Genomic DNA, 72,089 nt, shown 5'->3' on the forward strand with positions numbered 1-72,089 from the left:
AGCGTTAGTTCTAGGCAAATGTTGCAATTCTTCAGCCATTCCTGGACCTGTGACCAAAAACGAGCTACATATGGACAATACCAAAATAAATTATCTAATGACGGGCTCCTCACAGCAGAATCTGCAGAGCTGCGAAGATTGTATCCCCCATATATATAACATTCTATTAGTTGCAAGAATTTTGTATAGTAATATAAATTGAAAAATTCGAAGTTTTGAATCCGGCGTTGTTTTGCGTATCAATTCATAAACGATGGAATGGGTACATCGAAAATCTCTTCCCAACTATTTTGCAATTTATATGGCACAGCTGTCCGTTTTTGGGTCCTTAAATGACATTGGTATATGTTTTTATTTATCACACTTTTCTTTAACCATTTATGTTCTTTAATACAGGGCCGACAGACAAGTTCCTTACTTTTTCCCTCTTCAACTTGCCTCTTCCATTTTTGTGGTAATGCTGCAATTAATTGGTTGTAATTTTGGGTAGAGCAGACATTTCCATATGTCTGTGTTAGCTGCATGTGTGACATAACTCCACCAGTCCTATTTATGATATCATTCACTAAAATTATACATTTTTAAACATTTCTTCGATAAATACAGTTTTTTTTTTATCAATTAGTATATTTGAATATAACCACAATATTTGTTGTACTATTTGTTCCGTCCTTTCAGGTCGATTAAACTGAAATTACAAACAACTTTCTAAGGCTTGTTTAAAAAATAAAGATATTTTGGAGATTAATTCCTTTTCAAACAACCGAAAGTGAGCAGGTGTATTCTGAATAAAGGGAAAAAGGCCATTCCTGAACATAGGATGAGACATTCGTACCAATTTACTAGAGAACCAGTTTGGTTTTAAGTATAACTTTTGTATGACTGATGCCTTTGGTGAGAGGTCTAATGCTTTAATATTTAATAATTTCTGCCCTCCGAATTCATATTCGTTATATAAATAGGCCCTTCTAATTTTATCTGGCTTGCCGTTCCAAATTAAAAAAAAATATTTTTTGTTCATAGAATTTTAAAAGCAGGTCACTAGGTGTAGGCAAAACCATAAGCAAATAGGTAAACTGTGATATGACTAAAGAGTTAATCAGGGTGATTTTTCCACAAATAGACAGGTATTTTCCTTTACATGGTAGCAAAATCGTATCTATTTTTGCTAACTTTCTATAAAAAGTATAGCTCATCGATGAAACATTTGATCTCAAAACAGTTTTCTGTTCCCATAACTATTATCTGTTATGAACAGAGTGTACCATGTAGGCGATTTTTTTTTATTTTAATCACGTTGTTTAGAAGGAGCGTCAAGGCGAATTGAGTTACTGCACAGGTGCAATTCAGAGGACCGGGAAATAACGGAAATATGCAGATGAATGCTGGAACGCGCCAATAGGATCTCGCTAGTTCGTGGTTGGCTCTGCCCACCTCTTTCCTTGTTCTGCCCACTATGACTAATTTGTTCCCATTGGAAACAACAGGCTGTGTCTATCTTGGTCTAGTTATAATAAATCTTTGCTGAAGTCATTCCCAAAAAACAATAGCACTTCCGGAAACAAACCTACGGATCTGGTAGTGGGACAATCTACACTACGCTCCTTTCTGGAGAGAAAATGTATTTATTTGAACAAAACCTTTGCATGTTCTCACGTTGACTGTAAATAATGTTGAAAATACAATCCGGCTAATTTGATAAAATTGTGTAAAATATTTACAGGAAATCTACACACCACTCAGTGCGTCACACAAAGCACTGGGTGCCGTGTCCATAGAATAAGAAGTTATGTTCTGATCAATCCTGTACGTTATATTCGAAATAATAATCGATTGTACATGTATATGAGTGTTGGTTGAAGATGGCTGCCACCAACATGTCGAACGACAGGTTTAAAATTCAGTTCGCCTCTGTTATGGAGAGTGTATTGAAGACTGCAGTCACCGAGACAACGAAACTTTTCGAAACAACTATTGCGGATCTGCGAGCCAAAATATCCAGAATAAAAGAAGAGAACGAGGACCTCAAATCGAGTCTTCGATCCCATGAAATAACGAAGAGATGGACCGGTGAAAGTGAACGCCAAACCGCAGAGCCCAGACCGAGTCAAAGTACAACACTTATCGGAAAATGTGACATCGGCGTTCAATGCGGTAAAGGTGAAAATTTAACTACTGTAGCTAGCTATCTATCTACGTTCAAATTACTCACCCATGATCACACATCCTGATAACTAGTTAGCTGAGCGTGTAGGCTCACAGCTAATTTTTTCCAAAACTACTTCATGTAGCTACGTTTAATTTGTATATACTACAATATTAGGCAGAACATATCGTTTTGAGAGGTGCAGTCTATATTATTATGCATTGATAAATGACTGATAAGAGATCCTTCATAACCTAGGCATTGATATGTCACCCAAAATGATAGGTATGTTGCAACCATAGAAATAGATAACATAGAACATACTTGGAACCTCAAACACTGCCAATTTGACTGGATTCTATTTGTATGGTTGCAACACAGGATGATGAAATGTTCTGTCACATCAGTTGGTTTCTAATCTTTAACTCAGAGTTTTTTGTGTGCCTTTTATCCTAAGTACAACTCTCTCCTGGTCTGGTATTTTCAGTTTGGGCGGTGGACCAGCACCTGCGGGATGAGAACCAGGGGACGGAGCTGCACTGTGGAGCGTATGACGAGGAGGGCAACCCACAGATGGCCTTTGTTCTGATCAAACAGGAGGTGGATTGGGTAAGACAGGCTTCTAGCCTGAGTCCCCACCTAGTCTAAGGTCAGATCTGTTTGTGCTGTCTTGTCAATTCACCACCTCTCTATACTCAACCTGTTGTTGGTGAACCCAGAAAAAAGAAAAACCTTCACACTGCGCTTGCTAGTATCACTTGTTCATTTAAGATTATGTACATCGGCCTCACAGTCTTTGTCAGAGTTTTCGATGACCCTATGCTTTTGTGGTTGATTGTGCCATTGTCCCCCCCCCCATCAGGAGGCGGACTATTCTGATGACTACTCCCCCGGGTACATACTGCTGAAGAAGGAGGGGGGAGATCCCCCGACTCTGGTCCGCAGACAACCTCTCAGAGAGTTACCAGGCAGAGGTAGGAACTAGGGAGACCTGCTTCTGAATCACACATCTTATTACAATGTATTAAAGAGTATTGGGATGAGAACCAGGCTCTAATAATATCTATAATAATCTCTCCACTGTTATTCTCTCTGTCTTTTGTTCTTTCTCTGTCTCTCTCTGCATCTCTCTCTTTCCACTATCCCCGCCACCTTTCTCCATCCTGTCCCTCTGTAGCCCTGGTCCCTCCTGGAGCCGTCAGGGCCCTGGTCAACCGTTACACCCAGGAAAGGCCTCCCACCACCCAGTCTACGTCAGCAGAGCCCCCCCTCCAGGGAGATCCAGACACCCAGGAGGTCCCCCAGGCTCTCAGCCCATCCCAGCCCAGAACCAGAGAGGTTACCAGTGGCAGTGCAGGCCAGGACCCTGGAGCAGAACAGCAGTCACTGGTAATACCAGCAGCAGAGGCTCCATCAACATTACACCAGACAGCATCTCCTCAATCAGCAGTCACTATCCAGTCTACATCAACTGTCCTGTCTGCTGTAATGGCCCAGTCCACGGTAACTAGTCTGTCAAAAGAAACTGTCCAAACGACCACAGCGGTCCAGTCGACCGTAGCGGTGAAATCGACAGCAGCATTGTCAGAGCGCCCGCCACCTGTCCTCTCCGGGTTACCCAGAACCCCTCTTCAGGATACACAGCCCAGCCCCGTACCCCCTCGTCCTCCTCGATCATCACCATCACAGTCTCACACAGACGTTCTACCTGTAGCTCGTCCAATAGCAGTGCCCTCAATACAACCAGCTAGGCCTACAGCTGTACCTGATGGACCACCGGCCACACCGCCAACACAACCAGCTAGGCCTACAGCTGTACCTGATGGACCACCGGCCGCACCACCAACACAACCGCAGTTTTGGAGCAGTTGGGTGTTGCCACGGAAACATCGCTAACACCACCGGTCCAGTCCGTTCCGTCTCCGACTGTGTTTACAGAACCTGCCGGCCCCCCTGAGAAGCAGGCGTCGTTGGTCACTGAGCATGTGCAACGCTCCTCCACTGTGCCACGACCGAAGTCACCTGCTGTCCCAGAGAGGATGTCTGATGAAGCCGCTGTACAGCTGTCAGCCCCTGCTGTAACTACACCCTCACCCTCTTGCCCCTTTCAAATGTCTAAGACACAGTTTAGAGCTCAGTTGTCAGTAGTACCCCTAGTACGCGCCCTGCCGAGGTTGGAGGAGGAAAAAGGGGGGGAGGAAGATGAAGGGCAGGAAGATGAGGGAGGGCTTTCTTCCATCCCTGCCACGTCTATGGAAGCTGTGACAACCAGGTCTGTCGCTACGGAGACGACCACCATCGTTGAGAAAAAGGAGGAGATTGTTGTCCAGGTAGGCGGCAGCCGAAAGTCAAGTCGACGTGAAGCTACCCTCTCTGGTCTCCGCCTCCGCTTAAGGCCCCGCCCCCAGGACAGCACACCATCTCCAGTGGTTGCTAAGAAACCCAGAGGAGAGAGAACCACCCCTATAGACCATGACTACTCAAAGGTGATGCAGAACAGAGGAAAAAAGTCCAGGGAATCACACGTTGACCAGGATGTAGTAGAGGACACCGCTAATGGTGAGATGGCTGATGACAAGTCTAGTGGACAAGGAAGTAGTAACCAAGTCATGATTGAGGAAGAGGGAGGAGCTAACACTGATGTGACCTCTCCGACCAGACAGTCACCCATTGGTGGAGGTGTTGGATTAGGTGTGTCCGAATCCAAGAAGAGAAGCATGACCTGGGTGCAGGCTCAGAGAGGTTTTGTTCTAGCCCAGGCTAAGAGGAGTAGGTCAAAGGTCACCAAGGCCTCACAGAGAGCTCTGCGGTCAGAGCTAAGAGGTCTGGTCACACAGACACAGTTTCTGCCTTCTAACCGACAGCGCCGCCTGTCATACAGCCCCAGCCCTCCCGCTGCCTCCACATCCAGCCCACGCCGCACCAGCCCTCGCTAAGCTACGGGAGCGAACGTGAACCCTTCTCCTACCACCCCTCCTCACCCACAGCCTCACCCGTTCAAGGTCACTTCCACCACCCCTCGCCACTTAACACCTCGTTTGGTGGCTGCGGCGGCTTTACATTTGAAACGGTCTCCCTCCACCCCTCAACCTATTCCATTCACCGGCAGCCTTCGCTCTGGCTTCAAAAAGTCCCCCCAGTGCCCACTGACTTTCCAGCAGGCGCGGCGATACCGCCAATCACAACCGATGTGGTCGCCACCGGGACCGTTCCAGCTCCAACAGTCTCCCCAGGCTCCACGGAAACGTCTCGCCAAGAACCAGTGTGCAGACTGCGGTCGTGTCCTGAGCAGCGCCTCTGCTTTAGAGAGTCACGCCTCCCTCCACTCAGGGAAGCGCCCGTTCGCCTGCTCAGCCTGCGGCAAGGACTTCCCCAACCTCAAGGGCCTCAACCGCCACGCCCACGTCCACGGTGAACAGCAGGGCCACCATTGTCCGCAGTGCAGCAAGACCTTCGTCTACCGCTTCGGCCTGACCAAGCACGAGCAGATGGTCCACAGCGGCGTGCGCCCGTTCATCTGCCCGATCTGTGACAAACGCTTCGTCATCCGGCGCGACATGGAGACGCATCTCCGCGTTCACACTGGAGAGAAACCGTTTGCCTGCTCCCTCTGTGTGAAGCGCTTCAAGAGGCGTGTGGAGCTGAATGTTCACCTGAGGTGGCACAACGGGGAGAAGAGACACTGGTGCTCGTACTGCGGGAAGGGCTTTCTGGATTACAATAATCTGAAGGCACAAATTTGTCCACACTGGGGAGAAACCTTACACCTGCACTGAGTGTGGCAAGCACTTCAAACAGACTGGCCATCTGAAGAAACACCTGAAGACAATACACAAAGACAGGTAGAGAGGACAGGTGACGAGTATTTAATGGCACCCTATTCCCTATATAGTGCACTATATAAGAATAGGGTGTATAGATGGGAATAATAGACATTCTCCATTTGTCAGTTCAAAACCCAGCCAAAAAGGTTTTAATGGGATATTGTGTTTAGTTTGGTGAGGAAAATTTTTTTTTTTTGAATTTACATTTATTGTATTTAAAACAAAATCTGATTATTTGTACATTTTGTTTATTTAGAAGTTGTTAAGCCGAAAAGCAAGGTTATATTTAGTTTTATCGCGGTCACGCACATTATGGTTTTATGTTCGATGGGTTTCAACTAGTTTCATTTAAATTTGTTTTATGTTCTGTGCTTTCATCGCACTTTTGATCAATGACGTTCCTCATGGTTGGTTTAATGGATCATTTATAGAATGGTGTGGGCTGATAGATTTATGCCTAGCCCTAAAAGATAGCTTTAAGTTTATTCTAGGGTTTAACCTATTCATTGCTGTTGAATGTTTAAAACCAGACATGACTTGTTTTAATAATTGTTCAGCGCTATTAGATTGGGAGGGTGCAGTGTCTCAGCGTCCAGGCACATGTTGGGCCCAACACTACCAGTCATTTGAAAGTTTAAACTGTCTAGGATGGGCGCTCTATGACATTGCAATATCAGATTTGCTACTTACACTGAAAATAAATCCGTCTCATCTCTCTGGGTCAGTTAGCAAGAACCAATTAAAGTTCATATGTTGGTTTGTCTATTGTACCTCTACGTTGGAAATGTATTATTTCTCATATCAACTAATGGCAGTTGGACATCTACAGTGTTTTCAGAAAGTATTCGTACCCCTTGACTTATTCCACATTTTGTTGCGTTAAAGCCTGAATTCAAAATGGCTTAAATGTTGATTGTTTTTTCACCCATCTACACACAATACCCCATAATGACTAAGTGATAACATGTTTTTTTTTTAGGCAAATTTTGTGAAAATCAAATACATACATATCTCATTTACATAAGTATTCACACCCCTGAGTCAATACATTATTATAATCACCTTTGGCAGTGATTACAACTGTGAGTCTTTCTGGGTAAGTCTCTAAGAGCTGTGAGTCTTTCTGGGTAAGTCTCTAAGAGCTTTGCACAGCTGGATTGTACAATATTTGCACATTTATTATTTTCTAAATTCTTCAAGCTCTGTCATATTGGTTGTTGATCATAGCTAGACAGCCGTTTTCAAGTCTTGCCATAGATTTTCATACAGATTTAAGTCAAGACTGTAACTAGGCCACTCTGGAACATTCAATGTTGTCTTGGTAAGCAACTCCAGTGTGTTTTAGGTTATTGTCCCGCTGAAAGCAGAATTTGTCTCCCAGTTTCTATTGGAAAGCAGAAAACTAGGTTTTCCTCTAGGATTTTGCCTGTTTAGCTCTATTCCATTTCTTTTTTTCTAAAAAACTCCCTAGTCCTTGCCGATGACGAGCATACCCATAACGTGATGAAGCCACCACCATGCTTGAAAATATGAAGAGTGGCACTCAGTGATGAGTTGTTTCGGGATTTGCCCCAAACATAGGGCTTTGTATTCAGGACAAATACAGTTTTGGAATATTTTTTTCTTTACAGGTTTCCTTTTCACTCTGTCATTTAGGTTCGTATTGTGGAGTAACTACAACGTTGTTGATCCATCCTCAGTTTTCTCCTTTCACAGCCATTAAACTCTAACTGTTTTAAAGTCACCATTGGCCTGAGCTGTTTCCTTCCTCTCCAGCAACTGAGTTAGGAAGGATGCCTGTATCTTACCAGGGTCACCAGGGTCTAGCCCGCGCATGTTGTTCTTGTTCATATATGGTGACAAATAAGATACAAAAAAATCATGCCAAACGAAAAGTATTCAAACATTGAAAAACCCGGGTGGTATTATGAGAGATTATAAGAAAGCTCAAGAAATTGTGTTTTAACCCATATTTGATGTCGTGTTCACGTAATAGTCGGAACTAGGAAATTCTGAAATGTTCTAACTGGTTGCAGTTAATCACGGGCTGTGATCAACGAATTAACAAGTCTCAAATGTCAGATTTTCCTAGTTCCGACTGGCATGTGAATGCGGCATACCCCTTTTTTGGCACCAGTGTACTTCCATATATATTTCACATTCAGTTTTGAAACTGGTACCAGGTTACCTTCTGACAAGGCTTGTGGGCGTTTGTAGAGCAAAATAACAGAATTGTCTGAGAGTCTCACTGTTTGATGGTGGATCATATTAGTTTATAGCAGTGGAGGCTCCTCAGTGAATTAAATACATTTTAAATTGTAAAACATTAAAAAAAATATATTTTTTAGATAAAACTATACTAAATATAATCACGTCACCAAATAATTGATTAACACACACTATTTTGCAAAGAAGGTCTACAGTAGCCTCGAGCAGTCTATAGGGTCGCACATGATGTAGCCAGAGGACATCTAGTTGCTGTCCTCCTCTAGGTACATTGATTTGGTTCTCACCCCCTACCATAGACTTACACAGTAATTATGACAACTTCCGGAGGACGTCCTCTAACCTATCACTGCTCTTGCAGCATGTTGTCCACCCAATCAAAGGATCAGAGAATAAATCTAGTACTGAAAGCATAAGCTACAGCTAGCTAGCACTGCAGTGCATAACATGTTGTGTATAGTTGACTCAAAGAGAGAGAAAGACAGTAGTTGAACAGTTTTGAACAAATTAATTTATTCCAAAATGAAGGAGAAGCAAGAGATAAATAGAGAGTAATTTTATTTCAGTTTCACTTAGCTAGCAAATGCAGCAAGCTGGATTAGCCTACTGAATGGTGGATGCAATGTTAGCTGGCTGGCTATGACTTTAGCACAGCACTGGAACTCTTCCAAGTCAAGGAAAGATTTTGGTTTTACTAATGTATTGCCACCGAGGCCCACCGGTGTAATTGCTTACTGACTGTACATTGTAACATTACTGCATGATTGTAGCGATTTTACTAAAGTCTTAGTTATATTTGCTATGCTATGACATGACGTTAGTTAATATGGTGACAAAGGTCTAGGCTGTGTGTAGCAGTTTGGCTTGGAAATGTTTTTATTCGCCTGGTTACATACAGCTGATGTGTTGTGCATTGAAGTCCACAAGCGAAGGGAAGAGGTGAGAAGAGGAGAGCGCATAGATGTGAGAAGGAATACAACGTGGCTGCTATGAAAGTGAACTGTGTGATCAGGGGTGTATTCATTCAGCCGATTCTGTTGAAAAACGTTTCTTAAATGGAAGCAAATGGAACAAAACGGGGATCAACATAACTGAATTTGTCCAATAGAAAATATTGTTTTCAAATGCTGGCCTAATGATAGGGAAAATGTTAGTATCATGTACAGTCGTGGCCAAAAGTTTTGAGAATGACACAAAAATTACTTTTCACAAAGTTTGCTGCTTCAGTGTCTTTAGATATTTTTGGCAGATGTTACTATGGGATACTGAAGTATTCAAGCATTTCATAAGTGTCAGCGGCTTTTATTGAGAATTACATGAAGTTGATGCAAAGAGTCAATGTTTGCAGTGTTGACCCTTCTTTTTCAAGACCTCTGCAACCCGCCCTGGCATGCTGTCAATTAACTTCTGGGCCACATCCTGACTGATGGCAGCCCATTCTTGCATAATCAATGCTTGAAGTTTGTCAGAATTTGTGGGTTTTTGTTTGTCCACCCGCCTCTTGAGGATTGACCACAAGTTCTCAATGTGATTAAGGTCTGGGGAGTTTCCTGGCCATGGACCCAAAATATCTATGTTTTGTTCCCAGAGCCACTTAGTTATCACTTTTGCCTTATGGCAAGGTGCTCCATCATGCTGGAAAAGGCATTGTTCGTCACCAAACTGTTCCTGGATGGTTGGGAGAAGTTGCTCTCGGAAGATGTGTTGGTACCATTCTTTATTCATGGCTAACTCAAGAGACGCTAACGGAGTCGGTGCAGCCAGCTGGTTTCTTCACGCATCGCGCCGACAGAAACATACATCTTTCTGGTAAGAAGAGGGGCGGGGGGGTATGCCTTATGATTAACGAGACGTGGTGTGATCATCATAACAACACACAGGAACTCAAGTCATTCTGTTCACCTGATCTAGAACTCCTCACAATCAAATGTCGACCGCATTATCTACCAAGGGAATTCTCTTCGATCATAATCACAGCCGTATATATTCCCCCCCAAGCAGACACATCGATGGCCCTGAACGAACTTTATCTGACTCTTTGTAAACTGGAAACCACACACCCTGAGGCTGCATTCATCGTAGCTGGGGATTTTAACAAGGCTAATCTAAAAACAAAACTCCCTAAATTCTATCAGCATATCGATTGTGCTACCAGGGCTGGTAAAACCCTGGATCATTGTTATACTAACTTCCGCGACGCATATAAGGCCCTCCCCCGCCCTCCTTTCGGAAAAGCTGACCACGACTCCATTTTGTTGATTCCAGCCTACAAACAGAAACTAAAACAACAAGCTCCCGCGCTCAGGTCTGTTCAACGCTGGTCCGACCAATCTGATTCCACGCTTCAAGACTGCTTCGATCACGCGGATTGGAATATGTTCCGCATTGCGTCCAACAACAACATTGACGAATATGCTGATTCGGTGAGCGAGTTCATTAGGAAGTGCATTGACGATGTCGTACCCACAGCAACGATTAAAACATTCCCAAACCAGAAACCGTGGATTGACGGCAGCATTCGCGTGAAACTGAAAGAGCGAACCACTGCTTTTAACCAGGGCGAGGTGACCGGAAACATGACCGAATACAAACAGTGTAGCTATTCTCTCCGCAAGGCAATCAAACAGGCTAAGTCCCAGTACAGAGACAAAATAGAGTCGCAATTCAACAGCTCAGACACAAGAGGTATGTGGCAGGGTCTACAGTCTATCACGGATTACAAAAAGAAAACCAGCCCCGTCGCGGACCAGGATGTCTTGCTCCCAGACAGGCTAAATAACTTTTTTGCCCGCTTTGAGGACAATACAGTGCCACTGACACGGCCCGCTACCAAAACCTGCGGGCTCTCCTTCACTGCAGCCGAGGTGAGTAAAACATTTAAACGTGTTAACCCTCGCAAGGCTGCAGGCCCAGACGGCATTCCCAGCCGCGTCCTCAGAGCATGCGCAGACCAGCTGGCTGGTGTGTTTACGGACATATTCAATCAATCCTTATCCCAGTCTGCTGTTCCCACATGCTTCAAGAGGGCCACCATTGTTCCTGTTCCCAAGAAAGCTAAGGTAACTGAGCTAAACGACGACCGCCCCATAGCACTCACTTCCGTCATCATGAAGTGCTTTGAGAGACTAGTCAAGGACCATATCACCTCCACCCTACCGGACACCCTAGACCCACTCCAATTTGCTTACCGACCCAATAGGTCCACAGACGACGCAATCGCAACCACACTGCACACTGCCCTAACCCATCTGGACAAGAGGAATACCTATGTGAGAATGCTGTTCATCGATTACAGCTCAGCATTTAACACCATAGTACCCTCCAAACTCGTCATCAAGCTCGAGACCCTGGGTCTCAACCCCGCCCTGTGCAACTGGGTCCTGGACTTCCTGACGGGCCGCCCCCAGGTGGTGAGGGTAGGTAACAACATCTCCACCCCGCTGATCCTCAACACTGGGGCCCCACAAGGGTGTGTTCTGAGCCCTCTCCTGTACTCCCTGTTCACCCACGACTGCGTGGCCATGCACGCCTCCAACTCAATCATCAAGTTTGCGGATGACACTACAGTGGTAGGCTTGATTACCAACAACGACGAGACGGCCTACAGGGAGGAGGTGAGGGCCCTCGGAGTGTGGTGTCAGGAAAATAACCTCACACTCAACGTCAACAAAACAAAGGAGATGATTGTGGACTTCAGGAAACAGCAGAGGGAGCACCCCCCTATCCACATCGACGGGTCAGTAGTGGAGAAGGTGGAAAGTTTTAAGTTCCTCGGTGTACACATCACGGACAAACTGAATTGGTCCACCCACACAGACAGCGTTGTGAAGAAGGCGCAGCAGCGCCTCTTCAACCTCAGGAGGCTGAAGAAATTCGGCTTGTCACCAAAAGCACTCACAAACTTCTACAGATGCACAATTGAGAGCATCCTGTCGGGCTGTATCACCGCCTGGTACGGCAACTGCTCCGCCCACAACCGTAAGGCTCTCCAGAGGGTAGTGAGGTCTGCAGAACGCATCACCGGGGTCAAACTACCTGCCCTCCAGGACACCTACACCACCCGATGTCACAGGAAGGCCATAAAGATCATCAAGGACAACAACCACCCAAGCCACTGCCTGTTCACCCCGCTATCATCCAGAAGGCGAGGTCAGTACAGGTGCATCAAAGCAGGGACCGAGAGACTGAAAAACAGCTTCTATCTCAAGGCCATCAGACTGTTAAACAGCCACCACTAACATTTAGCGGCCGCTGCCAACATACTGACTCAACTCCAACCACTTTAAAAATGGGAATTGATGGAAATTATGTAAAAATGTACCACTAGCCACTTTAAACAATGCCACTTAATATAATGTTTACATACCCTACATTACCCATCTCATATGTATATGTATATACTGTACTCTATATCATCTAATGCATCTTGCCATCTTTATGTAATACATGTACCACTAGCCACTTTAAACTATGCCACTTTATGTTTACATACCCTACATTACTCATCTCAGATGTATATACTGTACTCTATACCATCTACTGCATCTTGCCTATGCCGTTCTGTACCATCACTCATTCATATATCTTTATGTACATATTCTTTATCCCTTTACACTTGTGTGTATAAGGTAGTAGTTGTGGAATTGTTAGGTTAGATTACTTGTTGTTATTACTGCATTGTCGGAACTAGAAGCACAAGCATTTCGCTACACTCGCATTAACATCTGCTAACCATGTGTATGTGACTAATAAAATTTGATTTGATTTGATTTGATTTGTTCTTAGGCAAAATTGTGAGTGAGCCCACTCCCTTGGCTGAGAAGCAACCCCACACATGAATGGTCTCTGGATGCTTTACTGTTGGCATGACACAGATGGTAGCGCTCACCTTGTCTTCTCCGGACAAGCTTTTTTCCGGATGCCCCAAACAATCGGAAAGGGGATTCATCAGAGAAAATGACTTTACCCCAGTCCTCAGCAGTCCAATCCCTGTACCTTTTGCAGAATATCAGTCTGTCCCTGATGTTTTTCCTGGAGAGATGTGGCTTCTTTGCTGCCCTTCTTGACACCAGGCCGTCCTCCAAAAGTCTTCGGCTCACTGTGCATGCAGATGCACTCACACCTGCCTGCTGCCATTCCTGAGCAAGCTCTGTACTGGTGGTGCCCCGATCCCGCAGCTGAATCAACTTTAGGAGACGGTCCTGTCGCTTGCTGGACTTTCTTGGGTGCCCTGAAGCCTTCTTCACAACAATTGAACTGCTCTTCTTGAAGTTCTTGGTGATCCGATAAATGGTTGATTTAGGTGCAATCTTACTGGCAGCAATATCCTTGCTTGTGAAGCCCTTTTTGTGCAAAGCAATGATGAAGGCACGTGTTTTCTTGCCTTGCAGGTAACCATGGTTGACAGAGGAAGAACAATGATTCCAAGCACCACCCTCCTTTTGAAGCTTCCAGTCTGTTATTCGAACTCAATCAGCATGACAGAGTGATCTCCAGCCTTGTCCTCGTCAACACTCCCACCTGTGTTAACGAGAGAATCACTGACATGATGTCAGCTGGTTCTTTTGTGGCAGGGCTGAAATGCAGTGGAATTTATTTTTTGGAATTCAGTTCATTTGCATGGCAAAGAGGGACTTTGCAATTAATTGCAATTCATCTGATCACGCTTCATAGCATTCTGGAGTATATGCAATTGCCATCATACAAACTGAGGCAGCAGACTTTGTGAAAATGAATAATTTGTGTCATTCTCAAAACCTTTGGCCACGACTGTAGTAGCCTAAACCTATCGCTGTTACATTGAACTGGGTGAATGCAATATGAATGACAGTTATCAAATATGCTGTAATAGAAATAAGGCCCTCCTCATCTTAAACGGCATTGACCGCCACTGGTTTGTAGCCCAAACTGTTTGGACGCTACACATGTTTTCGTGAGAAGACCGATTTTTGGGATGTCTGCTGGTCTGACAAACACCCCTGTAGGTGTTACCTTCCACCGCACATGAGGAACGGCGACATCGGCGGAATGAGACGCAGACCATGCAAAAAACACATATCTTTAGTTTAATAAGATGGATTTTGATGGAGATTTCTTCACTATGCCAATTATGCTGCTGTTCCCTAGGGGTGGGATGTGTGCAGTCAAAGCATTATTTACTCTAAACTGTGTCCTACACACTAAACTACTAGCCTAGTCAAGCAGACTGACCACTATTTAGTTTCACTGATATGTGAAGTGAAACAGAATGCGATATCAGACGGGTTTCACATTGCTACTAAACTACCTCAGGTTATTTGTTTTGTTATAATACAGAGTCAGTAGGAAAGCAGAGATTTTTTTATTCATGACAGATGTAAACTAAAGACTTACATTATGCTACAAAAATTAAAACATCTAACAGTGTAAATGACATGTTGAGAAAGTGCCTAGAGAGAGTACTGCTGGCAGTTTTTTACAACAGGGACTTTCATTTTCATCGTGGCTTTGGCCATGTTTCAGGCTGACTATTTTGCAGACGCCTGCCAGATTTCACACGTGGAGAGGTGTTTAACATATCAGCTTTCCACATCATATAGCAATCTGATGCATAATTTCGCCGACAATTATGTATCACGCTAAGCATTTGTTGATGCAATGCAGTGTCTGCGATATAGTCGGCCTGGAACGTAACCGTTAACATTAAGAGGCAGTGTCGGGAAGGCAGTCAATACATGAGCCTTACCCTATTACCATAACCAAGTAGGAAGGTGGCATTTACCACATAGGACATAGGAAAATCCACTTGAACGCCCCTCCAACTGGTAATTACTAGTCTATCACCCATGAGCTACAACTTCTCCCAAATGCTGACCTCTGATGTCACCTGCTAAGGAAATTAACTTGATAACTTTTCATTTTCAGCAGTTAAATGCAACAAAACCTTATTAAAAGCAATCTATTAATATGGTTTTTGAAAACTATAATTAGTTGGCAAGCATGATGGCTGTACTTTGTGTTTATGGTTGTCGCAGCTGGTTGGCCATTAGCCAAATCAGTGTTTCCCAACAAGTTCTAAGCATGTGAATGCACTTCACAACGTTTAAATGACAGATTCCCACTTGGTTATGAACGCAGCATTAGATCAGATAAGTAAGTCTCTGAGGGACGTAGTGAAGAGGGCAGAGACCAGCAGACACACCAACAGTGGGAGGGACAGAGCAAGGGAGGGCGGTCCCGCGTTGCGGACGATGGAAAGCCGACAGGTGCCGACGTTCCTGGCTTTGTCCACCGCCTCCAGCTCCACTGTCAGAGAGCAGCACGAAGCGTTGAACGCTGCTGCAACAAACGTCTGCTTCAGGTCCGTGTGGGTGAGGCTGCCTATGCCCTGGAGGTGTGTGAGGCTGGCGATGCCCGTGCCGTTGACGCCATCGGTCAGGTTGGCAGAGAGCTGCCAGAAGGCAGAACTGCAGGCTGCTGGGTCAGCCGGGCAGTCGACCACCGAGACGCTGACCACCTCACACTGGGGAGGGGTGAAATCTGTCACCTGCAATGGGGGGGGGGGGGGGGATATTAAGTGATGAGGAGAAAGAGAGACGTGGGTTCTATAAGTCTAATTCTGGCCCAGAGATGTGGTAGTACTTTCTCTGACCACCAGAGGACTTGTGTGGCTGAGCGTCAACACTTAAAGAGGAGCTGAACTCAAAAAACAACTTATTTGGTTGAAAATGGCCTACATGGCATCGCTATTAGTCAAATACATGTTTTATTAAACAATATATACATATTATTTAACTAGGTAAGTGTAAGAAATGCTGTCTTCATTAACCTTAACACATAGCTATAATACTGTTATAATGCCTTCCTTATTAATTAAAGCAGACTTTGTTGCAAACATCTGGCTACACCCCACAGTTAAACACGTTCTGCCCGTAACAGATACTAACCTCACTCCCACACGCAGGGGAGGATGGCTGACTCAGACCTTTTATGACCACTGATAAGGCAGGAATGCCATTATACAAGCACGCACACGCACATGCACACACACACACACACACACCCTTGTTTCAGGCTGGGTTTCCAAGAACAAAGAACAGTGCCAAGAACCAATGAGGCATTGATACCAGCGTGGAGGGGACGGGCCTCCACTTACAACGACCAGTCAGGAGCACGAACTGCAAGAATCTACCTACGTCATTCACTGTATAAAATGCACTGCACACTATGTTTCGGGATTCTATTCCGATAGTTCCCTAAGAACTTGACGAACGAGTCCGTGCAGCACGCTTTGCCAGATATCTTTACCTCTGAATAAACTGCCTTCATTATACCTTATCCACCTCGTCCAGCGTCTCAACTTGGTCTCATTTCTCAAGTAACGAATCATCAACATAAGTCAGTTAAGAACAAATTCTTATTTACAATGATGCCTACACCAGCCAAAACGTGACGATGCTGGACCAAATGTGCGCCGCCCTACGGAACTCCCTATCACAGCCCGTTGCCATTAACTTGTCCAGATATTTTTGGTTGACAATTTGCATAGAAAATAGATGCCTCCTACAGTGCGTTTCCACTGAATGGTTTTGTCAATAAAAAAAAAACTGGACGGAATGACGTCACACCTACAACAACTTTTTGGCTAAAAACCAAGTGTTGGTTCAAAAAATTAAGAAGTGGAAGTGTTTATCCATTTAGGGAAATTGATGAATGAACTGCAGACAGTTCATGCCCTCCCACCTCTCTGTTTCATGTCTCAGGTAGCCTGCAGACAGCCTGTCTGCCCTCCCACCTCTCTGTTTCATGTCTCAGGTAGCCTGCAGACAGCCTGTATGCCCTCCCACCTCTCTGTTTCATGTCTCAGGTAGCCTGCAGACAGTTCATGCCCTCCCACCTCTCTGTTTCATGTCTCAGGTAGCCTGCAGACAGTTCATGCCCTCCCACCTCTCTGTTTCATGTCTCAGGTAGCCTGCAGACAGCCTGTATGCCCTCCCACCTCTCTGTTTCATGTCTCAGGTAGCCTGCAGACAGTTCATGCCCTCCCACCTCTCTGTTTCATGTCTCAGGTAGCCTGCAGACAGCCTGTATGCCCTCCCACCTCTCTGTTTCATGTCTCAGGTAGCCTGCAGACAGTTCATGCCCTCCCACCTCTCTGTTTCATGTCTCAGGTAGCCTGCAGACAGCCTGTATGCCCTCCCACCTCTCTGTTTCATGTCTCAGGTAGCCTGCAGACAGTTCATGCCCTCCCACCTCTCTGTTTCATGTCTCAGGTAGCCTGCAGACAGCCTGTATGCCCTCCCACCTCTCTGTTTCATGTCTCAGGTAGCCTGCAGACAGTTCATGCCCTCCCACCTCTCTGTTTCATGTCTCAGGTAGCCTGCAGACAGCCTGTATGCCCTCCCACCTCTCTGTTTCATGTCTCAGGTAGCCTACAGACAGTTCATGCCCTCCCACCTCTCTGTTTCATGTCTCAGGTAGCCTGCAGACAGCCTGTATGCCCTCCCACCTCTCTGTTTCATGTCTCAGGTAGCCTGCAGACAGTTCATGTCCTCCCACCTCTCTGTTTCATGTCTCAGGTAGCCTGCAGACAGCCTGTCTGCCCTCCCACCTCTCTGTTTCATGTCTCAGGTAGCCTGCAAAAGCCTGCATGGATAGAATGCAAGAATTGACCAAAATTTGGCATATTCTAATAATTCTAATGTGCCAATGTGTCGCCACAGTCAGCGCCATGATGAAACTTGCGCTCTAGTAGATCTGAAATAATTGGATGTTGAAACTTTTATCCAGCCAATCAGAAAATCAAGGCGAAGCAATTCAGGCATTCTTGAAAGTCAGGACAAGGATCCTGCAAAGACACATTATTTCTTATAGTTGAAATATAGATTTAGCAAGCAGTTGGCATTTAGAATCACATGCCCTGCATACCTTCACAGTTATTATTCATCATTTATTTTTTGGTCGAATTAACCTTGATCAATAGAACCTGCCTATTTACTACAAAGTGTAAATAGGATAATTTTGGTCATATAATCAGTTTTGATCAAAACAGAGATGAGTAATTGAGGTCATCGCTTTTTACCTGAGGGTTGGGTTTTGATTTCAAATCTCTTGCCTACACGGGACCACTGCCAGGCAGTCTACAGTTGACGCTAATCAAATTATCCAGAGTACAGGTGCCAGTTGTGCTGCCGCACATTATTTCACAGCCGATCTAACCAGTAGCATGCAGAGCTTTGGAATTGTTCATACAACAATCTATTGTCACACATTTTCATGTTAAAAGAATTTGTTAAAAAAATAAATAAAAGGCTTGTAATTTTCTCCAATTGAAACATCTTCACATTCGTGAGCTACAGTTAGCATCAACCAGCTTTCATCAGAGATATGGATGTATGATGATGCTTATGTCTCCGCTCTAACAATGGGATTCTTTGTCCACGAAACGGAACGGCGGGCTGTCCAGCACCCGCCTTTTACAGGTTTTGGTTTCTCCATTTATGTTTCGAGGTTGGACTTTAGCACATTAGCACGGTTAGCAGTGTGCTTAAGGTTAAGATACATTTTTTAAGAAGATAAATTGTAGAAATAGGCGGGGTTTATGACTTTGTGGTAACTTGTGACGACCAGGCACAACTCCGATACAAAGTGTTTTTTTCTCAAAGTTGCAGGGATGTCACATGTCCTACTTATAACAGTACACTCATAAACTAATCACTGTAAAACTTATATTAGATCAAATAAACCACATGTAGCAAATAAGCCATGACATTTTCTGTTAATCAAATTCAACACTCATTGACCTCCATACAGAAACTCCTCATTTGGTGAGCGAACAAAACAAAAAAACGCCCCCTGCCAGAGAAAACAGATTTTGGGCCCAGTTTTCCCTCTCTTCACCTCTTTCTCTTTGATTACGCTCAGCGCATGGGATTCTGGACCAATCACGTCACGCGGTTGCTAAGCAATTCAACACCCAATGTACTGTGGCCTGTTTGGGACTGTGACTCGAGGGACAAACAACAATTGCTGTCAGGATAAGATATAGCGAACATAACACACCCACATTGAACCACACCCCCAGGTGGCTCCTTAATTGGGGAGGACGGCTCATAGTAATGGCTGGAAGTGTATCAAACACTTGGTTTCTATGGTTTCCATGTGTTTGATAACATTCCATTCACTCAATTTCAACCACTGTTATGAGCCGTCCTCCTCTCACCAGCCTCCTGTGATGCCAGGTTACCTTGGTGGTGTATAGACAGGTGCCGACATTCATGGCCTTGTCCACCGCCACCAGCTCCACTGTCAGAGAGCAGCATGAAGCGTTGAACGCTGCTGTAACAACCGTCTGCTTGAGGTCCGTGTGGGTGAGGTCACCCGCTCCCTGGCGGTGTTTGAGACTGGTGATGCCCGTGCCATTGACACCGTCGGTCATGTTGGCAGAGAGCTGCCAGAAGGCGGAGCTGCAGACTGCTGGGTCAGCTGGGCAGTCGACCGACGAGACGCTGACCACCTCACACTGGGGAGGGGTGAAATCTGTCACCTGCAGAAAAGAGAGAGAGAATAATCATGGTGATGAGGGAGAAGAGATGAGGAAAGGGGGCTATTTAGAAGTAGAGACGGGCCCATACAGTGGAGATGGCCCATACAGTGGAGATGGCCCATACAGTGGAGACGGCCCATACAGTGGAGACGGCCCATACAGTGGAGACGGCCCATACAGTGGAGACGGCCCATACAGTGGAGACGGGCCCATACAGTGGAGACGGGCCCATACAGTGGAGACGGGCCCATACAGTGGAGACGGGCCCATACAGTGGAGACGGCCCATAGAGTGGAGACGGCCCATAGAGTGGAGACGGCCCATAGAGTGGAGACGGGCCCATAGAGTGGAGACGGGCCCATAGAGTGGAGACGGGCCCATACAGTGGAGACGGGCCCATACAGTGGAGACGGCCCATACAGTGGAGACGGGCCCATATAGTGGAGACGGGCCCATACAGTGGAGACGGCCCATACAGTGGAGACGGGCCCATACAGTGGAGACGGGCCCATACAGTGGAGACGGCCCATACAGTGGAGACGGGCCCATATAGTGGAGACGGGCCCATACAGTGGAGATGGCCCATACAGTGGAGACGGGCCCATATAGTAGAGATGGCCCATACAGTGGAGACGGGCCCATACAGTGGAGATGGCCCATACAGTGGAGATGGCCCATACAGTGGAGATGGCCCATACAGTGGAGATGGCCCATACAGTGGCGACGGGCCCATATAGGCCTGTCAGCTCTCTAGTGTATCTTTATATATCCACATTCTAGCATATCTAATATATCTATTTGTATATACACTAAGTGTACTAAACATTAAGAACACCTTACTAATATTACGTCCCCCTCTTTGCCCTGAAAACAGCCTTATTTCGTTGGGGCCTGGACTCTACAAGATGTCCAAAGGATTCCACAGGGATGCTGGCCCATGTTGACTCCAATGCTTCCCACAGTTGTGTCAAGTTGGCTGGATGTCCTTTGGGTGGTGGACCATTCTTGATACACATGGGAAACTGTTGAGTGTAAAAAACCCAGCAGCATTGCAGTTTTTGACACAAACCGATGCGCCTGGTACCTACTACCATAACCCACTCATAGGCACTTAAATATTTTGTCTTCACCCCTCTGAACGGCACACATACACAATCCATGTCTCAATTGTCTCAAGGCTTATGAATCATTCTAACCTGTCTCCTCCCCTTCATCTACACTGATTGAAGTGGATTTAACAAGTGACATCAATAAGGGATCACAGCTTTCACCTTGATTCATCTGGTGAGTCTATATCATGGAAAGAGCAGGTGTTCTTAATGTTTTTTACACTCAGTGTAGATATATCTACATATGTGAGGTTACCTTGGTGACGACAGAGAGGCGCAGGACGGCATAGTTGGAGTCGGACGCCCCGGGGGCCACAGCCTCGATGGTCAGGGTGACGTCTGTTCCCGATGGGGTGTTGCCGGGCACCGTGATGGTAATTTCACCAGTGGCGTTTCCTCCGGTGGTCACAGCGATGCTGTTAAGTTAGCATTAGCAATGGGTTAGCATTAATTGTCAATACAGAGACAACAATATTTTAGTAATGTTGAGTAATTTTGCCAGCATAGAGAAGCTGATTTTGAAGCTGATCCCAGATCTGTTTGTGCCTAAATTGCTTCTACGGTCAATTTGTCACTCAACAATGACCACAGAAATGGGCAAGACCATACAAACAGATCTGGGACCAGTCTCAGGATATTCCAGCCGTGATCCCTACCTGCCGGGGACGTTCATGTTGAAGTCTCGGTCGTTTCTGGCACTGATTTTGTAGCTGCCTCCAGTGGCATCGGTCATGACGGTGAAGGGAAGGTTGAAGGGTTTACCAGGCTCCATGCTTCTGTCCACCACGGCCTGAGAAGACAAGAAGAACAAGAAAGAGGAATTGTTGAGGAGTTGTTGTGAGGTCCACTTTTGAAAATGTCTATGACCATGGTTTTTATCTAACACTATCTCAATATGCAATATAGACTCCTTCACGATTTACAAATGAAATCCGATTTTCAATGTAAACAGGAAGGGTGTCAGCATCACTTACCTTGATGGTAACCTTGGAGACAGACATCTGAGTGGTGGACTGTCTCTGGAACACGGTGGAGGAGACCACGTCTGTCCCGTTCAACAGCACCACAAACTCCCCCGCAGGGACCTTGGTTACCGTAACTAGGAAGTCCCCGTTGCCCATGTCTTCCAGGGTACCGTCTACGACCTCTGACCCTGACACGGTCACCAAGGCAACGTAGGCCACCTTGACAGAGGCTGGGCCCTTTCTGCCCAACACTGATACCAACAGCATGGCAGGCATACCTGGGAGAAGGAGAGAAGAGAGGAGGAACGGAGGGAAAGAGATGGAGAGAGAGAGGAGGACGAGTGTAGGGATAGGGAGAGAAAAAGAGGGAGAGAGAGAGAAGAGGCAAAATATCTTGAAGGGTATGGCTATGTAACTGTTCTAGGTTCAGATCAATTATTACAAATTACAATTAATTGCTTTTTATGACTTTGATTAAGTAGGCTTTATAAATTAACAGAATGCATTGTTTCGACCTACACAACATCAAGGAGGACCAGCCTACTTTCTGATAGAGAATACAGCGATGAGTGCAAAACCTCTCGCCAGTGAGAAAAATGACATGCACAATGATCATCTGCCTCTAACGGCTTTAATAAAGTGGCAGCTGCATTCATGTAGATGATGTCGCCATGATGTCGCCATGATGTCACCATGATGTCGCCTTAGTATAATTGTGATTGACAGATTACCTGCTGGTATGATAATGATTTTAAGATGATGTTGTAGCGTTTTACCTGTTTTTGGACGGCCAGAGATGAGGGCATATCCTGGGTGAGGTCCCTCGAAGGTCTCCACAAAGTCATAAATGAAGGCAATGGTACTCTGACCTGGAGAGACACGCACGCACGCACGCACACACACACACACACACACACACACACACACACACACACACATATTTACTTTTTTAAACACTGAATTGTTGGTTAAGGGCTCATAAGTAAGCATTTCACTGTAAGGTCTACCTACACCTCTTGTATTTGGTGCATGTGACACATTTGAATTGATTATTTAAACCCAGGTCTGGGCTCTGTGTGTATCAAGGCTTCCATCTAGTGGTGAGCGTGAGCATAACACATATTTAATAGAACAGACGTATCTCTATGGTAACTCACCCGTGACCTTCAGTGTGTAGGGCTGGTTGGAGTTCATGCTGATTTCCCATAATCCTGTCTGTTTGTTGGAGGCCAGACGGACCCTGTAGAGGTTGCCCACCGTCTGGACAGTCCCCAGTTTCCCGTTGGTCTCATTCTGTTTCTGGGTCACACCTGTAGGGGCAAGGAGGGTGACAGTCAAATAGGACATACTGTCAATGGGCTATACCTGGTTCATGATACCTTGTTGAAATGTGCTTTGTGCCTTAAAAACATTAAGATAGCTACATACTCAAACACGCAAAACAGGTCAACTGTAACCACTGAGGAGGAAAACTAACCTTAGATCAGTGTCTAGGGGAAATGTCATCCTATTCAGTTAGGTGAACCTTTACCTGACAACTGATATTAGATCAGTGTGTAGGTGTTGGAGCTTCCTACCTGCAGGGATCTTCAGGGTGAAGGTGAGGGTCTTTCCAGTGATGTTTGAGGTTCTTACCTTCAGGGTTCTTCAGGGTGAAGGTGAGGGTCTTTCCAGTGATGTAGATGGTGATGTTGTTCAGAGACTCGTCCAGCAGGAAGGAGAACGTCTCAGCTTTGCCTGGGTTCCTCGCTCGCTGTAGGACTGTCACCTGAGGAGGAGGAGGAGGAGGACAGAATGAGTGAGGAAGATAGAAAGAAGAGGTGATGTAGAGTATGTTGTTGTTTTATTGTAACGTAGAGGATTTAATTATCATAGATATAACAATTATGTCTAGGCATTTCTAAAATTCATTATTTATAAAGCACGTGTTTTTTAATTGATCAAGTTTTGAATTATTTGAAATCAACTACTGATATAAAACAAAATGGCCACCACCGTTGACTCACCAGAGCGGAGGTGGAGGAGTCGATGATGACGTCAGTGGCCTGGGGCAGATTGTCTTTGGTGACTCCAATGGCCTGACCACCAGACGCCAGCGCCAGGTCCTTGTAGGTCTCGAATGTAGCTGCCCTGGACTCTACCCCACGCCTCCTCCTTCTAGCACCAGCACCATCACCAGTCATGAAGAAAGACACCTGGAGAGACACAGAGGTGTGTTTGAGAGAGTTTGCCTGGTCGTATTCATTAGGCACCAAACGAAGAAAGAAAGAAAAATGGGAGTGACTTCCTCTCCAATAAGAATTGCTTGTTTTCATTTGCCGTTGCAAAACATTTTGCTGCGGTTTGCTACTGTGTGCCCTAATTAATAAGATCCTGAACTGTAGGACATGGTTTCTTCTAAAACAGGAAGTGTTTGAGGAGATGTTTGAGGAGGTGCTCACGGTTGACTTGGTGCTCCTGATCAGGGCCACGATAGTGTCCCTTAACGCAATGTCCTTGGCAACGGCATCTGTGAAAACATAGATGTGGGACGACGCAGGGGCACCGGTCAGCGCCAACTGGAGAGAGAGAGAGAGAGAGAGAGAGAGAGAGAGAGAGAGAGGGAGAATGCTTAGTTTCTTTATTTATTGTCAGGTGCACCATAAAGAAAGAATGGGATTATATCTGAAAGCTGATTGGAATATAGCCATGTCAATCACTGTACCTGTAGGCCTGATAGGCACATCTCAGGGAGGTCTCCGCCTCCATCAGCCTTGAGTTTAGCGATCTCTGTTTTCATAACATCAGGGTTTGTCGTTCTAATCAGGGGTCCGAACCCTACACACACACACAAACACACACTGATCACTAACCACTTCCTGACTTAACCACAAACCGCACCAGCATTTCGGTGAATGCCAGAGTTTGTCAGTGATGTTTTGCTAAGGAGAATGCTTGGTGGAGTGTTTAGCCAGCTTTACCTGGGTCGTTGAATGGGACCAGGATGTACTGGGAGGGCTCATCCTGCGTTCCCTTCTTGCTGTCGATGATCTCATTGACGACTCGTTTGGCTTCAAGGATATCATCCTTCATGCTCCCCGTAGTGTCGATCACAAAAGCAACCACTGACGATCGCGCTATGCCCATGAAGCTGTGGGAGAGAGAGAGAGAGATAGAGAGATTGTGAGTAACTTCAACATGGGTAATTCCCTCTTACCCCCCACTCCTGCCCTTCACCCCCCTCTACCCCTCTCCTCGCTTTCACAACGCCTCTACCCCTCTCCTCCCCTTGACCCTCCTCTACCCTTCTTCTCCCATTCACCCCATCTACCCCTTTCCTCCCCTTCACCCATCTACCCCTCTCCTCCCCTTCACCTCTCTACCTCCCCCATCTCCTTCAACCCCCTCTACCCCTCTCCCCCCTCTACCCGTCTCCTCTGCTTCACCCCCTCTCTACCCCTCTCCTCTCCTTCCCCACTCTACCTTTACACTTCATCCCCCTCTACCCCACTCCTCTTCTTCACCCCCCTCTACCCCTCACCTCCCCTTCTCCCCCCTCTACCCCCCTCTTCTCCACCCCCCTCTACCCCTCTCCTCTCCTTCACCCCCTCTACCCCTCTCCTCCCCTTCACCCCTCTACCCCTCTCCTTCCCTTCACCCCGCTCTACCCCTCTACCCCTCTCTTCCCCTTCACCTCTCTCCTCCCCTTCACCCCTCTACCCCTCTCCTCTCCTTCACCCCTCTACCCCTCTCCTCCCCTTCACCCCCCTCTCCGTACCGTAGGTAGTTGTTGTCACCGGCGGCGCCCCGGATGTCATCCAGCAGCTGGAGGGTGGCGGTCGTTGCCACGGTGACAGCAGCGGTGTGCAGGGCCACGTTGTCAGAGCGACGCTCGTCCTTGCTGATTCCCCCGCGAGGAGCCTCAGAGCTGGTCAGGTCAGCTGCACCGCCATGACTACACTTACCTGGGAGAAGAGAGGTGATGATGGGTGTTATTTAGAGAGTGTGTGTGTATGTGTGTGTGTGTGTGTGTGTGTGTGTGTGTGTGTGTGTGTGTGTGTGTGTGTGTGTGTGTGTGTGTGTGTGTGTGTGTGTGTGTGTGTGTGTGTGTGTGTACCTTTAGGCTTAGCTGCAGAGAAGATCCCCATGTACCCAGAGGTGAGTTTCTTCTCGTTAAGGATGTTAGGCAGGATGGAGTTGGAACAGAACCCCCCACTGACACAGTCACTGCAGGTCGGGGTGCTGACATCTACCGAACCAAATCACAACGTTTAAGAGTTGTTCTTGAATTACGGTGGCATTAAAAATACATATATACATTTTTTATTTTATTGATATGAACGTATGTTACCATTCTAAATGAACCAATATTGCAGCTTAATAACTTTAAATACTTTTTACCATTATAATAACATTCTGCCACGAGTAGGAGTAGTAATATCAATGATGATAACGCCAATGAGACATTTGAAGTCAATTAGGATTTTATGAAATGGAGGCTACAAATGCTCAAATCTTTATGATTTGAAAACAAAATAGGTATTTTAATAGCCTTTGTTTATAATTTTTTTATACAATCTTATATCATTTTGTTCACCGTCTCTTCAAAAATAATAGATAGATATGGCTATTTGAAGAATCTCAAATATAAAATATTTTTTGATTTGTTTAACACTTTTTTGGTTACTACATTATTCCATGTGTGTTATTTCATAGTTTTGATGTATTCACTGTGTAGAAAATGTAGAAAATAGTAAAGTAAAGAAAAACCCTTGAATGAGTAGGTGTTCTTAAACTTTTGACTGCTAGTGTAGATGGGTTGCAGTATAAAGGACTTACATATTTTTTATTATAAAATAACAGTTAACTAAATTGTCAAGGGACATCATTTACCACCGCAAATCAAGAATGACCCACGCACGCAAACACACATATACACACACACACGCACGCACGCACGCACGCACGCACGCACGCACGCACGCACGCACGCACGCACGCACGCACGCACACACACACACACACACACACACACACACACACACACACACACACACACAGTCGGTCAGGGCTGTATTCTCTCCCACATACACTCTCCTAAACCCTAAATGGGCGTGGTGGTCCTTCTCTGACCCATAATTCCCTCAGACTATTCAGCTTTATCTTGCTCTGTTGAACATAGGAGATTACGTGTGTGTTTGTGTCCCTCTCTGTCTGCCCTTTAGACTTCCTGTAAACCCTTAATGACCTCACTATCGCATGAAGCCAGAGGTGGCAGCAGATTTCTCTCTTTGTCTCGCCTTTTTAATCTGCTATTGTACTTTTTCTCTAACATTCCAAGCACTCCTCTCTCCTACCTTCCCTGCCCTACCACCCTCCCTCCCTCCTTCCCTGCCCTCCCTCCCTCCTTCCTTCCCTGCCCGACCACCCTTCCTCCCTCCTTCCCTGTCCTCCCTCCCTCCTTCCCTGTCCTCCCTCCCTCCTTCCCTGCCCTCCCTCCCTCCGTCCTTCCCTGCCCGACCACCCTCCCTCCCTCCCTCCCTCCCTCCAGTTGGTTCCCATGCCTAGCTGTCCTCGTTGCTGCATTAACACAAGCCCACCCTACCTGCCAGGTTTTCCAGTGGGAGATCGGGGCGGATCAGGTTGGCGTAGGGTTCAGTGTATCCCAGATCCACCCAGTTACTGTGGCTGTAAAAGTCCTGACAAAACACAAGCATGTATTATATACCAAGTCTGTGTCTGTGGGAAAGATATCTATCTAATTCCCTATTACAGACACCTCAAGACAGAAGTTAACTTGGTTCAGATGATAACACTTGAGCCAAGGTGAAGTATGAAACGAGAGATGAGGTGAGATAGATGTTATCTTTCTCTCCCCTCCACCCTTCTCCCTCTATCCTTTATTCCTTACCTTATCTCTCTTCATTCCTGGAAGTTCAGACTTTCTCCCTCTTTTCCCTTCCACCCCCTCTTCCACTCCTCTCTCCCTCTCCTCTCTCTCCTCCCTCTCCCACTCCTCCCTCTCCCACTTCCCTCTCTCCCTCTCCTCCCTCTCCCTCTCCCACTTCCCTCTCTCCCTCTCCTCTCTCTCCTCCCTTTCCCACTCCTCCCTCTCCCTCTCCCACTCCCATCTCTCCCTTTTCCACTCATCTCTCTCCCTCTCCTCTCTCTCCTCCCTCTCCAACTCCTCCATCTCCCTCTCCCACTCCCCTCTCTCCCTCTCCTTTCTCGACCTCCCACTCCCACTCCCACTCCTACTCCTCTCTCTCCCTCTCCCACTCCTCCCTCTTCCTCTTCCTCTCTCCCCTTACCTGCAGTCAGGGCTCTAATCACACTGGTGCTCCAAACACATTTGTTATTTAATTAATTAATTAATTTGTAAAAAAAAAAATGTTGTTAACCTTCATTTAACTAGGCAAATCAGTTAAGAAGAAATTCTTAATTACAATGATGGCCTACCGGGGAACATTGTTCAGGGGCAGAAGGACAGATTTTTACCTCATTAGCTCAAGGATTCGATCCAGCAACCTTTCGGTTACTGGCCCAACATTCTAACCGCGAGGATACGTACCGCCCCATACACAAGTTAGGAGCACAACAAAACATTTAGCAGCACTAGAAAAGAGCGGTACTGTGTACAGTCCTCTACCCAGTGTCTCTCTAGCTACCTGTAGCGTGTACAGTACTCTCCCCAGTGTCTCTCTAGCTACCTGTACTGTGTACAGTCCTCTACCCAGTGTCTCTCTAGCTACCAGTACTGTGTACAGTCCTCTACCCAGTGTCTCTCTAGCTACCTGTAGCGTGTACAGTACTCTCCCCAGTGTCTCTCTAGCTACCAGTACTGTGTACAGTCCTCTACCCAGTGTCTCTCTAGCTACCTGTAGCGTGTACAGTACTCTCCCCAGTGTCTCTCTAGCTACCTGTACTGTGTACAGTCCTCTACCCAGTGTCTCTCTAGCTACCTGTAGTGTGTACAGTACTCTCCCCAGTGTCTCTCTAGCTACCTGTACTGTGTACAGTCATCTACCCAGTGTCTCTCTAGCTACCTGTAGCGTGTACAGTCCTCTCCCCAGTGTCTCTCTAGCTACCTGTACTGTGTACAGTCCTCTACCCAGTGTCTCTCTAGCTACCTGTAGTGTGTACAGTCCTCTCCCCAGTGTCTTTCTAGCTACCAGTAGTGTGTACAGTCCTCTACCCAGTGTCTCTCTAGCTACCTGTACTGTGTACAGTCCTCCCCCCAGTGTCTCTCTAGCTACCTGTACTGTGTACAGTCCTCTACCCAGTGTCTCTCTAGCTACCAGTACTGTGTACAGTCCTCTCCCCAGTGTCTCTCTAGCTACCTGCAGTGTGTACAGTCCTCTCCCCAGTGTCTCTCTAGCTACCTGTACTGTGTACAGTTCTCTACCCAGTGTCTCTCTAGCTACCTGTAGTGTGTACAGTACTCTCCCCAGTGTCTCGCTAGCTACCTGTACTGTGTACAGTCCTCTACCCAGTGTCTCTCTAGCTACCTGCAGTGTGTACAGTCCTCTCCTCAGTGTCTCTCTAGCTACCAGTACTGTGTACAGTCCTCTACCCAGTGTCTCTCTAGCTACCTGTACTGTGTACAGTCCTCTCCCCAGTGTCTCTCTAGCTACCTGTACTGTGTACAGTCCTCTCCCCAGTGTCTCTCTAGCTACCTGTACTGTGTACAGTCCTCTACCCAGTTTCTCTCTAGCTACCTGCAGTGTGTACAGTCCTCTCCCCAGTGTCTCTCTAGCCACCTGTACTGTGTACATTCCTCTCCCCAGTGTCTCTCTAGCTACCTGTACTGTGTACAGTCCTCTACCCAGTGTCTCTCTAGCTACCTGTACTGTGTTCACTCCTCTACCCAGTGTCTCTCTAGCTACCTGCACTGTGTACAGTCCTCTACCCAGTGTCCCTCTAGCTACCTGTACTGTGTACAGTCCTCCCCCCAGTGTCTCTCTAGCTACCTGTACTGTGTACAGTCCTCTACCCAGTGTCTCTCTAGCTACCAGTACTGTGTACAGTCCTCTCCCCAGTGTCTCTCTAGCTACCTGCAGTGTGTACAGTACTCTCCCCAGTGTCTCGCTAGCTACCTGTACTGTGTACAGTCCTCTACCCAGTGTCTCTCTAGCTACCTGCAGTGTGTACAGTCCTCTCCTCAGTGTCTCTCTAGCTACCAGTACTGTGTACAGTCCTCTACCCAGTGTCTCTCTAGCTACCTGTACTGTGTACAGTCCTCTCCCCAGTGTCTCTCTAGCTACCTGTACTGTGTACAGTCCTCTCCCCAGTGTCTCTCTAGCTACCTGTACTGTGTACAGTCCTCTCCCCAGTGTCTCTCTAGCTACCTGCAGTGTGTACAGTACTCTCCCCAGTGTCTCTCTAGCTACCTGTACTGTGTACAGTCCTCTACCCAGTGTCTCTCTAGCTACCTGCAGTGTGTACAGTCCTCTCCCCAGTGTCTCTCTAGCCACCTGTACTGTGTACATTCCTCTCCCCAGTGTCTCTCTAGCTACCTGTACTGTGTACAGTCCTCTCCCCAGTGTCTCTCTAGCTACCTGTACTGTGTTCACTCCTCTACCCAGTGTCTCTCTAGCTACCTGCACTGTGTACAGTCCTCTACCCAGTGTCTCTCTAGCTACCTGTACTGTGTACAGTCCTCTCCCCAGTGTCTCTCTAGCTACATGTCGTGTGTACAGTCCTCTCCCCAGTGTCTCTCTAGCTACCAGTACTGTGTACAGTCCTCTCCCCAGTGTCTCTCTAGCTACCTGTACTGTGTACAGTCCTCTCCCCAGTGTCTCTCTAGCTACCTGCACTGTGTACAGTCCTCTACCCAGTGTCTCTCTAGCTACCTGTACTGTGTACAGTACTCTCCCCAGTGTCTCTCTAGCTACCTGTACTGTGTACAGTCCTCTCCCCAGTGTCTCTCTAGCTACCTGTACTGTGTACAGTCCTCTTCCCAGTGTCTCTCTAGCTACCTGTACTGTGTACAGTCCTCTCCCCAGTGTCTCTCTAGCTACCTGTACTGTGTACAGTCCTCTTCCCAGTGTCTCTCTAGCTACATGTACTGTGTACAGTCCTCTCCCCAGTGTCTCTCTAGCTACCTGTACTGTGTACAGTCCTCTCCCCAGTGTCTCTCTAGCTACCTGTACTGTGTACATTCCTCTCCCCAGTGTCTCTCTAGCTACCTGTACTGTGTACAGTCCTCTCCCCAGTGTCTCTCTAGCTACCTGTACTGTGTACAGTCCTCTTCCCAGTGTCTCTCTAGCTACCTGTACTGTGTACAGTCCTCTACCCAGTGTCCCTCTAGCTACCTGTACTGTGTACAGTCCTCTCCCCAGTGTCTCTCTAGCTACCTGTACTGTGTACAGTACTCCCCCCAGTGTCTCTCTAGCTACCTGTACTGTGTACAGTCCTCTTCCCAGTGTCTATCTAGCTACCTGTACTGTGTACAGTCCTCTCCCCAGTGTCTCTCTAGCTACCTGTACTGTATACAGTACTCTCCCCAGTGTCTCTCTAGCTACCTGTACTGTGTACAGTCCTCTCCCCAGTGTCTCTCTAGCTACCTGTACTGTATACAGTACTCCTCCCAGTGTCTCTCTAGCTACCTGTACTGTATACAGTCCTCTCCCCTGTGTCTCTCTAGCTACCTGTACTGTATACAGTACTCCTCCCAGTGTCTCTCTAGCTACCTGTACTGTGTACAGTCCTCTCCCCTGTGTCTCTCTAGCTACCTGTACTGTGTACAGTCCTCTACCCAGTGTCTCTCTAGCTACCTGTACTGTGTACAGTCCTCTCCCCAGTGTCTCTCTAGCTACCTGTACTGTATACAGTACTCCTCCCAGTGTCTCTCTAGCTACCTGTACTGTGTACAGTCCTCTCCCCTGTGTCTCTCTAGCTACCTGTACTGTGTACAGTCCTCTACCCAGTGTCTCTCTAGCTACCTGTACTGTGTACAGTCCTCTCCCCAGTGTCTCTCTAGCTACCTGTACTGTATACAGTACTCCCCCCAGTGTCTCTCTAGCTACCAGTACTGTGTACAGTCCTCTTCCCAGTGACTCTCTAGCTACCTGCAGTGTGTACAGTCCTCTACCCAGTGTCTCTCTACCTACCTGTACTGTGTACAGTCCTCTCCCCAGTGTCTCTCTAGCTACCTGTACTGTATACAGTACTCTCCCCAGTGTCTCTCTAGCTACCTGTACTGTGTACAGTCCTCTACCCAGTGTCTCTCTAGCTACCTGTACTGTGTACAGTCCTCTCCCCAGTGTCTCTCTAGCTACCTGTACTGTATACAGTACTCTCCCCAGTGTCTCTCTAGCTACCTGTACTGTGTACAGTCCTCTCCCCAGTGTCTCTCTAGCTACCTGCAGTGTGTACAGTCCTCTACCCAGTGTCTCTCTACCTACCTGTACTGTGTACAGTCCTCTCCCCAGTGTCTCTCTAGCTACCTGTACTGTATACAGTACTCTCCCCAGTGTCTCTCTAGCTACCTGTACTGTGTACAGTCCTCTACCCAGTGTCTCTCTAGCTACCTGTACTGTGTACAGTCCTCTCCCCAGTGTCTCTCTAGCTACCTGCAGTGTGTACAGTCCTCTACCCAGTGTCTCTCTAGCTACCTGTACTGTGTACAGTCCTCTACCCAGTGTCTCTCTAGCTACCTGCAGTGTGTACAGTCCTCTACCCAGTGTCTCTCTAGCTACCTGTACTGTGTACAGTCCTCTCCCCAGTGTCTCTCTAGCTACCTGTACTGTATACAGTACTCTCCCCAGTGTCTCTCTAGCTACCTGTAGTGTGTACAGTACTCCTCCCAGTGTCTCTCTAGCTACCTGTACTGTGTACAGTCCTCTTCCCAGTGTCTATCTAGCTACCTGTACTGTATACAGTACTCTCCCCAGTGTCTCTCTAGCTACCTGTAGTGTGTACAGTACTCCTCCCAGTGTCTCTCTAGCTACCTGTACTGTGTACAGTACTCTCCCCAGTGTCTCTCTAGCTACCTGAAATGTTTGCATATCCCCTCTTTCACCCCCCCTCTCTCTCCTCTTACCTGTAGTGTGTGTAGTACTCTCCCCAGTGTCTCTCTGGCAGCCTGGAAGTTCTCCATTTGTACGTTGGCCTTGATGCTGGCCACCCCATCAGTTATAAGGCGCCGGCCCTCAGCAAACGCCTCAGAGTTGAAGTGATGGGCTGGGCTGTTAGAATAAATATTATGATCAATTGGTTTTATATAGAAAACGACTGTAGGAGTGATATACCCAATGTTCACTTGGCCTGGCACAATAATAACAATGATTCATTGTTTATATAGTTCATACATTAGATCCACTAGAAGAAGGGTGTATGAGTGATGCACATCCTAAACCTTTACAATAAGGTTCTTAGGAATAAAGGGTTTGAGAGTAGCATATGACATGTGCTGGATAAGAAAACCAAGTTGTTTTTAAAACTAGTTAAATACAAATTGAATAAAAATCGTATGTTGCTTTCCTGTATGTTGCTTTCCTCCAAGCACTCCAAGCATTTTACATAATAAGTGAACCTCATCCTCTATCAATGGCGCACCAACCTGTTGACATAATAAGGGAACATCATTCTCTATCAATGGAGCACCAACCTGTTTACATAATAAGGGAACCTCATCCTCTATCAATTGAGCACCAACCTGTTGACATAATAAGGGAACCTCATTCTCTATCAATGGAGCACCAACCTGTTGACATAATAAGGGAACCTCATCCTCTATCATCGGAGCACCAACCTGTTGACATAATAAGGGAACCTCATCCTCTATCAATGGAGCACCAACCTGTTGACATAATAAGGGAACCTCATTCTCTATCAATGGAGCACCAACCTGTTGACATAATAAGTGAACCTCATCCTCTATCAATGGAGCACCAACCCGTTGACATAATAAGGGAACCTCATCCTCTATCAATGGAGCACCAACCTGTTGACATAATAAGGGAACCTCATCCTCTATCAATGGAGCACCAACCTGTTGACATAATAAGTGAACCTCATCCTCTATCAATGGAGCACCAACCTGTTGACATAATAAGGGAACCTCATTCTCTATCAATGGAGCACCAACCTGTTGACATAATAAGTGAACCTCATCCTCTATCAATGTAGCACCAACCTGTTGACATAATAAGTGAACCTCATCCTCTATCAATGGAGCACCAACCTGTTGACATAATAAGGGAACCTCATCCTCTATCAATGGAGCACCAACCTGTTGACATAATAAGTGAACCTCATTCTCTATCAATGGAGCACCAACCTTGTGACATAATAAGTGATAATATCCCCCCACCAATGGAGCACCAACCTGTTGACATAGTCTCTGTCCACCTGTCCGTTCTGTACGTAGATCTCATTCAGGGCAGATTTGAACTTAGCCGCTGACACTTCACCTGTTGCTTTGGGTCCCAGGCAGGCCTGGACCAGCTCCTCTGCAGAGTTACCCTAAAGGGAAAGGGCAGAGGTTAGACATTCTGACACACTACTCAATTTTCTTTATCTCTCTCTCTCACACACACACACACACACACACACACACACACACACACACACACACACACACACACACACACACACACACACACACACACACACACACACACACACACACACACACACACACACACACACACACACACATACACACACTTACCGTGGGGGTGAAGTCTCGTCCCTCTGTCTCGGCGATGGCTCGGCACACGTCCGTGACCTTCTGTAGCACGGCCGTTCCCGTGATGCTGACGTGGGTGGAGGTTCCGCCCCCAATGGGAGCAAACGCCCAGGCTCCTCCTGATAGGACCAGGGCCAGGAAGGACACACCCAGCACCGGTGACATCCTCAGTCTTTGGAGAGTGGGGGGTGGCTGGTGGATGGAGGGGTGAGTGAGTGAGAGAGAGAGAGAAGGAACGTGTGAGAAAGAGAGAGGAAATCCCTGACCCATTCTCTGTTGTTAAACCTCTTGGCCACAACCCAACATGTCCTATAATGAGGGTGTAGTTAGTATGCAGAAGCATCTTTATGATACATCAGTATAATGTAATTAGACGTTGTCAAAACTGATTAGAGACTAGTACTTGGGCCCTGTTCTGGCACATACTGCATTCCCTATTACCTAGGAACATAGAGAGGTGTATATTCCTAGCCTGTTATCCCCCCACCATACTGCATTCCCTATTACCTAGGAACATAGAGAGGTGTATATTCCTAGCCTGTTATCCCCCCACCATACTTCATTCCCTATTACCTAGGAACATAGAGAGGTGTATATTCCTAGCCTGTTATCCCCCCACCATACTTTATTCCCTGTTACCTAGGAACATAGAGAGGTGTATATTCATAGCCTGTTATCCCCCCACCATACTTTATTCCCTATTACCTAGGAACATAGAGAGGTGTATATTCCTAGCCTGTTATCCTCCCACCATACTTTATTCCCTGTTGCACAATGTTCTCCTCAGAGATACAAAGGCCGTCCTGTTGAAGTGTTTGGCAGTGGCTCAACTCAACCATGGCTGTTTTTACTCCATATCCTTTAGCTGAATACCTTCAGTTTCTCAAGTGTTAAAAGGTGAACATTGCACTGAAAGGCTGGTGGGAAATGAAACAATACTGGTCTGTACTGCTGCTTTCTGTCCTAGATTAAATGTATGTCATATGTACAATCCTATATATACTATATATCATGGTCATATCAATTATGTACAATCCTCTCAATCTGTATACATTCTTGGTTTAAATATATATATATATATATTCCAAGGGTGTATACAGATTGAGAGGATTGTACATATATTACCATTCATTGATTGAATAAATGAATTGAATACAGACAACCTTTCCACTGAACTGATAAATGCTGAGAAAATATATTTTGACAAAGCACCAATAACCGAGAATATGGTTAAAACAAACAATTAAAAAACATAATATATTATAATCTAAGAACTAAAACCATTTACCATTTAAATGACAGAAATAATGGTAAACAAAATGAAAATAAAGGCCTCTGAATTGTTTTGTGATATAATAACACCAGTTATGTAAAGAAACCTTCTCAAAGCTTCCATACCTTCTCTGGTTATTTGATCGTAGTTGGATCTCTTCCTCTTTCCCTGTCTCTGTTGCAGTAGTAACCCACTGTAGAGGAACACCCTGGAACATACAGTACACCTGTATATATACTGGACTGTACCGGCAGGCAGGGATGGAGAGAGGAGGGTGAGCTCTGTCTGTTACAGTACACACTAATCATTAACTTCTAGGGTTTTCCATGGCCACAACATATCCAATCTTCTTATCAGATGTCAATCAATCAATGTGGACCATAAGGGACAGGGCTACCCTGAACCTAACCTGGTAACAACGTGTAAATCATTACCTACGCTACAAGTCAAAAGTCTGGACACACCTACTTATTCCAGGGTTTTTCTTTATTTTTTAAATTTTCTACATTGTAGAATAATAGTGAAGACATTAAAACTATGAAATAACACATACAACATAACCAAAAAAGGGATAAACAATTCAAAATATATTTTATATTTGAGATTCTTCAAAGTAGCCGCCCTTGGACACTCTTGGCATTCTCTCAACACACACACATAGGTCATGATTTTCAATCTTTACTAACGATACTGGCTTGAGTAAAGCCAGTGTGTCTATGTATGCGGATGACTCAACACTATACATGTCAGCTACTACAGCGACTGAAATGACTGCAACACTTAACAAAGAGCCTCATACAGTTTCAGAATGGGTGGCAAGAAATAAGATAGTTCAAAATATTTCACAAACTAAAATCATTGTATTTGGGACAAATCATTCACTAATCCCTAAAGCTCGTCTAAATCTTGTAATGCATAATGTGGAAATTGAGCAAATTAAGGAGGCTAAACTGCTTGGGGTAACCCTGGATTGTAAACTATCATGGTCAAAACATATTGATGTAATGGTAGCTAAGATTGGGAGAGGTTTTTCTACAGTGAAGTGCTGCTCTGCTTTCTTGACATCGCTATCAACAAGTCAAGTCCTACAGGCTCTAGTTTTGTCGCCCCTTGACCCCTGCCCAGTCATACTGTCAAGTGCCACAAAGGGGGACATAGACACATTACAATTGGCCCAAACAGAGCAGCATGACCGACACTTAGATGTACACTTAGATGTACACTTAGATGTACACTTAGATGTACACTTAGATGTACACTTAGATGTACACTTAGATGTACATGGAGATGTACACTTAGATGTACACTTAGATGTACACTTAGATGTACACTTAGATGTACACTTAGATGTACATGGAGATGTACACTTAGATGTACACTTAGATGTACACTTAGATGTACACTTAGATGTACACTTAGATGTACACTTAGATGTACACTTAGAGCCAGCATTGATACTATGCATGTCAACCTCTCCTGGCTCAGGGTGGAGTAGAGATGAACTGCATCACCGCTTGTCTTTGTGAGAGGTATTGACAGGTTGAAATCACGAGCGGACTATTTAAGCGACGAGCGCTCAGCTCAAACACCCATACATACCCCGCAGGACATGCCACCAGAGTTCTCCAAGTCCAGAACAGACTATGGGAAACACACAGTACTACATAGAGCCATGACTACATGGAACTCTATTCCACATCACGGAACTCAGTCAAGCAGTATAATCAGATAAAAAAACCCAGATAGAACTACATCTTATGGAACAATGTGGACTGTGAAGAGACACATACACACAGCATTCGCAAACACATGCTAACACACACACTCTCCACACAAACACATTTTAATATTGTTATTTTGCTGTATCATTGATTTTGTATTGTAGATGTGTTGTGGTAGAGTAGTGTGTAATAATGTGTTGTATTGTAGATATGTTGTGGTAGAGTAGTGTGTAATAATGTGTTGTATTGTAGATATGTAGTGGTAGAGTAGTGTGTTATAATGTGTTGTATTGTAGATATGTTGTGGTAGAGTAGTGTGTAATAATGTGTTGTATTGTAGATATGTTGTGGTAGAGTAGTGTGTAATAATGTGTTGTGGTAGAGTGTAATAATGTGTTGTATTGTAGATATGTAGTGGTAGAGTAGTGTGTAATAATGTGTTGTGGTAGAGTGTAATAATGTGTTGTATTGTAGATATGTTGTGGTAGAGTAGTGTGTAATAATGTGTTGTATTGTAGATATGTTGTGGTAGAGTAGTGTGTAATAATGTGTTGTATTGTAGATATGTAGTGGTAGAGTAGTGTGTAATAATGTGTTGTATTGTAGATATGTTGTGGTAGTGTGTAATAATGTGTTGTATTGTAGATATGTTGTGGTATTGTAGTGTGTAATAATGTGTTGTATTGTAGATATGTTGTGGTAGTGTGTAATAATGTGTTGTATTGTAGATATGTTGTGGTAGAGTAGTGTGTAATAATGTGTTGTATTGTAGATATGTGGTGGTAGAGTAGTGTGTGATAATGTGTTGTATTGTAGATGTGTTGTGGTAGAGTAGTGTGTAATAATGTGTTGTATTGTAGATATGTGGTGGTAGAGTAGTGTGTGATAATGTGTTGTATTGTAGATATGTAGTGGTAGAGTAGTGTGTGATAATGTGTTGTATTGTAGATGTGTTGTGGTAGAGTAGTGTGTAATAATGTGTTGTATTGTAGATATGTTGTGGTAGTGTGTAGTAATGTGTTGTATTGTAGATATGTTGTGGTAGAGTAGTGTGTTATAATGTGTTGTATTGTAGACATGTTGTGGTAGAGTAGTGTGTAATAATGTGTTGTATTGTAGATATGTGGTGGTAGTGTGTAATAATGTGTTGTATTGTAGATATGTTGTGGTAGAGTAGTGTGTAATAATGTGTTGTATTGTAGATATGTTGTGGTAGAGTAGTGTGTAATAATGTGTTGTATTGTAGATATGTAGTGGTAGAGTAGTGTGTAATAATGTGTTGTATTGTAGATATGTAGTGGTAGAGTAGTGTGTAATAATGTGTTGTATTGTAGATATGTAGTGGTAGAGTAGTGTGTAATAATGTGTTGTATTGTAGATATGTTGTGGTAGAGTAGTGTGTAATAATGTGTTGTATTGTAGATATGTAGTGGTAGAGTAGTGTGTAATAATGTGTTGTATTGTAGATATGTAGTGGTAGAGTAGTGTGTAATAATGTGTTGTATTGTAGATATGTGGTGGTAGTGTGTAATAATGTGTTGTATTGTAGATATGTTGTGGTAGAGTAGTGTGTAATAATGTGTTGTATTGTAGATATGTAGTGGTAGAGTAGTGTGTAATAATGTGTTGTATTGTAGATATGTAGTGGTAGAGTAGTGTGTAATAATGTGTTGTATTGTAGATATGTAGTGGTAGTGTGTAATAATGTGTTGTATTGTAGATATGTTGTGGTAGAGTAGTGTGTAATAATGTGTTGTATTGTAGATATGTTGTGGTATTGTAGTGTGTAATAATGTGTTGTATTGTAGATATGTTGTGGTAGAGTAGTGGTGTGATAATGTGTTGTATTGTAGATATGTTGTGGTATTGTGTAATAATGTGTTGTATTGTAGATATGTTGTGGTAGTGTGTAATAATGTGTTGTATTGTAGATATGTTGTGGTAGAGTAGTGTGTAATAATGTGTTGTATTGTAGATATGTTGTGGTATTGTGTAATAATGTGTTGTATTGTAGATATGTTGTGGTAGAGTAGTGTGTAATAATGTGTTGTATTGTAGATATGTTGTGGTAGTGTGTAATAATGTGTTGTATTGTAGATATGTTGTGGTAGAGTAGTGTGTAATAATGTGTTGTATTGTAGATATGTTGTGGTAGAGTAGTGTGTAATAATGTGTTGTATTGTAGATATGTAGTGGTAGAGTAGTGTGTAATAATGTGTTGTATTGTAGATATGTTGTGGTAGAGTAGTGTGTAATAATGTGTTGTATTGTAGATATGTAGTGGTAGAGTAGTGTGTAATAATGTGTTGTATTGTAGATATGTTGTGGTAGAGTAGTGTGTTATAATGTGTTGTATTGTAGACATGTTGTGGTAGAGTAGTGTGTAATAATGTGTTGTATTGTAGATATGTAGTGGTAGAGTAGTGTGTAATAATGTGTTGTATTGTAGATACGTTGTGGTAGAGTAGTGTGTAATAATGTGTTGTATTGTAGATATGTTGTGGTAGAGTAGTGTGTAATAATGTGTTGTATTGTAGATATGTAGTGGTAGAGTAGTGTGTTATAATGTGTTGTATTGTAGATATGTTGTGGTAGAGTAGTGTGTAATAATGTGTTGTATTGTAGATATGTAGTGGTAGAGTAGTGTGTAATAATGTGTTGTATTGTAGATATGTAGTGGTAGAGTAGTGTGTAATAATGTGTTGTATTGTAGATATGTTGTGGTAGAGTAGTGTGTAATAATGTGTTGTATTGTAGATATGTAGTGGTAGAGTAGTGTGTAATAATGTGTTGTATTGTAGATATGTAGTGGTAGAGTAGTGTGTAATAATGTGTTGTATTGTAGATATGTTGTGGTAGTGTGTAATAATGTGTTGTATTGTAGATATGTAGTGGTAGAGTAGTGTGTAATAATGTGTTGTATTGTAGATATGTTGTGGTAGTGTGTAATAATGTGTTGTATTGTAGATATGTAGTGGTAGAGTAGTGTGTAATAATGTGTTGTATTGTAGATATGTTGTGGTAGAGTAGTGTGTTATAATGTGTTGTATTATGTATTATATTATTGCATTAAATTGTGATTGGACCCCAGGAAGAGTAGATGGTGCCTTGACAACAGCCAATGGGGATCCATAATAAATACAAATACACACACAAAATACTGTATTATCCAAGCAGAATCATTAAATATCTTTCTTTACTGTAAATCAGTAATGAGGTTTGAAAGAATTTTGAATGGTTTTATGGTATTAGTTTCACAGGCGCTCTGAAGAGATGACTGTTGATGTTAGAGAATGTAATTACCTCGAAAGGAAAATTATTAAAGATATTTTTTCATTTTTTCCTATCAGCCATGAGGGTGACCAAAATAATTCTGGGTGGTAACATCATTCTTCATGGTTCAGGACAGGTAGTGGATACTGATGACTAGGGAGAGGATGGCACTAACGTTAGAGTGGATTCTTTATGGTGTGATAATATTACTTCACAAGGCATGCGGACAGGTACATTTCTGGGATTGCTATTTGGCGTCGCTAAGGTAATCAGCGTTTATTACCGTTCGTCACATATAACTCACCGGGTGCACACTGGTTGAATCAACATTGTTTCCACATCATTTCAATTAAATTACATTTAACCAACGTGGAAGAGATGGTGAATTGACGTCTGTGCCCAGGGGGTTGTCTGGAATGTTCTGAAGAGTTGTTTTGATAACCAGTGCAAGAAGCACCTGACATCAGACTCATTGACCCATCAGCTAACGTAACAGTTTCCATGGCGATTTCCTATGTTCACAGGTTACATGTGTGTATATGCTTGTGTTTTAATATGTGTGTGTGTTTTAATATGAGCTATAGTGTATTTACAAGTTCACAGTCTCATGCTTTCTGCTTAGCTGGGCAGCTCAGCCCAGTTTTATAACAGCAGTTAAAGGGCGAAGCCTCTTCTGACGTCCCTAGGAAACCCTGTCCTGTCACTGCCCTGATCACAGATTACCAACCCATATTCACCTCTTTGACTCTTACCCCAGTCTGCACAAACACACACACACACACACACACACACACACACACACACACACACACACACACACACACACACACACACACACACACACACACACACACACACACACACACACACACACACACACACACACACACACACACACACACACACAGTACCTGCTGTACCCCTGGGAGTGGAAGGGGCAGGAGACAGAGGGGAGGGGACAGTGACAGTATCAGAGGGTCCTGCCCAGGCCCCCTTGGTGAGGTGTGTATCTGTTATGTTGTCATGGTAACGTTATATGACTCGAAAGGGTTAATAAGGGATTGTGTTGGACAGGTCACAGAGTCGGGGATAGCAGCTGATAACTGATAACAGTATGTTCAGGTGATACAGTGAAGATCATGATAATCACCACTAGATGGAGTCAGAGAGGGCGTGTTTCTTTATCATGATAATTGACATTTGTTTGGTAAAAACAGCAGGATAAATACACACGTAGTTAGAGTCCAATCTGTGTTTGGGTTTTGCGTTTGAATGTTTTATTATTTCTAAATGAAATATCTATAAAATATGAATAACAAAAATGATAATGCATTAAACCGATAATGCATCCACTTAAACTCTTAATGCATGTATCTTCATGTGTTTTAATGTTCCATCTCCTTGATCCTCATATAATCTGTTCATTATATTAACCGTACATGAGTTCTGCTTATTTTCCATCCTTATTACAATAACAGTGGATGTATGGACTTCATTACTGTCACCATAATGTAAAAGCTGGGAACTTTGAAGAGGGGATTAAAAATAAAGTTTGAAGCTACAGTCTGCGATTTGTACATACATTTTTGGACTTATAAATGAATGACATATCTTTTTTTTTTTTTATCACAGACCCCCCCCGGCTGCCCTCATAAACTGGTTTATAATAGAATACAACCCTATTGTAATGAGAACCATGCTTTTATTAAATAACTATTACGTGATATAATCATACATGCCATTTAGCAGATGCTTTTATCCAAAGCAACTTATAGTCACGTGTGCAAAAATTTCACATATGGGTCCCGGGAATCAAACCCACAATCCTGGCGTTGCAAACACTATGCTCTACAAACTAAGCTACAGAGGACCACACTACACTATGTACAGGGCTGTATTCCGTCATCTGTCGTTTACTAGGGCCGACAGGCTAGGATAAGTGGTCAGGGTGATGATGTGATGCTGCAGAGTGGGTGGATTTACAGTAGTCAATCAGGAAGTAGAACATATTTTATGAAGCTACAATGCTACATTTAGTGAATGTCTATTGGTTAAAAACATTGGTATTTTGGACTCCATGACGTGGCCCTTATCAAGTAGTGGTGTCCCTTCAGTGGAGCCAGGTGGGGAATTAGCCAGAGTGGCGATGTCATGTTGTTCCAGAGTGGTGATGTCATGTTGTTCCAGAGTGGTGCTGTGATGTTGTTCCAGAGTGGTGATGTCATGTTGTTCCAGAGTGGTGATGTCATGTTGTTCCAGAGTGGTGATGTCATGTTGTTCCAGAGTGATGATGTCATGTTGTTCCATAGTAGTGATGTCATGTTGTTCCAGAGTGGTGATGTCATGTTGTTCCAGAGTGGTGATGTCATGTTGTTCCAGAGTGGTGATGTCATGTTGTTCCAGAGTGGTGATGTTGTTCCAGAGTGGTGATGTCATGTTGTTCCAGAGTGGTGATGTCATGTTGTTCCAGAGTGGTGATGTCATGTTGTTCCAGAGTGGTGCTGTGATGTTGTTCCAGAGTGGTGATGTCATGTTGTTCCAGAGTGGTGATGTCATGTTGTTCCAGAGTGGTGATGTCATGTTGTTCCAGAGTGATGATGTCATGTTGTTCCATAGTGGTGATGTCATGTTGTTCCATAGTGGTGATGTCATGTTGTTCCAGAGTGGTGATGTCATGTTGTTCCATAGTGGTGATGTCATGTTGTTCCAGAGTGGTGATGTCATGTTGTTCCAGAGTGGTGATGTCATGTTGTTCCACAGTGGTGATGGGATGTTGTTCCAGAGTGGCGATGTGATGTTGTTCCAGAGTGGTGATGTCATGTTGTTCCAGAGTGGTGATGTCATGTTGTTCCAGAGTGATGATGTCATGTTGTTCCATAGTGGTGATGTCATGTTGTTCCAGAGTGGTGATGTCATGTTGTTCCAGAGTGGTGATGTCATGTTGTTCCAGAGTGGTGATGTCATGTTGTTCCAGAGTGGTGATGTCATGTTGTTCCAGAGTGGTGATGTCATGTTGTTCCAGAGTGGTGATGTGATGTTGTTCCAGAGTGGTGATGTAATGTTGTTCCAGAGTGGTGATGGGATGTTGTTCCAGAGTGGTGATGTCATGTTGTTCCAGAGTGGTGATGTCATGTTGTTCCAGAGTGGTGATGTCATGTTGTTCCACAGTGGTGATGTGATGTTGTTCCAGAGTGGTGATGTCATGTTGTTCCAGAGTTGTGATGTGATGTTGTTCCAGAGTGGTGATGTCATGTTGTTCCAGAGTGGTGATGTCATGTTGTTCCAGAGTGGTGATGTCATGTTGTTCCACAGTGGTGATGTGATGTTGTTCCAGAGTGGTGATGTCATGTTGTTCCAGAGTGGTGATGTGATGTTGTTCCAGAGTGGTGATGTGATGTTGTTCCAGAGTGGTGATGGGATGTTGTTCCAGAGTGGTGATGTCATGTTGTTCCAGAGTGGTGATGTCATGTTGTTCCAGAGTGGTGATGTCATGTTGTTCCACAGTGGTGATGTGATGTTGTTCCAGAGTGGTGATGTCATGTTGTTCCAGAGTGGTGATGTGATGTTGTTCCAGAGTGGTGATGTCATGTTGTTCCAGAGTGGTGATGTGATGTCACAGATTTGGTATATCATTGCGCAAGTTAGGCTACACATCATGAAATATGAGACAAACGACAGACAGTAGCGTAGGCTACAAGTATCAAAATAGATTGAACGTGAATATATGATTGAAATAGGCCTATAACCTAATGTATTTATATTTGAATGCAGTCATCTTTGTATTTGTAGTCAACTTTGTTCTGAAGTTATCGGCACTCAGAGAAATTGATAAAACACGTGATTCTATGTTTAGCAGACATCTTCGGTGTATGAAGTGACACGGGGAGCAACAAAACATTTAATGAAGCACTTAGCTGTTCTACGTGTGGTCCGAGGCAGGCCTTAGACTACGAGTCTTTTCAAGTGCAACGTTAATAACGACGGTTTTGGGAAACAGCTCGGATTAAATGTTCCTACAAAGGTTCTGAAGATGAATTTAGCCTTAAGATTATTTTGGGAAACCGGGCCCAGGCTAGTTTCACAGGCTACTAAACTACCTCCGTATCATAACAAAACAAATATCATGAGTCACAAATGCAGCAGGAAAGCAGAGCTTTTTATTCATGCCAGAGAGGTAAACCGGACACAAAAATTAAAACATCAATATTACAGTGCAAGTGACATGTTGAGAAATTGCCCAGAGAGAGAAGCTGCTGACACTTTTTTACACAGGAAACATTCATTTTCATGGTGGCCTTGGGCACGTTCCCAGATGAAAACTTTGCAGATTCCTGCCAGATCTAACAACATCTGGATAGGTGTTAATGAACATATTAGCTTTCCTTATCATATCATACAGCAACCTGATGCCCAATTGCGCCATCACTAGCTATGTTTCCACTGAACGTGTCCAGTGATGTTTTATAGACATTTAGAAAGTTGCCTGCTACGGCGCGTTTCCATGAACGTGTCGATACAAACCGATGGACGTAATGACATCACACTTATAGGGTTGAATAAAAATGTTGTGGTTGAACTGTTTCCATGACCCATTTAGGCAAATTGGCAATTAATACATTGGTGATAGCCTGTATGCCCTCCAACCTATCTGTTTCATGTCTCAGGCAAAAGCCAGCATGAATAGAATGCAAGAATTGACTGATATTTGTCATATTCTAATAATTATCATCATGTGCCAACGTATCGCCACGGTGCCATTGTGAAACTTGCACTCTAGTAGATCTGAAATAATTGGATGTTGAAACTTGTATCCAGCCAATCAGAAAAGCAAGGCGAAGCATTTCAGGGATTCTGGAAAGTCAGGACAAGGATCCTGCAAAGAAACGTTGTGTTGAAAGTTGAGAAATAGCTTTAGCAAGCAGTAGGCATTTAGAATGAAATGTAGATGGGAGCTTTATAGTTAAGTGATAACATCACGTGACCCGCGTTCCTTCCACATTGTTCGGCAATCATCATTTATATTTAAAAATATATATTTTCATCATCGTTTGATGAAACAAAGAAAGTTTGAAAAAAGACAAAATCCACTCCTGTTGAATGGATAAAACGTTGTTGATCTTTAGAAAGTTTAAGGCAAAGCACTCAATATAGGGTAGGGGAAACGTCTCGAGTGGCGCAAAAGGGAATATAATATTGCGGATAAAGTTCTGAAAGGCACATTTTCATTTTCTAAAGACCTGCATCACTATACTGAGAGCTTTCTGTTTCTGAAAGGACGTATTTGGGTGTTTATGGATCCTTTTTCAAGGCCCATACGACACAACGAGGATGAGGAAGTGGTTTGCTATTCGGGATAAGTTCTCAAAAACATGTGAAATCACAGAACAGGTATTCTGAACCCTTCTTTAACATCCCATTTACATCAAAAATAGAAATATGGTTGAGAAATGTATCTTCTCCTTTAAGTTTAAGAGGTAGTATCAGGTTGGCAGTCAGTCAGTCCATGAGGTTAAAATCAGATAAGTAAGTCTCTGAGGGACGTAGTGAAGAGGGCAGAGACCAGCAGACACACCAACAGTGGGAGGGACAGGGCAAGGGAGGGCGGTCCCACACTGCGGACGATGGAAAACCGACAGGTGCCGACATTCATGGCTTTGTCCACCGCCACCAGCTCCACTGTCAGAGAGCAGCACGAAGCGTTGAACGCTGCTGCAACAACCGTCTGCTTTAGGTCCGTGTGGGTGAGGCTGCCCACTCCCTGGCGGTGTTTGAGGCTGGTGATGCCTGTGCCGTTGACGCCGTCGGTCATGTTGGCAGAGAGCTGCCAGAAGGCGGAGCTGCAGGCTGCTGGGTCAGCTGGGCAGTCGACCGATGAGACGATGACCATCTCACACTGGGGAGGGGTGAAATCTGTCACCTGCAGAGAGAGAGAGAGAGAGAGAGAGAGAGAGAGAGAGAGAGAGAGAGAGAGAGAGAGAGAGAGAGAGAGAGACCGTGATTATCATGATGAGGGAGAAGTGGAGACAGCCCATAGAGTGGAGACGGCCCATATAGGTTAGACGGCTCATATAGTGGAGACAGCCCACATAGTGGAGACAGCCCACATAGTGGAGACAGCCCATATAGTGGAGACAGACCATATAGTGGAGACAGTCCATATAGTGGAGACAGTCCATATAGTGGAGACAGTCCATATAGTGGAGACAGCTCATATAGTGGAGACAGCCCATATGGTGGACAAAGCTCATATTGTGGAGACAGCCCATATAGTGGAGACAGCTCATATAGTGGAGACAGCCCATATAGTGGAGACAGCCCATATAGTGGAGACAGCCCATATATTGGAGACAGCCCATATAGTGGAGATAGGCCATATAGAGGAGACAGCTCATATAGTGGAGACAGCCCATATTGGGAAGACAGCCCATATAGTGGAGACAGCTCATATAGTGGAGACAGCCCATATAGTGGAGACAGCCCATATAGTGGAGACAGCCCATATAGTGGAGACAGCTCATATAGTGGAGACAGCCCATATGGTGGACAAAGCTCATATTGTGGAGACAGCCCATATAGTGGAGACAGCTCATATAGTGGAGACAGCTCATATAGTGGAGACAGCCCATATAGTGGAGACAGCTCTTATAGTGGAGACAGCCCATATAGTGGAGACAGCCCATATAGTGGAGACAGCCCATATAGTGGAGATAGGCCATATAGTGGAGACAGCTCATATAGTGGAGACAGCCCATATTGTGGAGACAGCCCATATAGTGGAGACAGCTCATATAGTTTAGACAGCCCATATAGTGGAGACAGCTCATATAGTGGAGACAGCCCATATGGTGGACAAAGCTCATATTTTGGAGACAGCCCATATAGTGGAGACAGCTCATATAGTGGAGACAGCTCATATAGTGGAGACAGCTCATATAGTGGAGACAGCTCATATTCTGGAGACAGCCCATATAGTGGAGACAGCCCACATAGTGGAGACAGCCCATATAGTGGAGACAGACCATATAGTGGAGACAGTCCATATAGTGGAGACAGTCCATATAGTGGAGACAGCTCATATAGTGGAGACAGCCCATATGGTGGACAAAGCTCATATTGTGGAGACAGCCCATATAGTGGAGACAGCTCATATAGTGGAGACAGCTCATATTGTGGAGACAGCCCATATAGTGGAGACAGCCCACATAGTGGAGACAGCCCATATAGTGGAGACAGCTCATATAGTGGAGACAGCCCATATTGGGGAGACAGCCCATATAGTGGAGACAGCTCATATAGTGTAGACAGGCCATATAGTGGAGACAGCCCATATAGTGGAGACAGCCCATATAGTGGAGACAGCCCATATAGTGGAGACAGCCCATATAGTGGAGACAGCCCATATAGTGGAGACAGCCCATATAGTGGAGACAGCTCATATAGTGGAGACAGCCCATATGGTGGACAAAGCTCATATTGTGGAGACAGCCCATATAGTGGAGACAGCTCATATAGTGGAGACAGCTCATATAGTGGAGACAGCCCATATAGTGGAGACAGCTCTTATAGTGGAGACAGCCCATATAGTGGAGACAGCCCATATAGTGGAGACAGCCCATATAGTGGAGACAGCCCATATAGTGGAGATAGGCCATATAGTGGAGACAGCTCATATAGTGGAGACAGCCCATATTGTGGAGACAGCTCATATAGTGGAGACAGCCCATATAGTGGAGACAGCTCATATAGTGGAGACAGCCCATATGGTGGACAAAGCTCATATTTTGGAGACAGCCCATATAGTGGAGACAGCTCATATAGTGGAGACAGCTCATATTGTGGAGACAGCCCATATAGTGGAGACAGCTCATATAGTGGAGACAGCTCATATTGTGGAGACAGCCCATATAGTGGAGACAGCCCATATAGTGGAGACAGCCCATATAGTGGAGACAGCTCATATAGTGGAGACAGCCCATATGGTGGACAAAGCTCATATTGTGGAGACAGCCCATATAGTGGAGACAGCTCATATAGTGGAGACAGCTCATATAGTGGAGACAGCCCATATAGTGGAGACAGCTCTTATAGTGGAGACAGCCCATATAGTGGAGACAGCCCATATAGTGGAGACAGCCCATATAGTGGAGACAGCCCATATAGTGGAGATAGGCCATATAGTGGAGACAGCTCATATAGTGGAGACAGCCCATATTGTGGAGACAGCTCATATAGTGGAGACAGCCCATATAGTGGAGACAGCTCATATAGTGGAGACAGCCCATATGGTGGACAAAGCTCATATTTTGGAGACAGCCCATATAGTGGAGACAGCTCATATAGTGGAGACAGCTCATATTGTGGAGACAGCCCATATAGTGGAGACAGCTCATATAGTGGAGACAGCTCATATTGTGGAGACAGACCATATAGTGGAGACAGGCCATATAGTGGAGACAGTCCATATAGTGGAGACAGCTCATATAGTGGAGACAGCTCATATAGTGGAGACAGCCCATATAGTGGAGACAGCCAATATTGTGGAGACAGCCCATATAGTGGAGACAGCTCATATAGTGGAGACGGCCCATATGGTGGACAAAGCTCATATAGTGGAGACAGCCCATATTGTGGAGACAGCCCATATAGTGGAGACAGCTCATATAGTGGAGACAGCTCATATAGTGGAGACAGCCCATATGGTGGACAAAGCTCATATTTTGGAGACAGCCCATATAGTGGAGACAGCTCATATAGTGGAGACAGCTCATATTGTGGAGACAGCCCATATAGTGGAGACAGCCCATATAGTGGAGACAGTCCATATAGTGGAGACAGCTCATATAGTGGAGACAGCTCATATAGTGGAGACAGCCCATATAGTGGAGACAGCCCATATAGTGGAGACAGCTCATATAGTGGAGACAGCCCATATAGTGGAGACAGCTCATATAGTGGAGACAGCTCATATAGTGGAGACAGCTCATATAGTGGAGACAGCTCATATAGTGGAGACAGCCCATATAGTGGAGACAGCCCATATAGTGGAGACAGCTCATATAGTGGAGACGGCCCATATGGTGGACAAAGCTCATATAGTGGAGACAGCCCATATGGTGGACAAAGCTCATATAGGCCTCTCAGGTCTCTAGTGTATCTTTATCTATACCTCTACTCTCTAGCATATCTACTATATCTGCACATATATCTGAGGTTACCTTGGTGACGACAGAGAGGCGCAGGACGGCGTAGTTGGAGTCGGACGCCCCGGGGGCCACAGCCTCGATGGTTAAGGTGACATCTGTTCCTGAGGGTGTGTTGGCGGGCACCGTGATGGTCAGTTCACCGGTGGCGTTTCCTCCGGTGGTCACAGCGATGCTGATAAGATAGCATTAATTGTCAAAACAAATTATGCCAAGAGAGGACAATATTTATTAAGGTTTTTGCCAGCAGAGAGGAGAAGCTGATTTTGAACAGATCTGTTTTGGTCCCTAATCTGTTTATGCTTAAATTGCTCCTATGGCCAATGTGTACAAACAGATCTGGAATCAGCCTCAGGCTTTGATATTCCAGCCCTGATCCCTACCTGCCGGGGACGTTCATGTTGAAGTCTCTGTCGTTTCTGGCACTGATTTTGTAGCTGCCTCCAGTGGCGTCGGTCATGACGGTGAAGGGAAGGGTGAAGGGTTTACCAGGCTCCATGCTTCTGTCCACCACGGCCTGAGAAGACAAGAAGAACAAGAAAGAGGAATTTTTGAGGAGGTGTTGTGAGGTCCACTTTTGAAAATGTCTATGACCATGGTTTTTATCTAATACTATCCCAATATGCAATATAGACTCCTTCACGATTTACAAATGAAATCCGATTTTCAATGTAAACAGGAAGTGTGTCAGCATCACTTACCTTGATGGTAACCTTGGAGACAGACATCTGAGTGGTGGACTGTCTCTGGAACACGGTGGAGGAGACCACGTCTGTCCCGTTCAACAGCACCACAAACTCCCCTGCAGGGACCTTGGTTACCGTAACTAGGAACTCCCCGTTGCCCATGTCTTCCAGGGCCCCGCCTACGACCTCTGACCCTGACACTGTCACCAAGGCAATGTCAGCCACCTTGACAGAGGCTGGGCCCTTCCTGCCCAACACCGATACCAACAACATGGCAGGCATACCTGGGAGGAGAGGAGGAACGGAGGGAAAGCGAGAGGAGGAAGAGTATAAGGATAGGGAGATAAAAGAGGAAGAGAGAGAGGAGGAAACATGCTCTTGAAGGGTGTGGCTACGTAACTGTTCTAGGTTCAGATACATTATGACAAATTATCATTAATGACATTTTATGACTGATTAAAAGTAGTAATGACGTTTTGTAACCGATTAAAGGTAGTAATGACGTTTTGTGACTGATTATAGGGAGTAATGACGTTTTGTGACTGATTATAGGTAGTAATGACGTTTTGTGACTAATTATAGGGAGTAATGACGTTTTGTGACTGATTATAGGGAGTAATGACGTTTTGTGACTGATTATAGGGAGTAATGACGTTTTGTGACTGATTATAGGTAGTAATGATGTTTTGTGACTGATTATAGGTAGTAATGACGTTTTGTGACTGATTATAGGGAGTAATGATGTTTTGTGACTGATTATAGGTAGTAATGATGTTTTGTGACTGATTATAGGGAGTAATGATGTTTTATGAAGATTATAGGGAGTAATGATGTTTTGTGACTGATTATAGGTAGTAATGACGTTTTGTGACTGATTATAGGGAGTAATGATGTTTTATGAAGATTATAGGGAGTAATGATGTTTTGTGACTGATTATAGGTAGTAATGACGTTTTGTGACTGATTATAGGGAGTAATGATGTTTTGTGACTGATTATAGGGAGTAATGATGTTTTATGAAGATTATAGGGAGTAATGACGTTTTGTGACTGATTATAGGTAGTAATGATGTTTTGTGACTGATTATAGGGAGTAATGATGTTTTATGAAGATTATAGGGAGTAATGATGTTTTGTGACTGATTATAGGTAGTAATGACGTTTTGTGACTGATTATAGGGAGTAATGATGTTTTGTGACTGATTATAGGGAGTAATGATGTTTTGTGACTGATTATAGGTAGTAATGACGTTTTGTGACTGATTATAGGGAGTAATGATGTTTTGTGACTGATTATAGGGAGTAATGATGTTTTAAGGAAGATTATCGGTAGTAAGACTTGTTATGTTTATGAAAGGTAAAGGTCTCTTTTACAAGGGATCCCTGCATGACAACAATTGCACAATCAAGGCAGCATGGGAGCATAGGAAATACACTAACAAATGCTTTTTAAATACAAAACATGAATCATGAAAAACAACCACTTTTCTCAGTAGAGTTCCTCAACCAACAATCTGAGTCGCCCGAAGGGCACCAACGCATCCATCTGTACAGTGTTCTGAAGACTGAAGGAAGGAATGTCAAGAGTTATCAAGAGCAGGTCATACAGTACCTGTGATATGTCTATAGGTAAATGCAGTTTTTGCAAATTGACTTTATAAATGAACAGAATGCAATGTTTTGACCTACAATACATCAAAAAGACCAGCCTACCTTCCGATAGAGAATGCAGTGAACGCAAAACTTGTCGCCCGTGATAAAACGATGTATAACTGCATCTAACGGCTTTAACACACAAAAATCTGCCCCCCACAAAGCTATGTCCTGCTCCTACCCTGACTTTTCCTAAATGTATTTTACACTGCTAAATTGTCAGAACAGAAAAATATTTAGAGCCTTTCTACCTGTTTTTTCACTCTTATTCCTAACTAAATCCGCCAAATCAACCTATGACATTGTTACCAAGCCAGGCACTAACGTGTCTCTCTCTCCTAACTGAATGAATGACCAATGGCTGATAATTTTTCACCCTACTTCACAATTGAACTTATATTAGGCCTCGCTGAATGATGAGGGTGAATAAGTTGATTTCATTTAGAAAAACAATAGTTGAATGATGAGTTTGTGTTATGCCTATTTATCAGCAGAAAATAATTTGACCACGCGCCTTAGGTGTGGACACCATTCTCTTTTAATTTTTAATTTGTAAAAATAAGCTGTTATGGGACTGTTTTATATTACTAATCAAATGTATTGTAAAGGGAAACGAAGACATGATACATGTTGCGGTAAGCCTTTAGAATAATGCTAAACATATATATCCTTGACTCTATCCAGCGAAGCAATTGATGCCAGCCTACTGAATGAGTGACAACTGGATGGAACGGGCAGTAACTGTGCACCTTACTTCACAATAGATTTTAAATGAGGCCTAACTGAATGGTAAGGAGGGTGAGGAGGAGGTTGGTTTAATTTAATAGTGTAGTGATGAGTTGAATGATGAAAATGAAACAGTACGCGGGACATGTCTATGGGTGAACTCAAAGCATTGATTGCACTCTTGTATGTCCACGTAGCATATCGCGGAGAGAGCATGGAGGTGGACTCATTTTGGTCTGATAGGTACGTATGGCAGAGAGAGCATGAAGGTGGAGTCATTTTGGTCTGATAGGTACGTATGGCGTGGACTTTTTCCCGAGAGACCATGCCACGCAACCGCTTCAGAGAGTCCCGGTGAGTGACTGTCTGAGACTGTGGTTTTGAGACTCGTGTAGCCTTACATGGGCAAAGGTAGAAATGTGACTATGGACAACTTCTTCACATCAATTTCCCTGGCAGAAGAGTTGATCGCAAAGAAGACTAGGCTGCTCCGAACAATGAACAAACAAAGGCGGGAGCTGCCCCCCTCTGCGCAAACACAACATACCAGGAGAGATGTCCTCCACATCAGTGATGGAGAGTGGTAAAGCAACACTCATGGTGTGCAGGTGGTAAAGAAATAAGAGTGTTTGCATCTTCAGCACCATGCATCCCACTGTTGCCATTGGCAGTGACCAGAAGAAGAATACGGAGACATTGACAGATTACAATCGCACAAAGCTATGTATCTCTTCCATATACAGATAGCCAAACACCAAATATTATATTACATTCATATTATTGTTATTGTTAGTATTATTATATAATTCTAAAATTGTCTAATTCTATTTTATTTAATGCAATAGGTTGGTGTGGGTGCCTGTTGAGGTGTTCTACAACGTGCTCGACATGACTGCTATCAACGCGCACGTATTGTACAAACAATGCCTCGACAAGACAGTCAGCAAGAGAGATTTCATCATGGATCTGGCATGTGTGCTTCGTGAGAACCACATGAACGCTAAGTAAGAAGCTACAGTCGCCTAGCAGGCTGCCAAGGCCGCAGCGTGTCCTGCTCTCCCTCTTCCCCAAGCACCCCAGCCCCCACTGGGGAAAAGAAGACAGACTGCCAAGGCCGCAGCGTGTCCTGCTCTCCCTCTTCCCCAAGCACCCCAGCCCCCACTGGGGAAAAGAAGACAGACTGCCAAGGCCACAGCGTGTCCTGCTCTCCCTCTTCCCCAAGCACCCCAGCCCCCACTGGGGAAAAGAAGACAGACTGCCAAGGCCGCAGCGTGTCCTGCTCTCCCTCTTCCCCAAGCACCCCAGCCCCCACTGGGGAAAAGAAGACAGACTGCCAAGGCCGCAGCGTGTCCTGCTCTCCCTCTTCCCCAAGCACCCCAGCCCCCACTGGGGAAAAGAAGACAGACTGTCAAGTCGGCAGGTGCACACGAAACAAGGCCCGTGAAAACATTGTTCACTGCAACCGATTTGTTTGAAAGATGTGAGGACTGTGGACCTGAAGCATAAAGAGAAGACGATATTGATTCATGCTAAAGGCACGGGTATAAGGGTACAATACTGTGTCTGATACAATTAACAAATGATCTTGTCATTAATATATTTTCATGAATATTTCTTTATGCAATTCATCCTTTACAATTGTTCATGCGCTTCTGCTTTTGTTTAGGAATACAGAAAATCATTTCACATGCGCACCTGGCTGGTTATATTATTATTATTTTTTCATAATCATCAGCTTTTTGGTTTCTACTTTGCCAAAAAAAAACTATAACTGGACTTTATTCATTACTATAACTCTATTAATAATCAAATCTACAAATAAAGTGGATCAAATGTATTACACTGTAATGTCTTTATTGTAAGGGAAACGAAAATAGGCTATAGGCCTACATTTTTTGTAGGACTTTGTAGAATAATACAAAACATATCCTTGGACTCTATCTAAACAAATAACTATTAAAAAATACATATTTTCACAAATATTTCTTAATGTAATTAATCCTTTACAATAGTTTAGGCAATATTTATCAAGCATTGGAGCACATGTTTGGACACCTTGCTGGTTGATATGATGCATATGCTAAAATGGACGCCCTGCAACGTTCTCTAGCGGGTATTTATATGCTGAAAGGCCAGGCGGTTCTAGTGTTTTAAGTCGCAGCTGCATTCAAGTAGAACATGTCTCCATGACATCGCCACAGTAATGATAATGATTTTAAGATGATGTTGTTCTGTTTACCTGCTTGCGGACGGCCAGAGATGAGGGCATATCCTGGGTGAGGTCCATCGAAGGTCTCCACAAAGTCATAAATGAAGGCAATGGTACTCTGACCTGGAGACAAACACACGGACGCTTGAACACACATCGACCTGGTCTCACAATTTTTGTATTATTCTGTACGTAAATCCGAGACACTCCATTTAGTGTTATATGTTATGTTTCATGTGTTATGTAAAAATTTGTGGATGTCCATCATCCATTTCGGATGATATGTTACAAATTGCAATTGGTACAATATGTTACGAATTATAAATATGTTTTGAATTTAGGAAACAAACAATCCATTGACAGAAAACATATGTCTTTACTTTCCCTCGTACATTAACGGCCCGGGGAAGAGTCACAGGGAGATGAGGAGAATGTGTCTATTTGAAAGATATAGAAACATGTTGTAGCTTGTGACATTTACATGTTTTGTTTAAGTAGCTCTCGTGCTAGAAAAGGTTGGAGACCCCTGGATTAGGGTTAAGGTTAGGAGTTAGGTCAAATAGCTAAGGTTAGGGTTAGGGGAAGAGTTAGTTAAAAGGGTTAAGGTTCAGGTTAGGTTTAGCTAACATGCTAAGTAGTTGCAAAGTTGCTAATTAGCTAAAATGCAAAAGTTGTCTATGGTGAGATTTGCACACGTAACCTTTGGGTTGTTAGACAATTTGCATTATACACCCACCCATCCACCCTCTTTTTGTTTTTGTCTTAAGAAACCTTCTGTCTTATGTAACCATACCAAACGTAACATATCACACTAACTTGAGTTTCCAAGATTTACTTTTACTATGTTACATCTAGTCTATGAGACCAGGCTGCAGACAGACACAGTGAGTGAGGGCTGTATTCTCTCCCTTCTCTATATGGCCCTTCCAGACCTGGGTTCAAATTGTTAAATCGTTTTGACATGGTTTTAAATAGTATTTTAAAGTATTCTAAATGATTTCAAACAGTTTTTGAACCCAGGTCTGGGCACTGTATGTATCATGACTGCCTTCTAGTGTTGAGAGTGAGCATAACACACATAATTAAAAGGAATATGTGTATCTCTATGGTAACTCACCTGTGACCTTCAGTGTGTAGGGCTGGTTGGAGTTCATGCTGATTTCCCATAATCCCGTATGTTTGTTGGAGGCCAGACGGACCCGGTAGAGGTTGCCCACCGTCTGGACAGTCCCCAGTTCCCCGTTGGCCTCGTTCTGTTTCTGGGTCACACCTGTAGGAGCAAGGAGGGTGAAATGGGATTATTGCAGGATGCCAGTCAAACATACCTGGCCACACCTGGTGGAACACATTCAAGCATGGTTGTCTCACACACAGGGGTGTAAAGTACTTAAGTAAGTAGTTTTTTGGTGGTATCTGTACTTTACTTTACTATTTATATTTTTGATTACTTTTACTTTTACTCCACTACATTCCTAAAATAAATAATGTACTTTTTACTCCATACATTTTCCCTGCAGCTCAAAGTACTTGTTACATTTAGAATGCTCAAGCAGGACAGAATTATGGCACCTATCAATATAACGCTTTGCCATCCCTACTGCCTCTGATCTGGAGGTGTTTGTAAATTATGTCTTAGTGTTAGGAGTGTGCCCCTGTCTGTCCGTCTGCTTTGCTTAATAGCAGGAATTTGATGTATAGCATTTACTTTTACTTTGTACTTTTACTCAAGTATGACTATTGATTACTTTTTCTCCTACTGTCCTTAAGTACATTTAAAACCAGATACTTTTAGACTTTTACTCAAGTTTACTGGATAACTTTCACTTTTAATTGAGTCATTTTCTGGTAAGGTTTCTTTACTTTTACTCAAGTATGACAATTGAGTACTTTTTCCACCACTGCTCACACATCCCCATCGCACGCGTCTGGCTATAGGGCAGCAACCAAGATTCTCCACTTCTGACCTTAGATCAGTGTCCAGAGGAAACGTCATCCTACTCTGTGAGGTGAACTCTTACCTAAAACCTTACCTTAGATCTGTCTATGTGTTTGAGGTTCTTACGTGCAGGGTTCATCAGGGTGAAGGTGAGGGTCTTTCCAGTGATGTTTGAGGTTCTTACCTGCATGGTTCTTCAGGGTGAAGGTGAGGGACTTTCCAGTGATGTTTGAGGTTCTTACCTGCATGGTTCTTCAGGGTGAAGGTGAGGGACTTCCCAGTGATGTTTGAGGTTCTTACCTGCAGGGTTCTTTAGGGTGAAGGTGAGGGACTTTCCAGTGATATAGATGGTGATGTTGTTCAGAGACTCGTCCAGCAGGAAGGAGAATGTCTCAGCTCTGCCTGGGTTCCTCGCTCGCTGTAGGACTGTCACCTGAGGAGGAGGAGAAATGAACAGAATGAGAAAGGAGAGAAAGTGGAAGTGACAGAAATAGTTACCTACTGTTTTTATTTAATGTATTTTATTTAACCTTTATTTAACCTTTATTTAACTAGGCAAGTCAGTTAAAGAACAAAATCTTATTTACAATGACGGCCTACCAAGAAGCAAAAGCCCTCCTGCGGGACGGGGGTTGGGATTACTGGTTTTGTCATGCTATGTTATTTTATGTTATGCTATGTTATTTTATGTTATGCTATGTTATTTTATGTTATGCTACAGTGTTCTATGTTATGCCTTGCTATGTTATGCTATGATATTATGTTATGTTATTTTGACATGCCTAGGCATTTTTAAAGTTCATTAAGCACATATTTGTTTTTCATTCATCAAGTTTTGAATGATTTTAAATAAAAAACTGATCCAAAACAAAATGTGTTGACTCACCAGAGCGGAGGTGGAGGAGTCGATGATGACGTCAGTGGCCTGGGGCAGATTTTCCTTGGTGACCCTGATTGCCTGACCACCAGACGCCAGCGCCAGGTCCTTGTAGGTCTCGAATGTAGCTTCGCTGGACTCTACTCCACGCCTCCTCCTTCTAGCAACAGCACCATCACCAGTCATGAAGAAAGACACCTGGAGAGACACAGAGGTGTGTTTGAGAGAGTTTGCCTGGTCGTATTCATTAGGCACCAAACGAAGAAAGACAGAAAAAAGGCAGTTTTGCTACTGTGTGGCCTAATGAATACAACCCTGAACTGCAGGAAATATTTTCTTCTAAAACAGGAAGTATTTGAGGAAGTGCTCACGGTTGACTTGGTGCTCCTGATCAGGGCCACGATCGTTTCCTTTAATTCAATGTCCTTAGCAACGGCATCTGTGAAAACATAGATGCTGGACGACGCAGGGGCACCGGTCAGCGCCAACTAGAGAGAGAGAGTTATCAAAATCCAGAAAAGAGCTGTTTAATTCAACAACCACCTAAAAGGAAGGATTCCCAAACCTTCCATAACAAAGCCATCACCTACAGAGAGATGAAACTGGAGAAGAGTCCCCTAAGCAAGCTGGTCCAGGGTCTCTGTTCACAAACACAAACAGACCCCACAGAGCCCCAGGACAGCAACACAATTAGACCCAACCAAATCATGAGAAAACAAAAAGATAATTGCTTGACACATTGGAAAGAATTAACAGAAAACTAGAATGCCATTTGGCCCTAAACAGAGAGGGCACAGTGGTAGAATAACAGAACACTGTGACTGACCCAAAATTAAGGAAAGCTTTGACTATGTACAGACTCAGTGAGCATAGCCTTGCTATTGAAAAAGGTTGCTGTAGGCAAACTTGTCTCTCAAGAGAAGGCAGGCTATGTAAACACTGCCCACAAAATTAGGTTGAAACTGAGCTGCACTTCCTAACCTCCTGCCAAATATATGACCATATTAGAGACACACATTTCCCTCAGATTACACAGACCCACAAAGAATTCGGAAAAAAATCATATTTTGATCAACTCCTGTATCTACTGGGTGAAATACCACATTGTTCAATCACAGCAGCAAGATTTGTGACATGATGCCACAGGAAAAGAGCAACCAGTGAAGAACAAACACCATTGTAAATACAACTCATATTTATTTAGATTTATTTTCCCTTTTGTACTTTAACTATTTGCACATCGTTACAACACATAATATGACGTCTGAATTGTCTTTTTTCTTTTGGAACTTGTGTGTAATATTTACTGTTCACATTTTATTGTTTGTTTCACTTTTGTTTATCCAACGTAAACATATGTTTCCCATGCCAATAAAGCACCTTGAATTGAAATGAGAGAGAGAGAGAGAGAGAGAGAGAGAGAGAGAGAGAGAGAGAGAGAGAGAGAGAGAGAGAGAGAGAGAGAGAGAGAGAGAGAGAGAGAGAGAGAGAGAGAGTGTATTTTGTGTCTTTATTTATTGTCAGGTGCACTATAGAGAAAGGGATTATATCTGAAACCTGATTGGAAGATAGTCATGTCAATCACTGTACCTGGAGCCCTGATAGGCACATCTCAGGGAGGTCTCCGCCTCCATCAGCCGTGAGGTTAGCGATCTCTGCTTTCATAACATCAGGGTTTGTCGTTTTTATCAGGGGTCCGAACTCTAAACACACACACACAAACACACAGTGATCACTAAAGCCACTTCCTGACTTCACCACACATCACACAGGCATTTTGGTGACTGCCAGAGTTTGTCAGTGATGTTTTGCTAAGGAGAATGCTTGGTGGAGTGTAAAGCCAGCTTTACCTGGGTCGTTGAATGGGACCAGGATGTACTGGGAGGGCTCATCCTGCGTTCCCTTCTTGCTGTCGATGATCTCATAGACGACTCTCTTGGCTTCGAGGATGTCATCACTCATGCTCCCCGTAGTGTCGATCACAAAAACAACCACTGACGAACGCGCTATGCCCATGAGGCTGTGGGAGAGAGAGAGAGAGAGAGCGAGAGAGAGATAAAGAGAGAGAGAGAGAGTGTGAGTAACTTCAACATGGGTATTTCCCTCTTCCCCCCTCTCCTCCCCTTCACCCCCCTCTACCCCTCTCCTCCCCTTCAACCCCCTCTACCCAACTCCTCCCCTTTACCCGCTGTCTACCCGTCTCCTCTGCTTCACCCCCTCTCTACCCCTCTCTTCTCCTTCCCCCCTCTACCTTTCCCCTTCACCCCCGTCTACCCCTCTCCCCCCCTTCACCCCTCTACCCCTCTCCTCCCCTTCTCCCCCCTCTACCCCTCTCCTCCCCTTCTCCCCCCTCTACCCCTCTCCTCCCCTTCTCCCCCCTCTACCCCTCTCCTCCCCTTCTCCCCCCTCTACCCCTCTCCTCCCCTTCTCCCCCCTCTATCCCTCTCCGTACCGTAGGTAGTTGTTGTCACCGGCGGCGCCCCGGATGTCATCCAGCAGCTGGAGGGTGGCGGTCGTTGCCACGGTGACAGCAGCAGTGTGCAGGGCCACGTTGTCAGAGCGACGCTCGTCCTTGCTGATTCCCCCGCGAGGAACCTTGGAGCTGGTCAGGTCAGCTGCACCGCCATGACTACACTTACCTGGGAGAAGAGAGGTGATGATGGGTGTTATTTAGAGAGTGTGTGGGTATGTGGGGAGGGTAGTGTGTGTGTGTGTGTGTGTGTGTGTGTGTGTGTGTGTGTGTGTGTGTGTGTGTGTGTGTGTGTGTGTGTGTGTGTGTGTGTGTGTGTGTGTGTGTGTGTGTGTGTGTGTGTGTGTGTGTACCTTTAGGCTTAGCTGAGGACAAGATCCCCATGTACCCAGAGGTGAGTTTCTTCTCATTAAGGATGTTAGGCAGGATGGAGTTGGAACAGAACCCCCCATTGGCACAGTCACTGCAGGTCGGGGTTTTAACATCTACAAAACCAAAACACAACTTTCAAGGGTCGTTCTTGAATTACGGTGACATGAAAAAAATTGCAGATTTATTTTTATAGGAATGCATTTGGGTACATCTTCCCATTCTAAATGAACCAATATAGCAGCTTAATAACTTTAAATAGTTTTTACCATTATAATAACATTGTACCACCTGTAGGAGTAGTAACATCAATGATGGTTTCACCATGGAGACATTTGAAGTAAATGAGGATTTTCTGAAATGGAGGCCACAAATGCTCAAATCTTTAAAAATGATTTACTAGTGCTATGATTAATGATTTTGCTCAGAGTGTTATTTCCCTTTTTTTAAATTGACTAACACCAAGTGACACATTGGATTGAGACACACCAAATGATCCATAGAATCCTCAAATGTATGACATAGTGATAGGGTGTGATTAGCTAATCATTTTCTTTAACATAAACCCTCCCCAGATAACCCTTGGAAAGGGGGATACCTAGTCAGTTGTACAACTGAATGCAGTCAACTGAAATGTATCTTCCGCATTTAACCCAACCCATCTGAATCAGAGAGGTGCGGAGGGCTGCCTTAATCGACATCCACGTCTTCGGGGCCCAGGGAACAGTGGGTTAACTGCCTTGCTCAGGGGCAGAATGACAGATTTTTACCTTGTCAGCTCGGGGATTCAATCCAGCAACCTTTTGGTTACTGACCCAATGCTCTAACCACTAGGATACCTGCTCTAACCACTAGGCTCGAATGCTCAATGTCATTGTATATCTTTTTCATCTGTGATTTTCAAGGGGGTAACACAAATGACATAAAACTGAGGGACACACATTATCTTCATAGTAAAATAACTATTTTATTAAATGTCTTTGTTTTTATTGATCTATACAATATATGAAATACTTTTGTTCACTGTCCTTCAAAATAATTGAAAGATATCTCTAAATTCCCCAAATGAGTCACCACACCTCTACACATCACCAGTGAGACAAGCCAATATGCTAGCCCCCAGTAGTTTCTACAACGCATACAAATACACTACATGACCAAACGTATGTGGACACCTGTTTGTCAAAAATCTCATTTCAAAATCATGGGCATTAATATGGAGTTGTTCCCCCCTTTTCTGCTATAACATCCTCCACTCGCACGGGAAGGCTTTCCACTAGATGTTTGAATATTGCTGTGGGGACTTCCATTCAGCCACAAGAGCATTAGTGAGATCGGGCACTGATGTTGGGCGATTAGGCCTGGCTCGCAGTCGGCGTTCCAATTCATCCCAAAGATGTTCGATGGGGTTGAGGTCAGGGCTCTGTGCAGGCCTGTCAAGTTCTTCTACACCGATCTCAACAAACCATTTCTCTATGGACCTCGCTTTGTGCATGGGGTCCTTGTCAAGCTGATACAGGAAAGGACCTTCCCCAAACTATTGCCACAAACTCAGAAGTACTGAATCGTCTAGAATGTCATTGTATGCTGTAGCGTTAAGATTTCCCTTCCCTGGAACTAAGGGGCCCAAACCATGAAAAACATCCCAAGACCATTATTCCTCCTCCAGCAAACTTTACAGTTGGCACTATGTGTTGAGGCAGGTAGCATTTTCACTGCTCCAGAGTCCCATGGTGGCGAGCTTTACAACACTCTTGGCATTGCACATGGTGATCTTAGGCTTGTGTGAGGCTGCTCGGCCATGGAACCCCATTTCATGAAGCTCCCTACGAAAAGTTATTGTGCAGTCGTTGCTTCCAGAGGCAGTTTGGAACTCGGTAGTGAGTGTTACATCCGAGGACATACGATTTTTACGAGCTTCAGCACTCGGCGGTCCCATTCTGTGAGCTTGTGTGGCCTAGCAGTTCGCATTGTTGCTCCTAGAAATTTCCACTTCACAATAACAGCACCATCAGTTTTCCAGGGCAGCTCTAACGGGGCAGACATTTCACAAACTGACTTGTTGGAAATGTGGCATCCTATGGCGGTGCTTCTTGACGGTGCTTCTATGACGGTGAAGTCTTCAGTAAGGCCATTTTACTGCCAATGTTTGTCTATGGAGATTGCATTGCGGTGTGCTCAATTTCATACACCTGTCAGCCACGGGTGTGGGTGAAATAGCCGAATCCACTAATTTAAAGGGGTGTCCACATATTTTTGTATATATAGTGTAGATGTGTTGCAGTACAAAGGACTTCCATTTGTTATATTTTTTTGCCTTTAATTTATTTTTATTTTTTTTAATTGTTGTATTTCTCCCCCTTTTTTCTCCCCAAATTCCTGATATCCAATTGCGTTCCAATTACGTTCTTGTCTCATCGCTGCACCTCCCCAACGGGCTCGGGAGAGGCGAAGGTCGAGTCATGTGTCCTCAGATTTATCTCTTTATCTCGTCTCCTGGTTTTATCTGCTATCGTTCTTTTTCTTCACATTCCATACCACCCACCCTCCTTCCTCCCTTCCCTTCCCTATAACCCTCCCTCCTTCCTTCCCTGCCCTACCACCCTCCCTCCCTCCCTCCCTCCCTCCCTCCCTCCCTCCCTCCCTCCCTCCCTACTTCCCTCCTTCCTTCCCTGCCCTACCACCCTACCACCCTCCCTCCCTCCTTCCTTCCCTGCCGTACCACCCTCCCTCAGTCCCTCCCTGCCATACCACCCTCCCTCCCTCCAGTTGGTTCCCATGCCTAGCTGTCCTCGTTGCTGCATTAACACAAGCCCACCCTACCTGCCAGGTTTTCCAGTGGGAGATCGGGGCGGATCAGGTTGGCGTAGGGTTCGGTGTATCCCAGATCCACCCAGTTACTGTGGCTGTAGAAGTCCTGACAAAACACAAGCATGTATTATATACCAAGTCTGTGTCTGTGGGAAAGATATCTATCTAATTCCCTATTACAGACACCTCAAGACAGAAGTTAACTTGGTTCAGATGATAACACTTGAGCCAAGGTGAAGTATGAAACGAGAGATGAGGTGAGATAGATGTTTTCTTTCTCCCTCCCCCTTCTCCCTCTATCCTTTTATTCCTTACCTTTTTTATTCATTTGAATTTTATTTAACCTTTATTTTATCAGGGAGTCATACTGAGACCAATGTCACTTTTACAGATCAGCCCTAAATGACAGAAATGACAGAAAATCCTCACATCAAAAACAGGGGCACAACTTTTACTGGAGATGGGGGGACATGTCCCCCCCACATTCTGAAATTATATTTTGTCCAGTTTTATCACTGGAATGTGATACAAAAACGTGACAAAGGTGTACTTTAGGACCATGCGGACACCGCCGAGCGGTCAGTAGGTTGTTTGGAGTGTTTGTCTGACAACAAAATGTAAATAAAATAATAATATGATGTCCCCCCCACTTCTAAAACCACCCTGCCCTATACTGCCCTATACTGCCCTATACTGCCCTATACTGCCCTATACTGCCCTATACTGCCCTATACTGCCCTAAATCAAAAACATGGTCATACAAAAAACACATTCATCAGTAATAAGGTGCTCAATCACCTTTCTGAATTGACCTAGAGGCACCAAAACATCACATTTAAGAACATTTAGAGAAAAACGAAAGGCTGATTAACCTAACTCAGTAGAGACCAAAGGAATTTCCAGAGTATGCCATCCCTGAGACTGGGTGTGGTAACTTGTATGTCTAAAGTTTAGTAATGATGTTAGGTATACTGGGATTTTTTTGTAAAAGGGCTTTATAAATGAAAACATAGCAATGTATCAACCTATGTGACATCAAAGAGGTCAAACCAACTTTCTGCTTGAGAATGCTGTGATGAACAGTAAAATTGTCGCCTGTAATAAAGCGCAGTGCCCTATGATAAACTGCATCTAATGGCTTTAATGAAGTGGCAGCTACATTTATATAGATGATGTCGCAATAGTCTAGGACCGATAGGAACATCAGTTAAATAATCTGCTTTAGCACAGCCCGCGAGACATACATTTTTTTTTCAATCCAATTGGTAGTTTCTAGTCCCATCGCTGCAAATCCTTTACGGACTCGGGAGAGGCAAAGATCGAGAGCCATGTGTCCTCCGAAACACGACCCAGCCAAGCCGCACTGCTTCTTGACACAATGCCCGCTTAACCCGGAAGCCGTCCGCACCAATGTGTTGGAGGAAACACCGTAGACCTGGTGACCATGTCAGCATGAACGCACCCGGCCCGCCGCAGGAGTTGCTGGCGTGCGATGGGACAAGGAAATCTCGGCCTACCAAACCCTCTCCTAACCCGGACGACACTGGGCCAATTGTGCTCCGCCTCATGGGTCTCACAGTCACAGCCAGCTGTGACACAGCCTGGGATTGAACTTGGGTCTGTATTGACACCTCAAGCACTGTGATGCAGTGCCTTAGAACGCTGCGCCATTCGGGAGGCCAACGCAAATTAATTTTAACAAACAATTGGTCCCTCAAAAAATGTGTCCCCCCTTTGGATTTCAAAATCCCGATGTGGCCTTCGAGCCAAAAAGTTTGCCCACCCCTGTACTAGAGTCTATTGACGGACCGTTGCATTGATCTAAGTAACATAATAAAACATCCCCATCAGAATCCGTCAGTTTAAGGTAGAGATTTTTAAGGTCAGTTTAAGGTAGAGAGGTTTTTTTGCATTGGCTGCCTCTCAAACCACTGCATCCGCCTTTCTGTGGTCAAAGGTGGTCGTGCTACAGCGATGTTTGTCAGACCAAGAGACATCCCGAAAATCATTCTTCTCAGGAAAATGCCTGTAGCGTCCGAACGGTTTGGCTTACTTACTACAATAACCACTCTATGAAAAGATGAGACTCTCACGAACATAATGGCGTTCAAACAAAAGTGTCCCCACGTGTCACGGGACTCGTTACCGGTTAAAATAAATAATGTCAGTATGGAGGTAGTTTTGTGCCTACCCCAAAAAAAGGGGTTTAATATGCATAAAAAAAACATATTTCCTGAACTTTCTTATATCTTCTAGATATAAGATAGACACTTCAATCGACCCCTACGGGACCCCTTTCCTAATATCCAAGAAACCTGAGTAGGCATACATTAAGTTCAATCTGTCAAGTGGTTTTGAAAGCAGTTCCGTGCAGCCTGTTCACGGCCAGTTGAGGAAAGCGTCTGAATGAGCAGTGACTGATCAAAAGGATCAAAAGCCTTTGACAGGTGGATGACAGAGAGCAGCACAGTGTTGCCTTTCATCCATACAGTTAACCACATCATTTAGAACCATGGATGCAGCAGAGATAGTGCTACAACCTGCTCTAAAACCTGACCGATGTACATTTCAAAGATAAGAAAGATCTTAGCTTGAGAATGAATCAAGGATTGTAATATTTCTAGCTAGGCAAGAACGTTTAGGCGATTCATTATTTAGGTCACAAGGGTCATGACTTTTGTGAAAGGGGAGCACATGGGCCGCCTTCCAAACCTTGGGGGATAGTATCATATATCATCTTTAACCTTTATTTAACCAGGCAAGTCAGTTAAGAACAAATTCTTATTTAGAATGACAGCCTACCCCGGCCAAACCCGGACGACGCTCCGCCAATTGTGGCCAGCCCTATGGGACTACCAATCACGGCCGGATTGTGATACAACCTGGGATCAAACCAGGGTCTGTAGTGACACCTGTAGCACTGAGATGCAGTGCCTTAGACCGCTGCGCCACTCGGGAGTCCATCAGATTAAAAGTATTGGTTAATGATTCAACAATCAGGGGGGCAGAGAGCTGCAGCAAACATGGATCATATCAGCCCCAGTGGATTCTTTTACATGAATCTTAAGCAGGGCATCTAGCACATCACAGTGAGTTGTTGCAATGACAACAAAATATTCTCTAGAAGTTGAATCTGGAAGAGAGAAAAGCAGTCGATTGATTGACCAGTGTAAATTAAACCACAGTTTCTCTCAAAATAAAAAGCCTGCCGAGATAAAATGATGATAAAAAGCACCACGTGTCCCAGTGTTCTCCGCTATGATGCCAGAGTCAGACAGAACTTGCTTAGGCAGGAAAGAAGAGGAATTTGTACGCTTCAGTACATTTACTGTTTTCCCCCAAAAAATGTACGATCACCAGCAGAGTCAGAGATAGAGCTTAAAAACCTTTCTTAACTAGATAGTACGTCTGTTTCTCAGGTGTCTGAAAGATTGCCAGACAACTACACAGTCACTTTTCCTTGCTTTGGCCCAGGCCTGATTTCTCATCTGAATGAGCTCAGATAGCTCAGAAGAAAACCAAGGGTTAGATTTATCTTTGACTCTGAATTATCTGAAAGGGGACCAGAGTGGCTGCAGGGGACCGGAGTGGCTGCAGGGGACCGGAGTGGCTGCAGGGGACCGGAGTGGCTGCCAATGCTCCATTCTGGATGTGCACAGGAGGCCTGGGTGTGGCTCCTGTTGCAGGGTTGGAGCTGCCATGGGGGGCAGGAATGATACATGGTGTGGACTGCATCATGTGGTGCACTACCCTCAACAGTGTTTTACCAGACCCTAGGGTAGTTGTCGGTGCTGTGTAGAGCTGGGCTGAGTTGAGGTGGGCCTGGTCTGATAGAGCTTTGCTGTGATGGGCCGGGTCTGGTTGACCTTGTCAGAGGCAGGCCTGGTCTGGTCGCATGGGAGGGAGGTTGTAGGGGGATTTGAAGAGGGTACTGGAGAGGGGCCTCTTTGACTGTGTGCTGCTTGGCCATAGCTCATTGTATCTGCATGCAGTTCCTTAGGGAAAAGTGGTGGAGGGTGGTGGGGGGGGGGGGGGGGGGGGGGGGCAGTGTTGCTGGCTGTTCTCCAGTCTCTGTGAGGCGCCATCAGATGCAGGTCTAAAGAAGTGTCGGATTTATCTCAGGGAGTTGGTGGCTGGTCTGCAGCTCCTGATCTTATCTCCCTTGATTCTTACAAGTGTTGGACTTCCCCCCTCTTTTCTTTCCATCCTCCTCTCTCTCTCTCTCTCTCTCTCTCCCTTTCCCTCTCTCTCTCTCTCTCTCTCTCTCTCTCTCTCTCTCTCTCTCTCTCTCTCTCTCTCTCTCTCTCTCTCTCTCTCTCTCTCTCTCTCTCTCTCTCTCTCTCTCTCTCTCTCTCTCTCTCTCTCTCTCTCTCTCTCTCTCTCTCTCTCTCTCTCTCCCTTTCCCTCTCTCTCTCCCGCTCCCTCTCTCCCCTTACCTGTAGTCATGGCTCTACATCAGGGGTGGCAAAGTCAATCAGGAAACGGGCCGTATTGAAAAAACAAAAGGAATTTGCGAGCCAGACATACATAGCTTATTGTTTGTTTTTACCCAAAAAAGTAAAAACTTGAATACAACTGCTGCCCAAACAGGCCATTGTTTTATTCTGACAAATATGACGCTTTATAATGTCCACTTACATAATAATGTGCCTTTGAGCAAGGCACTTAACCCAAATTGCTCCTGTAAGTCGCTCTGGATAAGAGTGTCTGCTAAATGGCGTAAATCTTAACGTTTATCCTGGACACTGATATTAACACAATGAACATATATTACATTTGGTATGGTTACATGAGACAGAAGTTTACTTAAAGCAACAATGAACAGAGAGTGGTTGGCCGGGCATATAACGCAAACATTTAGGCAAAAGGTTGTGCGTTCGAATCTCATCACGGACAACTTTAGCATTTTTGCTAATTAGCAACTTTTGAACTACTTACTACTTTGTTGCTACTTTGCAACTACTTAGCATGTTAGCTAACCCAATAACCCTTACCTTAACCCTTTAGCTAACCCTTCCCTTATCCCTGACCCTTACCTTAACCCTTTGACGAACCTCCTAACCTTAACCCTAACCGTAACCCTAACCCCTAACCCTAACCTCTAGCCTAGCTAACATTAGCCCACTAGCTAACGTTAGCAATAACAAATTGAAATTCGTGAATTGTAATTTGTAACACATCATACCAAATGGATGAAGGACATCCACAAATTCATAAATAACATATGAAACATAATGTATCATGCTAAAAGGAGTGTATACAATGTAACCTGCAGATATACATTTCATAAGAATGACACATTTATGGCATTGTTATGGTATAGTTTTCTCTTTATTCAACCCGCCTGCCCCCCACCCGCCCTTCATTCACAGAATATTTCATAACCCTTAACACTCCACCTCCCCCTCTCTCTCCTCTTCCCCAGTGTCTCTCTAGCTACCTGTAGTGTGTACAGTCCTCTACCCAGTGTCTCTCTAGCTACCTGTAGTGTGTACAGTCCTCTCCCCAGTGTCTCTCTAGCTACCTGTACTGTGTACAGTCCTCTACCCAGTGTCTCTCTAGCTACCTGTACTGTGTACAGTCCTCTACCCAGTGTCTCTCTAGCTACCTGTAGTGTGTACAGTACTCCCCCCAGTGTCTCTCTAGCTACATGCAGTGTGTACAGTACTCCCCCCAGTGTCTCTCTAGCTACATGTAGTGTGTACAGTACTCCCCCCAGTGTCTCTCTAGCTACATGTAGTGTGTACAGTACTCCCCCCAGTGTCTCTCTAGCTACCTGTAGTGTGTACAGTACTCCCCCCAGTGTCTCTCTAGCTACCTGTAGTGTGTACATTCCTCTCCCCAGTGTCTCTCTAGCTACCTGCAGTGTGTACAGTACTCCCCCCAGTGTCTCTCTAGCTACATGCAGTGTGTACAGTACTCCCCCCAGTGTCTCTCTAGCTACCTGTAGTGTGTACAGTACTCCCCCCACTGTCTCTCTAGCTACATGCAGTGTGTACAGTACTCTCCCCAGTGTCTCTCTAGCTACCTGTAGTGTGTACAGTACTCCCCCCAGTGTCTCTCTAGCTACCTGTAGTGTGTACAGTACTCCCCCCAGTGTCTCTCTAGCTACATGCAGTGTGTACAGTACTCCCCCCAGTGTCTCTCTAGCTACCTGTAGTGTGTACAGTACTCCCCCCAGTGTCTCTCTAGCTACATGCAGTGTGTACAGTACTCCCCCCAGTGTCTCTCTAGCTACATGCAGTGTGTACAGTACTCCCCCCAGTGTCTCTCTAGCTACATGTAGTGTGTACAGTACTCTCCCCAGTGTCTCTCTAGCTACATGTAGTGTGTACAGTACTCTCCCCAGTGTCTCTCTAGCTACCTGTAGTGTGTACAGTACTCCCCCCAGTGTCTCTCTAGCTACCTGTAGTGTGTACAGTCCTCTCCCCAGTGTCTCTCTAGCTACCTGAAATGTTTGCATATCCCCTCTTTCACCCCCCCCTCCTCCCCCTCTCTCTCCTCTTACCTGTAGTGTGTGTAGTACTCTCCCCAGTGTTTCTCTGGCAGCCAGGAAGTTCTCCTTTTGTACGTTGACCTTGATGCTGGCCACCCCATCAGTGATAAGGCGCCGGCCCAGAGCAAACGCCTCAGAGTTGAAGTGATGGGCTGGGCTGTTAGAATAAATATTATGATCAATTGGTTTTATATAGAAAACGACTGAAGGAGTGATATACCAAATGTTCACTTGGGCTGGCACAATAATGACAATGATTAAATGTTTATATAGTTCAAATATTAGATACGCTAGAAGAAGGGTATAGGAGAGATGCACATCCTAAATGTTTACAATAATGAGCTTAGGAATACTAGTTAAAACTAGTTGAATTAAGATTTTAAAAAACGTAAAAAGAAACGTCAATTTTTCAGGACCCTGTCTTTCAAAGATAATTCGTAAAAATCCAAATAACTTCACAGATCTTCATTGTAAAGGGTTTAAACACTGTTCCCATGCTTGTTCAATGAACCATAAACAATGACTGAACATGCACCTGTGGAACGGTCGTTAAGACACTAACAGTTTACAGACGGTAGGCAATTAAGGTCACAGTTATGAGTTTATGCTGCTTTTCCTTTGCTACTTCCAAGCATTTTACATAATAAGGGAACCTCATCCTCTATCAATGTAGCACCAACCTGTTGACATAATAAGGGAACCTCATTCTCTATCAATGGAGCACCAACCTGTTGACATAATAAGGGAACCTCATCCTCTATCAATGGAGCACCAACCTGTTGACATAATAAGGGATCCTCATCCTCTATCAATGGAGCACCAACCTGTTGACATAATAAGTGAACCTCATTCTCTATCAATGGAGCACCAACCTGTTAATAAAATAAGTAAACCTCATCCTCTATCAATGGAGCACCAACCTGTTGACATAATAAGGGAACCTCATTCTCTAAAAATGGAGCACCAACCTGTTGACATAATAAGGGAACCTCATCCTCTATCAATGGAGCACCAACCTGTTGACATAATAAGGGAACCTCATCCTCTATCAATGGAGCACCAACCTGTTGACATAATAAGGGAACCTCATCCTCTATCAATGGAGCACCAACCTGTTGACATAATAAGGGAACCTCATCCTCTATCAATGGAGCACCAACCTGTTGACATAATAAGGGAACCTCATCCTCTATCAATGGAGCACCAACCTGTTGACAAAGTCTCTGTCCACCTGAGCATTCTGTACGTAGATCTCGTTCAGGGCAGATTTGAACTTAGCTGCTGACACTTCACCTGTTGCTTTGGGTCCCAGGCAGGCCTGGACCAGCTCCTCTGCAGAATTGCCCTACATCGAAAGGTCAGAGGTCAAAGAGTAGAGGTTAGAAATCAGCCAATCAGAATTGAGGGAAAGGTAGATAAAAGAAAATCTTAACACTCATTCTGACACACAACTTCCCTCTCTCTCTCTCTCTCTCTCTCACACACACACACATGCACACTCACACGCAGATGCACATGCACACACACACACACACACACACTTACCGTGGGGGTGAAGTCTCGTCGCTCTGACTCTGCGATGGCTCGGCACACCTCTGTGACCTTCTGTAGCACGGCTTTTTCTGTGATGCTGACGTGGGTGGAGGCTCCGTCCCCAATGGGAGAAAACGCCCAGGCTCCTCCTGATAGGACTAGGGCCAAGAAGGACATGCCTAGCACTGGTGACATCATCAGTCTGTGGGAGTGGGTGGTGGGTGGGGGGTGTGAGTGAGAGTGAGAGAGCAAGAGACAGAGAAAAAGAGAGAGAGTGAGACTGCCATCCTCATCATCATGAAGTGGGATTTCATTATCAACAACTGTAAGGAAATCCCTGACCCAGCCCCTGTTGTTAAATCTCTTGGCCACATCCCAATATATATCTAC

General features: G+C 44.6%; 3 protein-coding genes across 3 annotated transcripts; 2 read left to right on the forward strand and 1 right to left on the reverse strand.

Annotated features, from left to right (window-relative positions):
- Nucleotides 1-1,707: 1,707 nt before the first annotated feature.
- LOC120035179 (mucin-2-like) lies at nt 1,708-4,058 on the forward strand. The gene is made up of 4 exons (XM_038982003.1): nt 1,708-2,160; nt 2,634-2,755; nt 3,009-3,120; nt 3,324-4,058. Exons 1-4 carry the CDS (start codon nt 1,863-1,865, stop codon nt 4,040-4,042), a joined length of 1,251 nt encoding a protein of 416 aa, XP_038837931.1. The 5' UTR covers nt 1,708-1,862; the 3' UTR covers nt 4,043-4,058.
- A 1,276-nt stretch (nt 4,059-5,334) lies between these two features.
- On the forward strand, nt 5,335-5,922 carry LOC120035057 (gastrula zinc finger protein XlCGF16.1-like). Its single transcript, XM_038981819.1, has one exon. The coding sequence runs from the start codon at nt 5,335-5,337 to the stop codon at nt 5,920-5,922; it is 588 nt and encodes a 195-aa protein (XP_038837747.1).
- A 17,015-nt stretch (nt 5,923-22,937) lies between these two features.
- vwa11 (von Willebrand factor A domain containing 11) lies at nt 22,938-34,632 on the reverse strand. The gene is made up of 12 exons (XM_038981820.1): nt 34,450-34,632; nt 34,105-34,241; nt 32,818-32,962; nt 27,379-27,472; nt 25,891-26,022; nt 25,552-25,738; nt 24,755-24,924; nt 24,499-24,611; nt 24,236-24,352; nt 23,801-23,989; nt 23,430-23,562; nt 22,938-23,104 (listed from the first exon to the last, which is right to left on the reverse strand). Exons 1-12 carry the CDS (start codon nt 34,630-34,632, stop codon nt 22,938-22,940), a joined length of 1,767 nt encoding a protein of 588 aa, XP_038837748.1.
- Nucleotides 34,633-72,089: the final 37,457 nt, after the last annotated feature.

The sequence above is a fragment of the Salvelinus namaycush genome, chromosome 42, assembly GCF_016432855.1.
Source record: "Salvelinus namaycush isolate Seneca chromosome 42, SaNama_1.0, whole genome shotgun sequence".
Classification (NCBI taxonomy): domain Eukaryota; kingdom Metazoa; phylum Chordata; class Actinopteri; order Salmoniformes; family Salmonidae; genus Salvelinus; species Salvelinus namaycush.

What these genes read in the sequence shown, in the direction of transcription:
- LOC120035179 (XM_038982003.1), top strand. Translation starts at nt 1,863, where the DNA reads ATGGCTGCCACCAACATGTCGAACGACAGGTTTAAAATTCAGTTCGCC. An exon ending in CGGCGTTCAATGCGGTAAAG is followed by an intron (nt 2,161 to 2,633) that starts GTGAAAATTTAA and finishes TGGTATTTTCAG; the next exon opens with TTTGGGCGGTGGACCAGCAC. An exon ending in CAGAGAGTTACCAGGCAGAG is followed by an intron (nt 3,121 to 3,323) that starts GTAGGAACTAGG and finishes GTCCCTCTGTAG; the next exon opens with CCCTGGTCCCTCCTGGAGCC.
- LOC120035057 (XM_038981819.1), top strand. Translation starts at nt 5,335, where the DNA reads ATGTGGTCGCCACCGGGACCGTTCCAGCTCCAACAGTCTCCCCAGGCT.
- vwa11 (XM_038981820.1), bottom strand. Translation starts at nt 34,632, where the DNA reads ATGTCACCGGTGCTGGGTGTGTCCTTCCTGGCCCTGGTCCTATCAGGA. An exon ending in GACAGAGACTATGTCAACAG is followed by an intron (nt 32,963 to 34,104) that starts GTTGGTGCTCCA and finishes TTATTCTAACAG; the next exon opens with CCCAGCCCATCACTTCAACT. An exon ending in GGTCCCATTCAACGACCCAG is followed by an intron (nt 24,612 to 24,754) that starts GTAAAGCTGGCT and finishes GTGTGTGTGTAG; the next exon opens with GGTTCGGACCCCTGATTAGA.